Source organism: Sylvia atricapilla, chromosome 18 (assembly GCF_009819655.1).
Source record: "Sylvia atricapilla isolate bSylAtr1 chromosome 18, bSylAtr1.pri, whole genome shotgun sequence".
NCBI lineage: Eukaryota > Metazoa > Chordata > Aves > Passeriformes > Sylviidae > Sylvia > Sylvia atricapilla.
This window is the reverse complement of record NC_089157.1, coordinates 6,133,907-6,204,177: the sequence shown is the minus strand read 5'-3', so window position 1 is coordinate 6,204,177 and position 70,271 is coordinate 6,133,907. Positions and strand designations below refer to the sequence as shown.

The window sequence follows — 70,271 nt, the reverse complement described above, 5'->3', positions numbered from 1 at the left end:
TGTGTTCTTAAACGATCCTTTAAGAGTTAAACAAAGCAGTGACTGCTGCCTTTTAAACACAAGTGACCTTTCCCGTGGTTCTTTCTCCCAGGTAAGTGTATTTTCATGTCATTTTAAAGTCTTTAAGGTTTGGGAAGTGAATATTTGGAGTGTGGGGTTTTAAAAGATCTGATGAGCAAAACTCCAATATTGACCAGAGGCTGGATCAGCTCAGGTTGGGATTCCTTTGCCAAAGCTGCGCAGGCTGCAGCTCCTTGTCAGGCACACCCAGAGCACAGCCCAGGCAAGGGGCACCAGGAGGGAGCCCCCGGGCCCCTGGTCCTCCCCTGCAGGGGACAAGGCCACCTTGAGCTGCTGCTGTGGAGGTTTTCATGGAGCACAAATCCCAGAAAGGGTTGGGAGGGTAAAGATTGTCCTCAAAACCATGGGCAGGGACACCTCCCACTGTCCCAGGCTGCTCCAAGCCCCAGTGTCCAGCCTGGCCTTGGGCACTGCCAGGGATCCAGGGGCAGCCACAGCTGCTCTGGGAATTCCATCCCAGCTCCTCCTCACCCTCACAGGGAACAATTCCTGCCCAAAATCCCATCCAGCCCTGCCCTGTGTCAGTCTGAAGCCATTCCCTGTCTCCCCAGCCCTTGTCAATTGTCCCTCTCCATCTTTCCTGCAGCTCCTTTCAGGTCCTGGAAGGTCACCCTGAGCTCAGCCCAAAGCTTCTCCTCTGCAGGTGAACAATCCCAGCTGTGGCAGCCTTTCCTCCCAGCAGAGCTGCTCCATCCCTCTGCCCATCCTGGAGCCTCCTCTGGGCTCTCTGCAGCAGCTCCAGCTCCTGCCTCTGCTGCTTTGGGCTCTCACCTGAGCACAGGGGCAGAATCCTCCTCCTCTCCCTGCTGCCCACACTTTTCCCTCCAATTGAAATCCCTGTTTGTTAAAAATCTCTGCTTCTGTCTCCACGCCCTGATTTCAGCGAGGAGGAGATCCAGGTGCTGAGGGGGTCACCACCAGGCCCTGGCCACCTCCTCCCAGCTGTGGAAGGGCTGTGACAAACCATCACCTCTGCCTTCCTGCGTGGGAAACAGGTGCTGGGAGCAGATGGGAGGGATGGGAGTGACAGGAGAAGGTCAGCTGGCTGTTCTGGAAACCACTGCCTTGCTCCAGGATTGATCTTCTGCCTCAGGACTTCTGCAGAGCTTTGGCCTCCTGGCCAGATGGCTCAGCGAGGGTGTCCCTGAGCAGGAGGGGCCTCCAGGAGGACCTTGGACCCTTTTGGCTCAGTGTCCTCATGCACCAAAGGTGGTTTTGCTCCGTTTGCAGCACCCTGAGAGGGTTTGGAAGGACTTTCCTACAGCTTGGAACACAAATCTCCGTCCTCATGCTGCGGTGGCTGTGCCTTCCTGTGCACATCCCACAGCCAAAACCAGCCAAAAACCCACCAAAAACCACAACTGTGTAACTCCTGTGTGTTATCCAGCTGCTCTCTGAGGGAAAAGGACAATTCCCAGGTGTTGGGGAAGATGAAAGTTTAACAGGAAAATTTTACAGATAGGAATGCTTAGCAGAAAGCTCTCTGAATGTAAAACCTGTGAGTGAAACAGAAACAAAAGTAAGTTTTGATATAGAAGAAAGTGAGAATTGCTGAGCCAGTTGTCACTGGACAACTAAAAAAGCAAAAGGTTAAGTCGAGTTGGAAGGAGGTTTTATGGCTAAAGCGAAGGATACGTTGACCACAAACAAAGATGTTTTTACCAAGCAGAAATAAGTCTCAAGAAAAGCAGAAGATACCATGAGCAAACAAAAGCACATTTTTACCAAGTAGAAAAAAGATCTAAGAATTTTCCACTGCAAGAAAACAGAAAGACAACTTGAAGTTTAAACTGTATGTGTTTAAACTAACTCGATGTGATTGGGTAGTACCAACCATAATATGGTGATGATAATAGCTATGACAGGCTAGAGGTAATGGTAAAGGCCTTATGTATGATGCTGATTGGTTTTTATATATTAAGATGCTCAGCAAAGAAAACTATATAATGGTAACCAAAATTAAAGTGGCTTCAGGCATGCCTAAGCTGTGGCTGGCAGCTTGAGGCCTGGCTCTGTCACCCAGGACTGCTGTGACATCTTTGATACAATAAACAGCATTTTTAGGAGCTGCCTCTTGTCCCACGTCTCTCACTCAGGCTCTTACACCCCGGGTTGAGAGTCACCCACCAGGCTGGGGATGGCCAGAGCTGACAGGGAAACCCCTGCCGAGGTGGGAGCTGTGCCCAAACCTGTCCTGCTGAGCCTGGAGAGGCTCCAGGATCACCCTGGCACCAGGAGATGAAAGACACGGAGTGTGTGAAGCTCCAGATAGGAGGGATGGAGAGGGAACAAACACCGGGGAGCTTTAGCAGGAAGGGAAGCAGTAATCCCTTGGCTGCCTGACAGGGAGCTGCCAATTTTGCAGCAAGTGATGTCTGCAGCCTGCAGAGTTGGATAGGATTGTCCCAAATAACCCGGTTTCCATCAGAAAATTCCCATTTCTCTGCCCTCGCCTGCAGAGTTGGATAGGATTGTCCCAAATAACCACATTTCTGTCAGAAAATTCCCATTTCTCTGCCCTTTGGAAGAACAGCAGCCCAGACAACCACAAGAGCTGTTGCACGGCCCAGGCTGAGCTGTGGGATGGAGCAGGTGCCTTTAGAGGAATAAATATTTCTGACCTGCAGGGGAGACTGCAGAGCCTCACCCAGCTCCCCTGGGATGGAACACGCTCCAGGGTGCGGAGAGAAGGGGGGAATTGGGCTTGAACATCCTCAAACTGGCTAAAAAATTAAAAAAATCCCATTTAGAGGAGCAAGCCCTGCTGGCTCTACCAGCTTCGGATACTGGGACTTGTTAGGAAAATAAACCAGAGGAGGGAAATAAAGTCCTTGACACATCTGCTGGCGTCGGGGACAGCATGTCCTGTTCGGGTGCACCAGGGTGACACGAAGGAGTGACAGCGCAGCGGGGAGAGGGCGGCAGGGGCTGCCTATGGCACATCCCCGCTCCCGCATTCGGGTGCTCTGGGAGGCTCCCGCCGTCGTTGCGGAGTGTCCAGGGCAGAGCTGAGCGTGTCCCTGTCCCCGGGTGTCCCCAGGGCGGCAGGAGCAGCCCCGGGAGCGGGGTCACCTCCCGTGCCCGGCCCGGGATGCTGAGCCCGGAGATCCCCGAGCCGGGTCCTGCCGGGCGGGATGCCCCAAACGGGCCGGTGCCGGCCGGAGCCGGGCAGCGCAGGGCGGGTCAGGCCGGGCTGAGCCGGCCGGTTCCGGATGGTCAGTGCCGGTACCGCTCCGAGTTGGTCGGTCCCGTTCGGTCCATTCCGTTCGGTCCCAGCCGGTTCTGTTCGGTCTATTCCGTTCGGTCCCGGCCGGTTCTGTTCGGTCTATTCCATTCGGTCCGGGCCAGTTCCGTTCGGTCCCGGCCCGTTCTGTTCGGTCCGGGCCGGTTCTGTTCGGTCCCGGCCGGTTCTGTTCGGTCCCGTTCGGTTCCGCAGGCGATGCGTTACTGCCCCCTAGCGGGTTGGCCGCGGGCCGCCGCCTCCGGGCGCTGCTCCGGGACCGCCGATCCCAGCCCTGATCCCAGCCCTGATCCCATCCCTGATCCCATCCCTGATCCCAGCCCTGATCCCAGCCCTGATCCCCTCGATCCCACCTCTGATCCCAGCCCTGATCCCAGCCCTGATCCCCCCGATCCCATCCCTGATCCCACCTCTGATCCCAACCCTGATCCCATCCCATAGATCCCATCCCGGATCCCAACCCCTCACCCCTGATCCCACCCAGTCTCACCCCAGTCCCATCCCCGGTCTTTACTAACCCCACCCGATCCCATCCCACTCTGGTCCCAACTAATCCCATCTCCCCCAGTCTCACCCACTGCCTTCCTGCTGCCCCCTGCTCCCCCCATCCTTCCCACTCCCACACAAGTTCTTCTGATCCCATCCCACTCTCACATGTTCCACTCTGCTCTCACCTAATCTCATCCCATCCCATCTGGAATCTGCATTATTTTACTTCCTCCTGCTCCCGGGCCTGGCAGTGAAAACCCTCTGGAGGGGGACAGAAGATCAGATTCACGCTGGGATTCATCCATGGAGAAGAGCAGCTTTGCAGCTCTGCCTGTACCAAAATCTATCCCCATGACCATTTTTTTCCCCTCTCCAAAGAGGAAATTTGGGAACAGCACCATGGGCTGGCCCTGCCCCTCCGAGGGACAGCCATAGTGCCATGGCCCTGCTCTGGGAACGAGGATTCCCACCCAGACAGGACTGGGAGAGGAGAAATTTCTTTTTTCTTTTTTTTTTCTTTTTTTTTTTTCTTTTTTTTTGGGGGGGGGGGGGGGGAAATAACAGCTGAGCCATGTTCCCAGCCGAGCATCAGGAATTCAGACCGCGATCTTCCTCCTCAAACCTGTCTGCTGAGAGGGATGGGAACGGGTCAGGACAATAAGTTTCATTCAGGAACAAGTGCTTCCTGGGATGAATGCATTCCGCAGGGCTCCAGCCCGCTGCCAGCAGCTGGATGTGCTGCAGAGCCCGCTGAGGGAATGAGCGGGAATGCAGCGAGGCTGGAAGCAGCCTTCCTGTCAGGAGAGGCACTTCCAGACAGAAACCAACGGGGAATGTTAAAATACATGGGGAAATCAAGCAGTAACCATGAGGGGGTAGAAAATAGATCATGGAGCTCTGGAGGAACAGCTGGAGTAAATTAAGGCAGGTAATTGGAGCAGGATAAGGTGGGTGAGCAGCAAGGCTGGAAGGAGTTATTCTTAGCACAGGCATTTACTCAGCAGCACATGGAATCCTGCTCTGGGCTCCGTTTGGGGAATGGTTTTGTCACTTGGCTGGATCCAGTTGTTACTCCAAGCCTGTGGTGACCCCTGTCCAGAGCCTGTGGTGGCACCTGTCCAGAACCTGTGCAAAACCTCTGGTGGCACCTGTCCAGAGGTGTCCAGCCATGTCCAGAGCCTGTGGTGGCACCTGTCCAGAGGTGTCCAGCTGTCTCTGGAGCTGGGGAAGCCCCGAGCTGTGGGATGTGGCAGGGACGGGGAGTGCAGCTCTTCCACTCTTCCAGCTCAGAGGAGGGGACAATCCCACTGGGATGCTGTGCCCTGAGGGAATGGTTTGGCCTTTCTTTGGAGCCCACAGAACCGGGGATCGATCCTTTGTTCACTGCGTGTGCTTCAGATTCTGTTCCATCCTCCAGGAGCTGCCGAGGACTCCTGAACTGTGACACAACATCCTCACGTGGGGACAGCCACCTTGAGAGCCAGGGGACAGCTGGTGTCCCCCACAGGGTTAAGTGTCCCCCAGGGCTGGGGGCGAGCTGGGGCACCTTCCTCTGAGCCAGGAGCAGCCAGCATCCCTCCTGCCAGGGGCTGCGCTGTCCCCACGAGTGTCCCCTGCTGAACCCAGGTCAAAGCACTGGCTGTTGGCAGCTGAGCTTCACGGGGCAGCAACTTCTCTTCATGTTTCCTCATTGCTGAGAGTGACAGCCTTGGGTGGGTTATCCCGAGGGGTAAAGGCTCATTCCCATCTCCCTGGTGCTCGTCTGTGGCTGCACTGAAGATTTGTTATTCGAGCTCAGAACGTCCCTGTCAGTATCTGTAACAAAATTCATCGGTTTTATTCCTCCCAGAGAAGCCGCCGACTCAGAGGTAACAACCACTTAGGCCAGTTAAGCCTCCTCCATTTGATCTGAAATATCAATTAATACAAACGATTGGAATGCAATAACCGTGCTCCAAACCCTTCTTATCCCTCAACTGAAGAAGAAAATCCCGGCAAACAATTTCGAGTAAATACCTTCATTAAACACTGAAGGGAGGCGGCTGGGATTACAACACGTCTGTAAACAAGGGAACAAACAGGCTGATCTAATCTCACACAAGAACAAAGCAGGAGTCGAGGGGACCAGGCTGTGTGCGACTAATGAAGGGCTGATAAGTAAATAATAGGCAAGGACTAATTAATGGCTGAGTAGCGAGGGCTGACAATGCGGGCGGGGGATGCGGGGAGCTGCTGGGGACTCTGCCTGGTTCCTGGGCACGAGGGGACCTTCCCTGTGACAATCTGCTGTGCTTGAACACAACGTCAGACTGTCCTGCAAAGCCCTGAGTGATGGTGGCACCCACGGGGAGGGAGGAGCTGTGGTTCTGACAGGGTCAAACGGAGCTGGCTGGGAGCTCTGCGGGACATCACTGCCCAGGATGCTCAGGGAGGGGTAAATCCCATCGGGGAGAGACTCCTGAGTGACCAGCCCGGCTTTGGATCTGCCTCTGGAAAGAGCAGAAGAGAAGACACGAGTCACCTGTCCCCACCCAGCCCTGTCCCTCAGAGCTGTGCGGGCAGACCCTCCCCTGGGTGGGTGGGGAGCACAGAATTCCAGATTGGTTTGGGCTGGAAGGCACCTTAAAACTCATTTAGTGCTACCCCCCGCCATGGGCAGGGACACCTTCCACTGTCCCAGGCTGCTCCAAGCCCTGTCCAGCCTGGCCTTGGGCACTGCCAGGGATCCAGGGGCAGCTACAGCTGCTCTGGGCACCCTGTGCCAGGGCCTGGGACCCTCCCAGGGAACAATTCCTGCCCGATATCCAACCTAAATATCCCCTCTTTGAGTCTGAAACCACCCCCCCCCCCCCCTTGTCCTGTCACTTCAATTCCTGATCCAGTTCCTCTCTGTGTTCCCTGCAGTCCCTGGCAGGGGCTCTGAGGTCTCCTCCCAACCTTCCCCTCTCCAGGCTGGACAATCCCAGCTCTCCCAGCCTCTCAGGATGCACGGGCTGGATGCAGTTCTTGCAAGATGAGCATGTTTTGTGCTGCCCTCAACCCGAGCTGGATTTCCCAAGCTGTGTCTCCACATCCCTGCTCCGGGCTCCAGGCATTTCCCAGCTCTCAGCCCGCTGTGCTCAGCTTATTCCAGGTGTTACCTGAGAGTGTTGCTGCTGTTCAGCCTCTCCCAGGACACTCCTTTCTGCTGCTGCTGGCAGGATTTGGAGCCTCTCCCAGGAGATATTTGTGGGAGACCCAGGGCTGTCTCTGGGCATGGCGTGGAGGGCCCTCAGTGTTACTAGAGGGCACGAAAAGAAGGACACTCACCAATCAAGTTGAGAAAAAGATTTATTTTGGTTTGGGGTTTAAATAGGGTTTGTACTTTGACCAGCGATTGGGAGATGAGGTTAACACTTTTCTGATCTTACTGGTCAAACCATAAGTCTATTATTTTGTTCTTCCTCCTGGAAAGAATGTATTATTTACAAAATATCAGGTTTTGGTTTTGTTACAAGCATAAGAACTTTAGTACAAGAATGTAAAACCATTACAAGGCTGAAAAATCAGGGTGACACCTCAGTGCCACACCTGTTTTTTTCCTCAGCTGGATTTTGCCCTGTTGGGACTCCAGCAGAGGTGACTCACTGTGACCTCAGCCTTGTCCTGCCACGTGTGGATGACATTCCTGAGGAGGCTTCCTCAGCAGAATCCTGAGCTGAAAGACATCAGATCCAGAGCAGGGACATCTCCCAGTGGAAAAAGAGGGCTCTGTCCCTCAGCATCATCACCCCTGTGTTCTTTTCCCTCTTTGTCCTCTGTGTCTCATACTGGGTAATTTCCATTCTAGGAGTTAAAAATGTGAGCTTCTCTAAACTGCACAGACCACCTTTAATCCACCTTTAATGTCTGATGGAATAGCAGAGACAGTGCTCTGTGTCCACAAACAGAAAATCTCCCTTGTGGTAATTGAAGAGGAACAGGGCTGAGTGTAGATGGAATTACAGAAGTGTCACTACACCAAAAGGTTTGGTTCTTACATACAGGATGATGTGGAGAAGCATCTCTCACCGCTGATTGATCTTTTCCTGCATGATCAATCAAATTGATCTTTTCCTGAGTAATCCTGAGCTGAAGCAGAGCAGGGACATCTCCCAGCGGAAAAAAGAGGGTTCTGTCCCTCAGTGTTGGATTTTGCCTTTTTCTGACCCAGAGATGGGGCTCCTGAGAGGCGTTTTAAAGACTTTTATTCAGTTTTCAGTCTCATGAGAAGGGTGAGACAATACAGATGTTACAATTCACGCCATCACAATCAGAAGCCAAACCATTTCCTAATTACATTGCATTATAAGCGTTTCTTGGTCTATCAGCTTTTGCCACACAATGCTGTTAATGCCTTAAAGTTAATAATCTAAATTACTCCTTGTGGGTCCTGCTACAATGCACCTTTCATAGTTCTATTTCTCCAAAATACCTGCTCTGTTTGCAGGATCATTATTTGAAACTTGTTTCCAGTTCCATTTCTCTCTCAATAATATCTGTCCTATCCCATGGCATTTCTAAGTCAGCCTTTCTTATCTCAAAGTTTGCACACAGATCCACACTACGTGAGCCTTCTGTCAGGCTTTGAGAATTCTTTACAAATCCATTTCCCACACCTCAGCAACGTCTCCCCTGTGCTCTTTTCCCCCACCCAAACCTGTCTGGGATGCAGCAGCGAGATCATTGCTGGGAACACAATGGGAACTGGAGCAGTGCTTTGAGTGCCTACAGGAATTATTTTATTTTATTTTATCTTTCTTCTCTTCTCTTCTCTTCTCTTCTCTTCTCTTCTCTTCTCTTCTCTTCTCTTCTCTTCTCTTCTCTTCTCTTCTCTTCTCTTCTCTTCTCTTCTCTTCTCTTCTCTTCTCTTCTCTTCTCTTCTCTTTCTTTTTTCTTTTTTGCTGTGAGATGGGGTTAGGAGAGAAGCAGAACCAGCACGGCTGGGCAGCAGCAGCAGCTCTGTGGATGTGCTGGCACACACCTGCCCCTCTCCACGTGTCCCCACAGCCCCCGAGGGGTGGCAGCTGTGACACTGCGCCGGGGACGAGCTGCTGGCACGCAACTGCCGACAAATGAACTTCGAGAATCGAATTACAGCCTCTGCTGAGACCCCGAGAATCCCTGAATATTCAAGGCATCTCCTTAAATAAAACAGGGAAATAAATGAGGGAGGGCAGGGAGTGAGGCTGGAAAGGGTAGAGGAGGAAGAGCATCTTGGCAGTTTAAGGAAGGACTTGGAAGATCTGTGATTTTGGTGGTTTTGCTGGAGGAAAAAAAATGAAGATCTAGAGACCATCATTATCCTGGTGTTAGTAAAGCTAAAAAAGGCCTATTGCTTGTGCATCCTGAAAAATCCAGCTGGTTATTTTTGGGGGTGGGAAGGGAGCTTCGTGCCTGCTCTTGCGAGAAGAGCAGGAACGCACGGCCTGTGCTGATGGCATTTTGTCCCTGGAACTCATCCCACAGTTGATCACTCCATCACAGCAGAGATTTACTCCAATAGCTCTTGTGTTTTGTAACATTTACCAACAGTCTCGCTCTGCTTGCTGGAAACTCCAGGGCTGGGCAGTGCCCCTCAGCACGGCTCATCCCCCGGGTTCTGCTGCTCTCCCTCAAAAAGGATTTGTCAGCAGAGGTCAAAACCTTTATTCCTGCAGGTGACAGGGTGGAAATGGTCAGGCCTAGGGGTGAAGAAGCCTTTGGGCTGCTCTGTCCTGAGCACGGCTTTTGTCAGGTCTGGAATTGTCTGGCGTTGACACCTGAAGGTGCAAAGCTGAGCTCAGCTGGGCCAGGCTTTGTCTGTCCGGCTCTTGTCCCCAGCCTCTGTGTGCTGTCACTAAGGAGCACTCCCAGTCCAGGGAAATCCTCCTGCAAGGAGCTCAGTGAAGGTGTGTTTGCTACCTGTGAGTCTGGCTGGTTCAGCGAGGGAGGGCAGGACCAGCAGGGCACGGGGACTGAGCCCAGGGGTGCAAAAAGGGACCCCAGGGTGAAGATCTGCAGAGATGAGACCTCCAGCTCTCTGGGAAAAGACTCCCAACACGGCTCTCAGGTGGTTCCTGCCCCTTTCAAAACCCCGATGTGCCTTGGGGTCACAGGAGGAAAGGACACCGTGCAGCAAACCCCTGGATGTGCCTCTCCTGCCTCTGGAGCACAAAATCCCCGGGCACTGGGGAGGTCAGGACAGCCCTGGGCCCAAGAAAATCCTGGGAGTTTTCCACATAATCCAGCCACAGTTCTCAGGGAAAGAGAAGGAGGAAAGAAGGGATCTGCAGCTCCTCATGTGCTGTCTCCAGCTTCAGAGATCTCCTCAGACAGGAGCTGCATCAGTGCCTGAGAGCCCTGGGGGTGTTATTCGGGATGGATTTGTCTGACAGCCTTTTAAACCTGTCTGTATTTCTTGTGACAACGAGTTCCCCACCAACGCAGCGTTCAATGAATGCTCCTATTTGGAGCCTGCCATGCTGAGGTGGTTTTGTTTTCCTGCTGGCTTTGCCTGACAGAGCAAACCTCAGGGAACCTCGGAAAATTTCTGTGCCAAGCACTCACTTTCCTCCTGATGGATTCCCTTGGTCCTGGGGGTGAAGAGGTGGAGGGGAGAAAGCTGTTGGACAGTCAGGGGTGGTATCTCACTCCTCTCTGACAGTAGGACACTTGCAGAACATCAGCTGGAGCCTCATCCCATCTCATATTTCATCTCAATCTCATCTCAATCTCATCTCATCCCACCACTTACCATGGCTAGGGACAGCTTCCACCATCCCAGGTTGCTCCAACCTGGCCTTGGACACATCCAGGGATGGGGCAGCCACAGTGCCACAGCCTCCCCATGCTCCCAGGGAATAATTCCTTCCCACCATCCACTCCAAACCTTCTTCATTCCTGATCTGAATATCTCCCACGATTTTTGGCCATCATCACTGCCCTGGTTTGCAGCCCTAAAGCCTCAACAAAGCTCCTCTGACTTCCACCCAGCATTCCTGCTTTACAGAAGCAATTGCAGTTTCAGCCTCATTTTCTCCCTTCTCCTCTTCCAGAGGAATTTCTCAGGCAGGAATGTGTGACTCCTGTTGGGGTGACACTGGTGACACAGGCAAAGTCCCCACAGATCCACCTCCTCCCACTTTGTTTAGGAAACATCAAAATGCCTTAAGAGGCTTGTGCTGCTCCTGAGAACTCAGATCTTCCCCTCACAGACAGCAAAGGGCTTCTTTGTTGTTGACACAAACCAGGAGCACTGAGAAGACATCCTGACCCCTTTTTCTGAGAAGCCAAATTATCTCTGAAACCCCACAAAGGAGAACGGGGGCTCCTTTTGTGATTTCCTGCTCAAGTTCCACAAGATCCATCCAAGCAGAGCTGTGAAACCTGGAGTCCTGGCCAGCCTCCAGCACAGGGAATTACAGGTCTGCAGACCTCAATCTGTCCCCTGAGTCAATTAAAGTTGTTGTTCTTTCCTGCAGTCCTCAGTGTCCCAAGCAGAGTCCTTCCCAGTGATGCCTTGGGAAGGCTGAGCTGGAACAGAGACTGCACAGAGCTGGAGAATAGAGATTTATTACGAGGCCTTTAAGAACACACCTCGGGCAGGACAAGAACCTGGCCAGGGCTACACCCAAGGTGGACCCCAAATGGTCATAAAATGGACAAATGGTCACCAGGTCTCACACTTTGATAAGTTTTGGTCCATTTCCATATTGGGGTTTAATTGTCCAATTGCACCTACAGGTGATGAAGTCCCATCCTTCTTGTTCCTCCCTTCAGTCCATCACTGTTTGTGCTTTTGGGCTGAAAGTTGTCCTTGGTGTGCAGCAGGACAAGGATTTGTTTTGTGTCCCTGCTGTGTGCAGAGCTGAGTGACACTGACTGTGAGCTCAGAGCTGCACCCCTGGGCAGCACAGAACCTGGAATACATGGAAGTCAAAACTTCAGGCATCACCAGAGCACATTTGATGAGGCACTGGGGACTTGCACTGGTCCCTTTCCCACAGAAAGCTGCTGTGGAGGTAAAGGGGGAATTACAGGATGGAGCCTGTGGGGCTGTAGCTCACCCTCATGATCACCAAGATTAAACCCAGCCCCACCTCTCTGGATGCTGGTGGGATCCATTCAGCTCAGGAGATTTCACAATTTTCGTGCAGCTCCAAACATTCCTCTCTTCTGAGGGGACAGGGAGTGGACAAACAGCTCCAAATTCCCCCTTTGCCATGGCCAAATGGGGAGAGGCAGAGCTCTGTGTGACACTCCAGGGGAGGAGAACTTGACAGCTGGTGATAGAACACGAACTGCTGGGTGTAGCCCTGGTTCTGTGCCTGAGGTGTTTTGGGTTTTTGAAATTCTTTTTCTAGGGATTTTTTTGTAAACAAGAGAAGTGTTTTTGTAACTGTGCCTTTCTTATTCATTCCTTTCCCTAGGAGGGACTTCTTCTTGATGTCCCTCTGGTCCAACCAATGTGAGTGAAGAGGTTTTGTCTTTGTTTCACCAATGGAATTGGTCTGTGTAAAATAGTATTAAAGGGAGACACATGCCAGAAATGAAGGAGTCATTTTCAGCCTTCTAAAGCTCGGAGTCTGTGTCACTGTGGTGTAAAACAGCGTCAGCTGGGTTCATCTTGCATTGCAACCCAAGACAAGGTGTTTCTTTGCAGAGCTGTGTGTCGATGGAATCATGGAACTCCTCACTCTCCTCACTCCAGCAGCTGCCTCGTTCCCACTGCAAAGCCTTCCACAGGATCTGCAGCTCCTGTTTCTCTGTGGGAGCAGGGAAAGAGGTGCTGGAACCACAGGCTGCTCTCCCTGTGCCTGGGATAAAACCATCAGCAAACATGGCTGGGTCTGAAACTTCCTCCGTTTCGTTTTTATTAATTCTCCCTTTGCAATAATCCTCAATATGCTTCGTTTACATTCAACGAGCAAGAGGGGAGCACTGCCTTAGTTAATTTAAGTCCCACAAATTCCCATCTCTGCTGGGGAGAGATTGTGCTTCCTCACAGATAAAGCAGCTTCTTCATATTTCAAAAGGTTAGAGATTAGATCTGCTTACTGCTATACTTTTATTAAAATTCCTATTTACATTTTTTTCCTCCTCCCTCACGTTGATACAATTACAGAACAGGCAGAAAGAAAACGTTTGAGCCCTGAACAATCCCTGAATGCTGGAATATCCCTCAGCCTGCGCATCCATGGGTGTGGCAGGGGGAGCCCTGATTGCTGTCCCTGCAGATGGGCAGGAGGAGCTGCCTGTCCTCCTCCTCCTCCTCATCATCATCCTCCATGTGCTGAGGGCTCAGAAGAAGCACAAAAACCTGACCATAAAACCTGACTGAATTCCTCTGGCCTGTAGCAAGAGGGAAGCTGAACTAGAAGGTTCCAGGGTGACCTCATTGTGATCTTCCAGGACCTGAAGGGGCTCCAGGAGAGCTGGAAAGGGGCTTTGGACAAGGGATGGAGGGACAGGACACAGGGAATGGCTTCAGACTGACACAGGGCAGGGACAGATGGGATATTGGGAAGGAACTGTACCCTGGGAGGGTGGGCAGGGGCTGGGATGGAATTCCCAGGGAGCCCCTGGGTCCCTGGCAGTGCCCAAGGCCAGGTTGGACACTGGGGCTTGGAGCAGCCTGGGACAGTGGGAGGTGTCCCTGCCATGGCAGGGGTGGCACTAGATGAGCTTTAAGCTCCATTCCAACCCAAACCATTCCATGATTTTTTTTTATATAATTTCTGCTGCAAGCACTCAGTTTTCTGGAGAACACTGAAGTCCACAGGGCCAGAAGTGCTGACAGAACTCCTCCCTGCCCATTTGAGATGCTCCTTCCTCCTCTCCCGAGCTGCTCCAGCGCTGGCTGCAAGCAGCAGCAATTGGCCTCCTCAAGTGCTCCTTTTGTCTGCTCAGAGCACTGAACTGGCAGCAGCACAAAGATCTAAGGGAAATAATTCCCATTAAGCCAGGGGCACCCTGCCTGAGCAGTGCCTGCCTCCAGCACCGGAGCCCTTCCTCCCACTGCCCCCTGCTCGGGGTTTGCCATTGTCGGTGCCCGTGGCGAGGGCTGCCCTGGCCCGCCGTGCACACCGTGCTCCCGTCCCACGCTCTGCTCTCAATTGTGCCAGCCTGGGGCTCGGCTTTCTTTGCTCTCCCTCTCAACCTTGAAAAATATCCTGATTTCGGAGGGCTCTCTGCTCTATTCAAAGCATTTTTTTTTTTTAATCCTCTCATTTTCCAGTCATTCAGCCGGCCCGTGAATGGTTGGGAAGAGCTGGCTCGTCCCTGGGGGTTTTAGAAAAGGTGTAAAATTCACCTGTGAAGAGAAACAGAGGGACTCAGGGAGTCTGGGAGTGGATGTGTCACTCTCTCTGAAATCCCTGTCATGCCTCAGGAGCTCATTTGCTTTTAGACAAATCTGCCTGCCTGGACCAGGGGCTGAGGGAGGGGCTGGCACCAGGCAGGAGCTTTCCTGGAAAACTCCTGTGTCTTTATCAGACCATGGTGTGAGCCCTGAGCTTGGAATCCAGGAATGTCCTGAGCTGGGCTCACAGAGATCATGGATTCCAGCTCCTGGCCCTGCACAGAGCCCCAGCAATCCCACCCTGGGCATTCCTGGGTGTCCAAACTCTCCTGGAGCTCTGGGGCTGTGCCCATTCCCTGGGGAGCCTGGGCAGTGCCAGCACCCTCTGGGGGAGGATCCTTTCCCTGAAATCCAACCTAACCCTCCCCTGGCCCTGTCCCAGGGAGTGGAGCTGCCCCTCGGGAGCACCAGGGCTGTGGTGGCATCAGTGTCCCTTAGGCTGAAGTGAGGGACAGCCCTGGGTGAGCTGTGAGAAGATGAGATCTGGGATCACACATCCTCCAAGCCCTGGCAGGCTGCAAATGCCCTCCTGTGTGGCCTCGAGTGCCTGGTTTCTGCTGCTAAATAAACACATCCAGATAAAAGAGTCAGAGCCAATGGATGAGGTGTTTGGAGGAAAGGAAAACTCCTGTTCACATCCCCTCGAGGCTGGCTGTGCCTGAGCTGCCCGTGGTGGCCTGGCTGAGCTGGGCTGGTGTCCTGGGGTGGCTTTGGGATGTTTGTACCCCCAGTTGTCTGCCCTGTTTATGCTGGATATTGTGTTCTGTGCCTTTCAGGCTGGTTCTGAGAGCGAAGGGGGAGAAATGGAAGTGTGGGGTTTGTTTGCAGGAACCGCACTCACTCCACATTCTGCTCCTGGATTGTGCTGTCTGCAGCACGGACAGACAGCGGGACAGAGATCTGCTGTGCTCTGAGTTTGTTTTAGCTGGCTGAGGCAGAGAATTTCCCTGGACTGTTGTTGTTTTGATTTTTTTTTTTCTTGGGACTTGAAACCTGTTCTGGACTGAAAACCCAGAAAAAACCACCCAGAGCTCACTCCTGCAGCCCACCGGGGCCCAGGATGGCATTTTCCAGCACAGGAGGGACTGATAAGAGACAGCGCAAGCTGAGCTACAATCCACAGCAAAGACTTTCTCAATTTCTCTCTCTTCAGATCAATGAGAGGTTTTATTGTTTCACTTCATTCATTTCTTTATCCTTGTGAACGCTTTGCTTGTTGAATAAACAGGTTTTTATTCAGTTTGTTTTGTACCTGGAACAAGCAGCCCCCTGCCTGCCACAAGCTCGGGATCCACCCATTTCTATTCCAGCAAGAAGGAACCCAGCTCCACAGAAATAATCCCCCAAACTCCCGTCGGGAGCTTTTTGTAGCTACGTTAATTTTAGAAGAAAAAAATTAGGTCCGAAGTGCTGGGCTCATTTTAATGAAGATTCGCGGTCACAACTGAATCCCCTGGCGAGGAGGAGTCGGCTTTTGAGCACATCGAGCTCATTAGAAACTCCTCACAAAGTCAGCAGAGGCAGGAAAAGGGGTTGAAGGGGAGCGGTGCTGGCGAGGAATTGGATTTCGGGAGTTTCTGAACCTGCATTTCCCTTCCCCGCCTGCAGCCGCGGCAGCTCCGGCGCGGAGATGAAAGCACCCGACGAGAGGAGATAAACAAGAAAACAGCTCTGCAACAGTCACGCTGCCAAAAAAACAAACCAAGCTGGGGACGGATGGGACAGGAGATAAAAGAGAAAAGTGCTGGAGGTTTTGGAGAGACTTCCAGGTGGGGCTGGGGCTGGGGAGCGGAGTTGTCACCGAGTCGCTGTCACCGAGCCGCTGTCACCGAGTCACTGTCACACAGCTCCGCGGGCACGGGGGGAGTGCAGCACAGGCATTTTTTCCCCACAGGCATCTCAGCCTCTGTCCTTCCCTTCCCACAGCCAGAAACGTGGCTCCAAATCCCAGGAAAGTCCCAGAAATCCAGCGTTGCTCCTTAGGGACTCTTTCCTTCTTTTCACATTTGCTTCAGCTTCTTCTCTCACGTATTTTGGCTCCAGGCAAGGCAATGGGATTATACCGGCGATCCAGGGAAGCTCTGTCCTTCTTTAGCTTGCTCAGTGGCGTTGATAAATTGAGCAGGAGGAGGCAGAGGCATCTGGGTGGGGTTTCATCCTCACCTTGGAGAGATAAAGCCGTGGTGGCATCAGAGAGGAGCATGTGGAGCCCATGGAAAGGGCTCAGCCAGGAAAAGCCCATCTCAAATATCCCGTGGGGCAGAAACCCCAACACTCAGCACTGCACCAGGCACTCTCTGTGCCCTTGTAACGTTTGGGGTAAGGACAGAGGGCTGCCAATTGCTTCTGTTTCAAAAACTTCGGATCCTTTCCCCAAGAATTGCCTTCAGCAGGACGCCATGCCCAGCTGGGAGAGGATGTTGGGTTTTTCCAGTGACAGCTCCTCTCCCCTGAGCAGAGCCACTGCAGAGACCTCAGACCCCTGTAGGACATCAGTGCCTGTAGGACCTCAGATCCTGTAGGACCTCAGATCCTGTAGGACCTCAGATCCTGTAGGACCTCAGATCCCTGCAGACCCTGCAGAGACCAGCCAGGTGAGGGGAGGACAGGGATTGTCCCACCTGGGTGCCTCCCACTCTTTGCAAAGCCTTGGAGAAGCAGGAACAAGAGTTTCCAGGCAGCCCAGGGCTGAAGGTACTTTCTGTGGTGAATTTAATGAGGACATGTGAAAGGCCCACAGTGTTTGGAGTTGGCCTCCCTATCTCAGTCAAATCTGCTTTACAGCCTTTGGTGTCAGGGTTTGGGGGTCACTCAGAACAGGAGAATTATCCCCAAGGGGAGCCAGAGGAGCTCGGCTCAGGGTATGGGGGCTCAGAGAGGTGCAAGCATTAAACCAGCTCAGACTCCTCCCTTAGGCTGCCTCCTCTTGCCTCAGGTTTGAGTCTGGGGCCAGGCACTGCTGAGGCCTGGGCACCCCATGGTGTGGATCTGCCTGGGCACCCCCCTTCACTCCAGTGCCTGTGGAAGGGTAACAGTCCTCTCTGCTGTGGGGGATGAAGGGATTTTTGATGTCCCCAGGTGTGCCCCAGCACCAGAGCAGCTTTGCACGGCAGAGCTAAAGCTTTCTTTGCTAACCTCACGGTCTGTGGGCTCTCCTGAGGGAGTTACCAAATGAGCTGTGGGCACTCAGACCTTGGGAGCTTCAGGAAATGATTCCCACGGGGTGCAAGACAGGATTTTTAGGGATGGTTCTCCCTTTCCACTGCTCTCCCCCTCCTGCACCGCATTGCCTTCTCTCCTGAGAACTGCCTACCTGCAGCTGCAGGGCTCCCTTCAGTTCCCATCCCCGTCTGCTCCTCCTTGCTGGGATTCCTCACTGTCCTCACAGCTGGCAGCACCTCGCCTGGCTTCAGGAAATGTTTGTAGAGGCTTTAGCCGGGTTTGCAGTGAGCCACGGGGGAAGCACCAGGGCTCTGAGGAAATTCTGCCTCGGTGGCTCACAGCAACCAGAGCTTCTGTGCCTGAAGGGATCTCTCTCAGAACAAACCTGTGCTGGCTGTGTCCGGGTCCCTGGGCAGCCCAGGGCAGTGCCAGCCCATCCCTGCAGCGTCCCGGAGCTCTCCCAGAGGGGGAACAGCTGGAAGAAGTGGGGAGTGTATCAGGCTGGGCTGGGGATGCTGCTCTCTCTCCACACCGAGCACATCAGGGAACAGGAACTGGGACTCAGCTGGACCCGGTGCCACATTCCCAGGGAGGTGTCACCAGCTCCGCGCTGGAGCAGCAGTCCCGGGGAAGCCTGGGGGGGTTGTCCCCAGGGCACTGGGAGCAGCCAGACAGCCCTGGGGACAACGTGTGCCCTGGGACAGGGACAGGGTGACACACACCTTTAGGGACCCTGGGACAGGGACAGGGTCTCACACGTCTTTAGGGACCACATTCCTGCCGATCCCGCAGGGACCACACCCCAGGGAGGGGTAGGGGGTCCACACCCCACAAACACCTTTAGGGACCACATCCCTGCCAGGACCACACCCCCGGGGACAGGCACAGCGTCCTGACCGCACACACACCTTTAGGGACCGCGTCCCTGCCAGGACCACCTCAGACCACCGGAGACAGGTACGGTGGCCACTCACCACACCCCTGCCAGGACCGCATCTCGGGGAACGCGCACCGGGTCCGCACCCCCCACACACCTACACGGACCCCCTGCCCCGGGACCCTTCCCCTGGCCCCTGCGGACCCCCCAGCATCCGGCGCTGCCTGTGCCGGGCGCTTCGCGCTGCGGGCTCGCTGCGGGTCGCGCCGGCCGGGCGGCGGTGCCGGGATGCCGGGATGCCGGCGGAGCGGCGCGGCGCGGTCCCGGTGATGTCAGGAGCGGTCCGGCAGCGGTGGGCGGTCCTTCCCCGGCTCCCGGCTCGGCTCGGCGCCCGCCCCTGCTCCTCTCCCGGCTCGGCGCCGCTCCGCTCCGCCCCCGGCTCGGCGAGGAGCGCGGGCAGCCCCGCGGCCCCGCTGCAGTCCCGCTCCGGCATGGTAAGGCCGTGGGCATGGGGCGGGCGGGCGGGGGCGGGCCGGGCTGCCCGGGGCGCGGCGCGCTCTCACCCTCTCTCCGTCTCTCGCAGCCCCTCGCCGGAGCAGCGCCGGGACCCCGCCGCCTCCAGCCGCGCTCCGCCGGGCTCCGCCGCTCGCCGCGCGCCGGCATGAAGCGCCCGGCTCCGGGCGGCCGCCGCTGAGGAGCCAGAGCGGCGGCAGCAGCTGCGGGACCCCCCCCGGCCCAGCCCGCGCAGCCCACCCCGCGCCCCCCGCCCCGCTCCATGGGGCAGCGCCGCGGCCGCTGAGCGCCCCCCGAGCCCGCCCGCCGCGCCCCCCGCGCCGCGCCCCCCGCCTCGCCCCTCGCCCCTCGCCATGGGGCCGCGGCACCTGCTGCTGCCGCTGCTCCTGCTGGCCCTGCAGCTCCTGGCCCTGCTGCTGCCGCTGCCCGCGCAGGCGGCCGGGCCCCCCCGCGCCAAGGGCAACCGGACCCAGGGGGCGGCGGCGCCCCGGCGGACCCCCAAACCGGGCAAGGAGCTCCTGAACCAGACGCTGGCGGGCCCGGGGGCCGCCGCCCCCACGGCGCTGCCCGGGCGAGGCAAGGGCGCGGGGGGCGGCAAGGCGGCCCCCGGAGGCGGCGGGGGAGGCGGCGGGGGCTCGGCCCCGGCACACGAGACGTGCTGGGGGTACTACGACGTGAGCGGGCAGTGGGACAAGGAGTTCGAGTGCAACAACAGCCTGACGGGCTTCCGCTACTGCTGCGGCACCTGCTTCTACCGCTTCTGCTGCAACAAGCGCGCCGAGAAGCTCAACCAGAGCCTGTGCCGCAACTACAAGAGCCCCGAGTGGGCCCACCCCACCACGGCCAGCGGCGCCCTGCCCGCCGACGGCGGCGACGGCGGCGACGGGGACGCCAACAAGTACGACCCGGACAAGGACAGCACCAACGCCACCGTGTACATCTCGTGCGGGGCCATCGCCTTCGTGCTGATCGCCGGCGTCTTTGCTAAGGTGGCCTACGACAAGGCGAGGCGCCCGCCCCGGGAGATGAACATTCACAGGTGCGCTCCCTCCCCTGCTCCCTGCGCCCCTGGTCCCCTCGGGACGGCCTCTCGCCGAGCCTTCCCCCGGCAAAGTCTGCTCCAGGGTTTCCTTGCGCTGTCAAGGGTGCTCCTTGCCGAGGGTTTCCCAGCTGTGCCCCGGAGTTTCCTGTTGTGTGGCTCTTCCAAGGGTTCCACCTTCAGAGTTGCTGTCCAAGGGTCTGGTTTTTACACCGCTCTCCAGGGTTCTCCCGCTGCACTCTGTGCCCGAGGAGTGTCCCTGTGAGCACCCACTCGAGTCTCTGCGCTCTGCTCTGGCTCACCGTGCGTTTTCCCTGCTCCACCCTTCCAGGGGTTTCCCCAGTGCCATGGCTCTCCCACGGCTCCCCTTCGGTGCCACCTGCCCACACCATTTCCCGTGGTGCTGCCGCTTCCAGAGGTCCTCTCCTGAGTCCTTTATCCAAGGGTTCCCCCTTTTGCCAGGGCTGGCCAAGGGTTCCCTCTTTGCGCCATCCACCAAAGGATTTTCCCTTTCCATCCTCTGCCCAGGAGTTCCTCCTTCCCACGGCCCGCCCAGGGACACCCTCGCCCCTCTGGGCATCGCGCTGCCCACTTCAGGGCCTGTCCTGGTGCCCCGTGGCTCTTCTCCCGCGGCCACCTTTGTGGTCGCGTCCCCGTGCCTTCAGCACCGGCGTCGCGGACAGCTCCGGGACAGCTCCCGGAGAATTCCCGGATCGCTCCCGAATCGCTCCCGGACAGCTCCGCGCTGCCCCTCTGTGCCAAGAGTCTGTCCCGGAGCTCCGCGTGTAGCCGCCCCCGGCACCCCGCTCCTGTCCCCGGCACCCACCTCTGTCCCCGGCACCCCCCTCCTGTCCCCCGGCACCCTCCTCCTGTCCCCGGCACCCCCCTCCTGTCCCCTGGCACACCCCTCTGTCCCCCGGCACCCTCCTCCTGTCCCCGGCACCCTCCTCTACATCCCAGAACCTCGCCCTTACCCCTTGTCATCCCGGCACACCTCTCCTGCCCACTCCCCCACCCCGAGCCTCCCTCTGTGTCCCGGCACCCCCTTTTCCCCCTGGGAGCCCCCTCTTGTTCTTCGGTACCCCGAGACCTCCCCGGAGTCCTGGCTTGCGCCCCCCCCCCCCCGTACCCTGCACCCCTTCTTCTTTCCCCGGGACCCCCACACATCCCTCCACATCCCCCCGCACCCCTTTCCTGCCCCTGGCAGCCTCCTCCTGCCCCCGGCACTCCCCTCCTGACCCTTGGACCCCCCGACATCCCTCCTTCCCCTGGCATTCCCTCCTTCCCTCTGCACTCCCCTCCTGCCCCTGGCATTCCCTCCCTGCACTCGGGATCCTCAGCACCCCCCAAACCCCCAAATCTCCCCTCCAAACCTCCCTTTAGCCCCCCCTGCACCCCCCAGGGGCCGCAGAGCCGCCCGGACCCAGCCCGGGGAGAAGTTTGGGAAGTGTGCAGGGGATGGATCCGAACCCCCTGGGTGGTGCCTTCACCGCGTGGCCGCCGGGGCCGTGCGGGGAAGCGCCGGCGGCAGGGAGAGCTCTGCACATTCCCCCTTTTTTTTTTTTTTTTAAATCGGGCCCCTCTCCAAAATCCCGAGCAGCCTGTCCTTGCCGGCCGGAGAGGCGGCTCGGTGTCCCCTCGGTGTCACACAGCGCTGTAATGACAGAGAATGGCTCGGCGTGGCACAGAAAATCCTGCTTCAAAGCACAAGCTCGGGCGTCTGTAGCAGCCCTCCTCTCGGACAAATGCGTGCTCTCTCTCAGTTCATATTTATTTTATGATGAAAAAGTCCCTCCAAATGATGAGTGCTGCTGCTTGCGTGCCGTGAATCCGAGAGCTCCCTGTGTCTGAGCATAAAAATTGGTGAGAGGCTTCTTTAGAAGAACGGTGGTGAGCATCAGGGGGAAAGAGCTTGACTCCAGCAGATAACGCCTCCTAAAAATTATTTTAATGAAGGTTTTTTAATCAGAATTCTTGAAATCGTTGACTGTATTTTTAAGGCTGGGCTTCGGCTGCAATCAACAGAGAGTGGGGGGAGACATATTAGTTTTTTACGAGGGAAAAAAAGAGATGAGTGACGCAGTTTTTTATTTATTTGGGGTGATGTGTTTTATTTAGACTCCTCCCTGCAGTGAGGACAGTGAGGCTGGTTTACATCTGCTGAGGGTCTGGCCCTCGTATTCCATTCCAAAATCCCACCCACTCCCGGCCCCTGCAAGAATGTGACTTCACAGTGTTAAAAACTCCACACAGCTGTGTAGAGGCAAGGGTCCTGCCAGTGGCTTAGCCAGAAAATCGGCTCTTTTAAGTCTTTTGTTAACTAAGGGATGGTTCCCCAGCTGCCCAGCTCTTCTGGCTTCAAGGCAACTTTGCCTGGGCCTTATCTTCACACTAAATTTGGAAATCTGGGTTGGATGTCCATATGTTACTTCTGCTCCAGCTCCAGCCTGCTGCAGGGTTGGATCCTTCACCCTTGGAAATCAGAGCCAGTGTTGCCAGACTTGTCTGGATCCTTCCTGATGTTTTCATTTCTTTGATGCTTGCTTTGCTTTATTTAGCTAAGTTCTGGTGAAATGATTCACCTGTGTGTAGAAGTATGAATGGCAGATTGAGTGCTCGGGAAGCTTGACTTCCAGAGCATTTTAAGGAGTTGATTGACTTCTATAATATGGTAGCTGGTAAAAGATTATACCTTTCAGAACTGTGTTACCTGAACTTGATCAACATCACACAAGGGTTTAAATATTGTGAAGTGCATCTCCTGCCTTGGGCTGAATGCTCTCTGTGCTCTGAGCAGAATGTAAATACTGAGAGGAGAGGAATGGTTTGTCTTTGTCTCTGACAGCTGCTGGGGAGTAGCAGAGAAGGAGAAGAACAGGATGGGGTTGGATATTTCTGTCTGTTTGAGGTCGTGTCAGTTGGAGTGAAGTGTAACATCCCGAATAATTCTCCGTAGCGATGGCGAGTGCATTAAACCTCGGTGTGTGTTCTCTGGGAGGAGGAGAGCAGCAGCACCAACAGAACTTGTTACAGGGGGCTGCAAAAAGCCTCTTGGGCTGGTTGGTATCCCACGGGGTGGGGAGATCAATCAGAACTTCCCTGCACTTCACCACGAGCAGGATCACACTGTAAATTTTACTTCCTCGTAAACGCTCGCCGAGCAGTGCCGTGTGTGGATGTTATCCCTCTGCTCATTTCTCATCCAGCTTTTACAGAAAATCCTTATGAACTCACTTGGAAAGAACATTTTGAGGGGAGGGAGGGCTGATTTAATGTCTTTGGGTGGAAGGAGGGTTTACAAATTCACAGGGGAGCTGTCACTCTGCCGTGGAAGGAAGGGCTGGCTGTGCATGTGCAGCTCCGAGCTGGTATCAGCTCCTATTTCCAGGCACTGCCACATCCCTTTAAAGCACAGGCACTGCTGTGATCCTGGGCTCAGCAGTGGCAGCCACTGAGACAGTCGTTTCTAACAGCAGTTAAGTGGAGATGCTTTGAAAAGCAGGAGCTGAAATATTCCCATTTTACAGAAACGCTTGTAATGCTTTCAATGGAACTGATTTTTTTTTTTTTTTTTTGGTAATTATAGGAACTTCCAGCCTGGCCATAGAAAACTGCCTCTTGCTTTGGGGGTGACGCAGGCAGAGCTATTGCTGGGCTCCAGGCAGAAGCTGGGGCTGATTTCTGAGAATTGCACCCAGCAATGCTGTGTGTGCTGATGTTCTCTCATGCATTGGTGAGGACAGTTCGTTTTCGTCTCATTGCCAGGGTTGTTTTCTTTTCTTGAGCATCTCTTAAGTGGAATTCAAGTAGCAGTTGCTTTACTTTCAGTATGGGGATGAGTTAGAGAATCTTTGAACAGGGAATATCAGCTGGTTCTTCCCAGAGCTGGGTGAGTTTTTCTTGTAGCAGGGAGGGGCAGCACAGAATGTTCTCATCCCATGGCCATGACCCTGCATCCCCACAGAACAGAAATAATTCGCAGATGTAGCCCTGTTCCACGACCCCTGCTTAGCCCCAGCAGCAGCCACTGTGCTCTCTGCTGAGCTGGGAATGGACAGATTGGAGCCTGGGTAGAGCTGGCAGCTGGGGATTGAAATATCCCAAGTGCATCCCACTGGTCTGAGGGACAGAGGGACACAGTGGCAGCGCTGGCCCTGGGGCACTGGTGGGAGCCCAGCTGCTCTCCTGGGAATCAGCACAGGGATTTTTCCCAGCAGACCAGCTCTGCGTGCTGCTAAAAGGCCTTATCTGGCTTTGCATGGAGCGTGTCTGAGGGGTGGGAAAGGGAGAAGGGAAACAGGCTCTGTGCTGTGCTGTTCTTCACTTCACCTCCCACAGCATTTGTGCTGCTGCAAAGAGGGAAAATACCTGTGCTCCTCTTCTCTTTAGCCCCTTTGCATCTCCTGCCCTGTGAGTGACAACTGCCAGCTTTTCTAAATGAACATCCTTTCCCCGTGTAGAGACCACAGTTAAATTGATCCATCCCTGGTCGTTTCTGCTCCGTGGCTCTGAATTCCAACAGGAACCGGAGGCGATGGCTGTGTTCGCTCACAGATCCAAGGAGCAGGATAGGTGTGTGTGAGCCCAACTTGAAATACAGCAGGGTTTATGTTCCTGCAGGCTGCAGCTCCCCGCAGCTCCAGGGCCCTGTGCTTGCTGAGGGCTTGCTGGAGGGAGCTGCTTTCAGGTGTGAAGGTGATGAGGAGTGCCTTTCTCCAGCCCTGCTGTTTGAGACGGGATCACAGGCAGTTCCTGCAGCTCTGCTCTCTGCTGCTGGAGCCAAACAATCAAACTCCATCCGTCCCCAGGGCAGGGAGGGAGTGCTGTGAACACACCTGGCCACAGGGACTCTACAGAAGGTTTTCTTTCTTGGATGCTGTTCCTGCTTTCAGTCTCTTTCCACTGATGTGTTTTTTGTGCTCTGCCTTTTTTTTCACTCCACTTGGACTCACCTGGGTGCCTTTCAGCTGCTCTTTGCCCTGCTTTGAGTTCTTTAATCCTGGTGATGTCTGAGGCTCCTCTGAAGTTTCCTGTGCTCTCCCAGGCACGGAATACAGGGCCACAAGCACAGGTCAGACTGAACTAAGAAAAAACAAAAAAGAAAAGGTGCAGCCATAAAATCACAGAATCACTGAATGGAAGGGGTTGGAAGGAACCGTAAAGATCATCTCATTCCACCCCCTGCCGTGGGCAGGAACACCTTCCACTTGTGACCTCAGAGAAGTTACTCAGAACTGTTCATTCTGTTTCAAACCAACCCTGCACCTGGCTGGGTTTGGGGTAACTCTGAAGCAGGGAGAACCCCTGGATCTTGTCCTCCTTGCAGGGTGAATTGTCCGGCTGCAGAGCCAAATCCAGGCCAGGTGAGGATCTGTGTGCATGTACCTGCACAAAACATTTCTCCTTTCGTTTCACTGGGAGAGCTCCGGTCCGGAGCTCTGCTCGTGGTTTGCAGTTTGATATTTGGGTTTGGTTTGCCCTGTTTTCCTTTCTGAGTCCATTTTATGAAGAGATGGATGCTGTGGGAGCACAGAGGCTGCCTGGCCACTGATTTCCTCTGGATGCTTCTGGGCTTCTCCTTTCCCTTTGAACTTCTCCCAATACGAGAGGCCAGGCTCAGAAACCACGGTGCCTCCACCCAATCATCTCAGTGCCTCTAATTCCCATTTATTTGATATTTTCCTGCTTGTTAATTAACTTTTTCTATTAGTCCAACTCCATCACAAGATGTCAGGGGAATCCAGTGTAGCTCTGAACTTCTGTTTCTTTTCGCTTTGTTATCTCTTCTATCCTTAAGTAGCAGCAGTTGATCTCAGCGCCTTTGGAGATCAGATGCCTTTTAAAATTTCTGTTCTGTGTAAGATCTGAACTTTCTGGGGAAGATGAGATCAGGGCATTTGTTGCTTGCCTTTGCCCCCACTCACATGGGCTGGCAATGTTTCCTTAGATCTGTGTGCTCTGCAGTGCTTGGAGGGCTCAGATAGCTCCTTCCCCAGGTGGATAAACATGGAATTCTTCCTAGGTAAATGCTGTGCTGCGCTCCAGCTCTTGCCACAAGCTCCTTTGTAGCGAGGGCTTTTCATGGTTATGGCCCTTGAGAGAGAGTGTAGCTTTTTCAGTGAGTTCAGAGCCCCTGAGCTGTGCTCAGAGCAGAGGATTTGGTGTAAAACCAGGCCCTTCATGCCTGGACCTTCCCCACGTGCAGCCCAGTGCTCCCAAAGCCGTGCCAGCACCATGTTCTGTGGCTGTGTCTGTGCCTGAGGATTCACAACACAGACAGGAGCAGGACACAGAGCTGGGCCAGCATTCCCACAGCCTTTCACAGCCAGCAAGACCTGCTGCTGGTTTTATTTCCTCTCTTAGTGGTCAGGACCGGTGCTCTGTTACTGTCCTGCACAATTCCCGCCCTTCCCAGCACCCCTGATACCTTTCCTGTGTGCATCCCTTCCCAGGAAGCCTCCCAATTGTTCTGGGAAGAGTTCTGGGAAGTTCTGGGAAGAGAAGGGGCTGGAGCTGGGTGGGTGAAGGTGGCAGCTGGGGCAGGAGGGCACAGGGGCTGCTCCGGCCTGCAGTGATGGTGGCACCTGGGGGACACAATCTTCTCGTGCCTCTCTCTGTCCCCAGCAGCCTGGCCATGGCTCAGGTGCAGGTCCTGCCCTTGCTGAGGACACTGCCTGCTCAGAGTGACATCTCTCTGCAGGGAAACATCCATTGGAAAGGGTCATTGTAAGCTTTGAATTGCCAAATCTTGACGTAACAGTTTCTCCTCTTGGACCTGCTGTGTTCAGAGGAGCTGGGGTCACCTGTGGTGAGCTCAGCCACTGCTGGGAATTCCTTACCCACATCACAGCAATAGCAAGAGATTGTTCAGTCTGGACATCGGTGTGGGGTGTGTGAAGAGGTTGTCTTTAGAGCCGGATTAAACTCCAGGAACTTCCCAAATGGTATTTGGTATTAAGATTTCTCGGGGTACATCTGATTTGTCCTTGCAATTTCCTTGCAATATTCAAAGAATGAATATCCACTTATGCTGAGTGCAAATGCCTCACTCGTGGAACTCTTCTTAACTCCATGGGGGAATTCACTTGTCCTTGGACACACACACGCATGGAATCACAGAATCCTAGAATATTTCCGTGTGGAAGAGACCTACATGGAGCATCCAGTCCAACTCCTGGCCCTGCACAGACACCCCAACAATCCCACTCTGGGCATCCCTGAGAGCTCTTTGAGCTCTGCCACACTCCAATTCAGGCATGTGAAAAACCATTCCTGGTGTTCCTCACTGGAATTGCTGCTCTAAAGGACAGGCTGCTGCTGCTCCTGGCAAAGCAGAGCCCAAGTCTCTCTTTTGCTGATCTGGGACTGGTGCAGGTCTGGCTCTGCTGAGCCCCTGCACTTCCACAAACAATTCTCTGCCTTGGCAGAGCCTCCCCAGGGGAGCAGCAGCAGCAATTCCCTGATGGATCAGCTTGCAGTGTGATCAATTCTCTTATCTCCTTGTGGAGATAAGACCTGGGCATGGTCAGGGTGATGCTGAGGCCACCTCTGCCCTGCCAACTGCTCTGTGACACAGCCTGGGGGATGCCACGGGCACACAGGACCAGAAATGTGGGAATCTCCCAGGATTGTCCAGCCCTGGGCACACAGGACCAGAAATGTGGGAATCTCCCAGGATTGTCCAGCCCTGGGCACACAGGACCAGGCTGGCAGCACCTGGAATGTGGGAGCCTCCCAGACCTGTCCAGCCCCAGGCATGGTCAGCATTTGGAGCTTCCCAAGGCACACAGCAGGTGTGGGGACAGCAGCCAAGCCATGAATAATGCACGGCCACCCTCTGTGAGAGTGGCTGGTGACCGAAATGCTGTCCCTCAGAGAGAGCTGTCCCTTCCAGGTGAGCTGGCTCCAGGCTGGATAAATCCATCTCCCAGAATAACTGCCTCTTTCTTTCCCAGTTAGTAACAGAGCATAGGGGAGTCTTTAACCTGGCTTTTTTTTTAAAGAACTTGTAGTGAAATCCTGGCTGTGCTGAAGTGATTGGAGTTCTGCCACCAACTCCATCCCTGCTCTGCTTTTAGCAGCTCCAGCTCAGCCAGGCACTGCTCATTTCACTGTGCTCTGCCAGACCCATTTGGTCATTCTCCTTTCATTCTTCCCCAAATTCACAGGGACTTAGAACACAGGGAAATTCTGTTTTATAGCACCTCGTTTTTAAGGTCTGCACAAGAGGGAATTTTCAGAAGGCAAATCAGTGAAGTTCTGAACTGGACTGGAAATAGGCAGCTCTTCCCAGTGCCTTTCCCATCCATCATCCCCAGACCCCTCACCCCAGTCTCATTTCCCTCAGGCCACAGCCCAGCCTGGCAGAGCTGTCACCAAAGCTCCCCTTGTCTTCAGCAGGAGGGACACCTGTGTCCACCCTCAGACTATTAATTAATGCTGGGAATCTGTGGATATGGGGAAAATGAGACAACAGTTTCCCCAAAAGGCCGTGGGGAGGACAGCAGTGCTCCAGCAGCTGGGAAATTCAGGGAGCAGGTTCAGGTTCTGGGCTGGGTTGGAGGGGCAGGGTGAGCTGCAGTGAGCTGGTCCCTCCCAGCCCTGCAGCTTCACCTCATCCCTGACTACAAAGCCACATTTTGGGATCAAAGCCTGTCTTTTCACTTCCAGCACCAGGCCCCAGCTGATACCCAGCCTTGCTGCCCCACTGCTTCCATCCACCCCCCTTGATTCCTTTGGATTTACAGCAAATCCTTTCCATTTTTCATGCCACAGCTTCTTCCTTGCCTGGTGTTCATCCCGCTGGGTTTCAAAGTCCTCAATTTGTCCAGAGAGCCATCCCTGGGAGCAGGACCTGGCCTGGGCTGTCCAGCATCCGTAGATTTCCCTCTCACAGGGCAGTCCAGCCCCCTGGAGCAGCACCCTGGCTGCTCTGGGTTCAGGTGGAACGAAGCCTCAGCGTTGGCACGGAGATGACGTGAGGGGAAAAGTGTCACAAATCCTTATCAGCGGCGGGGACGGTGACACGCTGCAGCCAGGGAGGCTTGTGTTCCTCAGATAAAGAGGTGTGGCGTCACAGGAAGGCTTCTGGAGTGTCTCATATCCTTGTGCAGGTGATTAGGATGCTGGTGACATCAGTGGGACTAATTGTACACAAAGGGCTGCACACAGGGCACCCAAAGATTGCAGTGAGCGTGTTCTCATGGAGCTTTGCAGTGGGCAGTGAGCCAGCTGGACCCAAGGGACTGTCACCAGCCAAATCCTTCCTCTTTTAAGTGGGACTGACCTTCCACCACCTCGGGGCTTTATGGAAATGAACTGGATCCCACACAGGGCTGTGATTGAATTGGCACCGAGCAAACCAGCTCCATCCAAGCTGGGCTTTCTCCTCCACCTATCATGTTTTGTTCTGCTGCTTCTGAATAGTCTTTTTTCCCCTCTGTTAGACACGAGGAAGGTGAGGAATGAGCACTCAGGACACTCAGATTGTGGTGTTCAGGGGATAAACAGCTTCTCACCCAATGCCAGTTCCTCACCAAAAACCAGTTCCTCAATACCTGCTCCTCACCCAATACCAGTTCCTCACCAAACACCAGTCCCTCCTTTCCCCAGGAGCAAACAAAAGGAGTCCTGGCCTGGCACAAGGCTCAGCACCCCTCTCTCACGGCTGTCACCTTCACCTCTCTCTGGGCCGGGCTCATGCAATCTGCTCTCCTGTCCTTGCCAACAACAACCCCTTCACCCCACGAGAATCCGTCTGTCTGCACACACACACAGCCTGTGGCTGGTAATGGCCTCCAGGTCTGCTCTCTCACAACCAATAAATAATCAAAAAAGGGTAAAAATATACTCATTCTGTCCAGGCTGGTGCTGAACTAATGTGATCCTCCTCGGGAGCCTCTGAGATCCTCCAAGAATTCCTTCTGTGGAGCACATTAGTATTGCAATCCATTATGCACAGGGACAGGAGTCTGGAGAGGAAATGATTTGGAAAATGAAACGGACCCAGGTCCCAAACTATTTCTCATATGGAAGCCCAGAAATGTGGCATTTAAGAGATGCCAGTGGACGTGAGCAAGACCAGCATCCCTCTTGTTAATATCCAATGAGGGGATGTCTCCTCCTGACATCTTCCCTGGGACTTGAGCTTTCCACCCCTTTTTCTGCTTTTCCTAGGGCTCAGGAAAGAACTTGGAGCTGCCCTGGGAAAATCAAGGCACTTCACACAGTAATTATTTCACTGTGTCCGTGATATTAACAGAGGGGGGGAAAAAACCGTTGGAGTATCCAAGGGGAATACATTGGCTGCAGCTGAACTGGGTGACATTGCTTCTTCCTGGGCAAAGCAGGGAGAACTCAACCATTAAAGCAATCCCTGATGAGCACAGAGCTCAAGGTAGGCTCAGGGCTGTGTTGACATCAGTCCCTGGAAGTTGGTTAATCCGTTTTTCTGGCTCATGGTTCTCCTTGAAAAATCACTGCCAGCACTGCTGGGGTTTGAGCTTCGTGCAGAAAAAGAAGGGATTTCAGGATGTGGGGAACACACTCTTGATCTGTTTTAAAGGAGTTTTGTTGGGGCAGGGCAGTTTTGGTGTCACTTTTAGGAGGTGCCCGGGCTGGGGCCAGCAGTGGCTCCTGATGGAGGCAGTGCTTTATGTGCCAGGAGCAGTTTGTCTGCTCTGGGAAATGATGGAGAGGCACCATAACCCTGAGGTGAATTAGAGAGAGCAGCTGAGATACCAAACAATAGCCAGGCAAGCCTGGAAATACTTGCAGCAGATACACAGAAAGAAACAGACCTTTTAAGCCATATTTTTATTTTATTTTATTATTATTGCTATGGTTGCCTTTTATTTTTTTCTGTTTATGGTTGAAACCCAGCTGCTACTGGATTCATGGTCCATGCAAGTACAAATATTGAATTCTAGCTGTGTGAAAATACATTTTTCCCCCCTTTTTTTGTGTTTCCCCAGGGCTCTGGCCGACATCCTAAGGCAGCAGGGACCAATCCCAATCGGACACTGTGAAAGAGAGACTATCTCGGCCATAGATACCTCCCCCAAAGAAAACACCCCAGTCAGGACCTCTTCCAAAAACCACTACACCCCCGTGCGCACCTCCAAGAGCAACCCAGGTAAGTGCTGCTCTCTCTGAACCCTCAGAGCTCCGTGTGTGTCTTGGTTTGGAAAGAACAGGATTCTGTCAGGGAAAGCCTGAGCTTCCCTTGGAATGGAGAATGTAAACCTCCTCCCTCTGAATTATTGTCATTTTGAATTTAAGGGGTTTTCAGGCAAGGATATGGGAATAGGAATAACAATTCTTTACTAGGAAAATTGAAATAGAAATGTAGTATTAAAAAAACCCCAAAAAACCCAAAAACACAACAACAAAAAAAGGAAACTCTGACAGAATCAGAACACAACCTGACCCTCTGTTGGTCAGGGTGTTGGCAGCAGTCCAGTCAAGTCCTCCTGCGGTGACAGATGTGGTTCTGTAGAAGCAATGATCCTGTAGAAGGGTGCAGTTTCCCACTGAAGGTCCAGGGACAGTGAGATGGGTCTGGTCTCCCTCTGGGAATCCAGTGCAAACAGGCTGTGCTGCTGTTCTGAATCCCAGGTTTTGTCCAATAGGAATGCTGGGCTCCTCCCCCTGGGTGGAGCCTCTCCCACTGGGCTGATGTAATTGTCTCAGCCCTGCAGTGAGCCTGGATGGCCCATGGACAGCAGATACCCCTGGAGTTATGAGGAATGGGTCATAGAAGAGATAAAGAACAACACCTCCCCAAATGGTTTAACAGATGGCAAACAGAAAATACACTTTTGGTTACACATTGCAACCCAAGACAAGAACAGCAACCCATGCTACAGCAGGGCTTTGTAAAGCTAAAATCAGCATGGCAAATGGCTTTGGGAGGCAGTGGGGCAGAGCGGGGCAGCTCAGGGATCCATGGGGATGACTCTTCCAGGTTTCTGGTGAGAAGAGTGGCTTGTGGGAAATGGATTTGTAAGGAATTCCCAAAGCCTGACAGAAGGCTCACACAGTCTTGTGCATCTCTGTGCAAACACTGAGATAAAAAATGCTGACTTAGAAATTCCATGGAATAGGACAGGAATTGTTGAGAGAGAAATTGAGCTGGAAACAAGTTTCAAATGATGACCTTGCAAACAGATCAGGTATTTTGGAGAAATAGAACTATGAGAGATGCATTGTAGTAGGTGAAAGATGTACCCATGATATTAAAAGATGTACCCATGAGGTTTTTTTATAGATGGTTGGTTTAGAAGCATTAGCAGCATTGTGTGGCAAAAGCTGATAGGCCAAGAAACATTTATAATGTATTGTAATTAGGAAACAGTTTGGCTTCTGATTGTGGTGGCATGAATTGTAGCATCTGTATTGTCTCACCCTTCACATGAGACTGAAAATGGAATAAAATCTCTTAAAACTTCTCTCAGGAGCCCCATCTCTGGGTCAGAAAAGGGCAAAATCCAACTGCAGCTCCTCTTCTCTCCAGGCACTTTAAAAATTCCTGACCACTGAGGGATGAATGCAGGTGGTAGCTGAGATGGTGTTGAGCTGTGTTTCCTGTAAAATACCTCTGCTGCGAGGCATTACTGGGCTCCCTGCACACAGCAGCTGAGGACAGAGAATTCCAGAGGGTTGGGGCTGCCTCGTTCAGGCACAGCTGAGCCACAGGGGTGCACTGGGACAGTGCAGAAGGTGGCCCAGAGGGCATCCCAGCAGCTCAAAGAGGTGCTCCAAGAGCATTGGTTTGGGACTTAGGGCACCTGTTGGGTTGTTTTCAGCTCCTTTTCATTAAAAAAAAATCTGAATTCTTTTTGCCTTGATTTCCCCAGTGGCCCAGGGCTTGTAGCTCTTGGCTACAGACACTGTCCTGATTTATTTCCTGCCCCGTGGATGGGTGGTTGTCTCTGTTCAGTGGGGTGTGGCAGATTCTCCATCACTGCTGGGCTGGGTGTGGGACTCTCCTCCTCAGAGACATGCTCTCCTCCCCTCACAAGCTGCTACGCTGCACCTGGAAGGTCCTGGTGGCATTTCCTGCCTGGTGTCACCTGGTTTTGCTGCTGGTCCCTGCTGGGGAAGGCTCTGAAGGAAGGCAGTGGGAGCTGTGGGCTCAGCTGGGAGGGAAAGGGCCCTTGGCTGTGGCTGGGCTGTGGCTCTTTGAAGGGTTTTTGGTGCAATGTTCCTGAGGACTGGAACGAGAGATCAAGGCAAAGAGGCTCAGAAGGGACAGGCAGGATGTGAATAAGACCCAGCCTCTGCTTGGGTGATGTTTGCCCGGGCTGTGTGAAGGGGGAAAAGCCATCACAGTGCTGCTGGAACAGGCAGGAGTGCATTAAAAGGAGATTTCCCCAAAGCCAGGCACAAAGAGAGCACAGTCTCTGTCCCTGGAGCCTGCTCCCTCGGGGCAGCCAGCTGGACTGAACCCTCAGCAGCCCCTGCCAGAGCTGGGGAAGGGAGAACTTGCCCAAAAGAACTTGTTCCTGGCTCAGCTGTGGCCACCATCAACTGCCAGATGCTGGCAGACAGAGAGCTGATCACTTGCAGAGGTGACGAGCTCATAAAACAGCTTTACAGGTGACGTTTGCTTGTAATGTTTGCTTGTAATGTTTTATGGCCAGAGCAGAGCAATGCCTTATGTTTGTACTCATTTACTCAGCTAAACTTCAGATTATCGTTGAGATTAGGAAATTGTACAAGTGGATGACAAAATCTTTCAGTCGGGAAGAAGTAAAACTTGAGGAACAAGTATGTTGTCCTAGCTAAAATAGAATAAAGCTGGGCAGTCCTGGCGTGGAGTAGAAAATCACCAATGCTTTTTTGTTAGGGAGAAGGGGAAGAAAAGGAAGAAAATAAAAAGAAGGAAAGAGGCCCAGCTGGAGGAAAAAGAGGCAGTAATATGGAACAGCAGGATCCAGGCAAGGCACTGCTCACTGGTGCTGCAAATTGGCTCAAGGAGCCCACAGCTGGAGGGTTTTTGTGGAAAGGAGCAGCTCTGGTGGCTGTGGCTGGTGTGAGGAGCCCAGAGGAGGAGAGGTTAAGCAGCCAGAAAGGACTGTCCTCATTGCACACTGGGCTGATGGAGTTCTGAATTTGTTTGACTTGGAACTTTTGTTTCCAAACTTATAATTGGAAGGGTGCCCCTAAGTCTTGCTAAATAAACCTTGGCTTCGTTTTTCCATTAGGCTGGCTGGGTGTCAGTGAGCAGGATGATTGTGGGTGACAGTGACAAATGGAGGTGGGCTGTGCCTGAGGCTGCAGAGCCCCAGCAGAGCAGCCTGGGCAGGTGCTGCTGAGGCCAGGGTGGAGAGGAGTCCATCTCCCACTGCCAGCTGCTGCTCCCACAGAATTCCAGGCTGGTTTGAGATCCCTCCCAACCCTCCAGTGCCACCCCTGCCATGGGCAGGGACACCTTCCACTGTCCCAGGCTGCTCCAAGCCCCAGTGTCCATCCTGGCCTTGGACACTTCCAGGGATCCAGGGGCAGCCACAGCTTCTCTGGGCACCCTGTGCCAGGGCCTCCCCACCCTCACAGGGAGAAATTCTTTCCTTAAATACCTGATCTAAATCTAGCCTCTTTCAACCATTGCCTCTTGTCTTGGCACTCCATTCCTTTGCAATTTTCAATTTCAATTCCAATTTCAATTTCTCTCCATCTTTCCTGTAGCTCCCTTTGGGTCCTCTCCTCTCCTCTCCTCTCCTCTCCTCTCCTCTCCTCTCCTCTCCTCTCCTCTCCTCTCCTCTCCTCTCCTCTCCTCTCCTCTCCTCTCCTCTCCTCTCCTCTCCTCTCCTCTCCTCTCCTCTCCTCTCCTCTCCTCTCCTCTCCTCTCCTCTCCTCTCCTCTCCTCTCCTCTCCTCTCCTCTCCTCTCCTCTCCTCTCCTCTCCTCTCCTCTCCTCTCCTCTCCTCTCCTCTCCTCTCCTCTCCTCTCCTCTCCTCTCCTCTCCCTCAGCCTGTGAATGTTTTGAAAAGCTTCTGGCTTTCAAAATACTTGAAATATTTCTGGCCTTCAAAGGACATTTAGAGGCCTTTTGGAGCTCAGCCACAAAGGGTTGGTTTGCTTTTCTCCAAACGTGGCACAGAAGCTTTGCATTTTCCATGCAGAGCACTGGAAGCTGCACAGAGCTGGTCCCACGGGAGTTTTCTGAGTGCCCTGGAAACAGAGAGGTGCAGACTTGGAGGGTCATCTTCTGGTTGTTCTCCAAACTAAGGACAAACCACACATACCCCCCAGAAAGGTTTGGAAGCCTTTGGCTGGTATAAATCACTGTCCTCTCAAAGTGCTGGGCTTACTTAACTCCTGTGGATCAGGGGGACTCAAATCCTGCCCCTCAGCTGGTACAAATCTCTGACCCTCCAGCACAGCACGTGTCTGAAATGATCCTTTATCTTCAGTCTGCTCCTGGCTCTGCCACACTGACTTTTTTCCATGCAGCTTTCCTGGTGTCAACCCCAGCCTGGGAGAACAGGGATGTTCAGGACCATCAGACTGATGGTGTGGGAAGCCAAATCTGTTGAGGGAAGGGATGTCCCTGTCACCCTTGTGACATGCCTTCAGCAGTGAAGGGTCCCCAGGTGTCCCGTGCTCCAGCATGGGGCAGAGAGGTAAAATCTGTGCCTGGAATTCTGGTTTCTCTGACCACCTCCAGGAGCAGGAGGCTGGGAGAACCATGACAAGAATTTTTTAAATTTATAACAAGACGTTTTTAGGTTTCTATTCTGTTGTTACATTCATTCTCAGAATATCCAGCTGCCTCTCCAAAGGGATGCCCTGGTCTGGATCCAGCTCCAGAGGTACCAGGGAAGGGCTGACCACGGGGACACTTTTCCCAAGGTTCAAATCTTCTGCTCTTCACCTGTGCTGGGGTCCTGCAGGTGTGGGGAAGAGCTCCGTGCCAGGCATGCAATGAATGCCACGTGGAATGCACCACTTGGAATGCAGCAAACAGCACAGACCCGGGCTCTGATTAGCCTGATCTATCTGGGGAAGGCTTTTAATGAGCCCTTTGAGTCAGGGCGTTCCAGAGATGGATGCATTCAAAGTGCTGCTTTCAGCAGTGCCTCGCACCCAGAGGCGCATTCAGGGCTCGTTCTGAATGTGAACAAACGCGGGGGAGGCCTTTAATCTTTATGGGAATTGTGGCAAACAGCTCCAGCCAAACCCAGAGCGGCGTGGGGAGCACTTCCAGCCTGGGCACCACGTCGGGAAGGGGCTCTGTGCCCCTGGCCCTGCTCCCCACGGGCTCAGCAGGGCTCTGGCCCCTCCCTAAAGCCCCAGGGGATCTAAATTATTCCAGGTTATCAATGCCTTCCCTAAAGCCCAGGGAATTCAGGTTCCCTCCAGGTTATCAATGCATTCCCTAAAGCCCGGGGGGATCCAAATTCCCTCTGGTTTTTCAGTGCCTTCTCCTAAAGCCCAGAGGATCCGGATTCCTTCCAGATTATCAATGCCGTTCCCTAAGGAATCCAGGTTCCCCTCCAGGTTATCAGTGCTTCCCCTAAAACCCAAGGGATCCGGATTCATTCCAGATTTTCAATGCCTTTCCAAAAGCCCAGGAGATCCAGATTCCCTCTGGTTTATCGCTGCTTTTCCTAAAGCCCAGGGGATCCAGATTCATTCCAGGTTATCACTGCCTTCCCCTTAAATGCAGGGGGATCCAATTTCCCTCTGATTTGTCAATGCCTTCCCCTAAAGCTCAGGGAATCCAGATTATCAATGCCTTTCACTAAAGAATCCACGTTCCCTCCAGGTGATCAATGCCTTCCCCTGAGCCCAGGGGATCCAGATCCATTCCAGGTTATCACTGCCTTCCCCTCATCCATCCTTCCCCCTTTCCCCTCTCTCCCTTCCCCCAAATCAGCTGGATCCTGCTTCAAACTGCTTCCTTTCTTCATTCACGGAATTTGCGAGCTTCTCCCCCAAATCCCCAGCAACCACTGGAATTAATTTGCCGAGGATCGGTGCGGGGATGTGTGCGGAAGGCGTTCCAGTCCCTGCTGTTCGCAGTTTGCCTTGTCATTTACAGCTGTTCAGGGGAATACAAAGCAGGTGTAAAACGATCCTCCGGTCGTTTTCCGGCCCCTGCGCTTTGCTGGGAGAAAGTATTTAAGGTGCAGGTGGGGGAAGAAGGGAAAGCACCTGGAAAACACACAGAGTGTTCCAGGAACGACGCTTTGCTTTTTCTCCAGATTCCTCTTGCCATTCCCTGACATTTGAAAAGAAAAGAACAGGCCCAGCTTTGGAACCTTGAGGGTTTGTAGGAGCTGAGGCGAGTCAGAGCCACTCCATCTGCTTTTCCTGCCAGCACATCCCATGGAATGGAAAGACTTCTCTCCCAGGAATATCCCAAAAAGGGTTAATAATGCATTTTCTGAGCCACCCGAAAATGTCAGAGTTTCTTTCTCAGAACATCTCGAGGGGAAGAGTTACTGAGTGTCCTGGCACCCGAAATATCATTGCCAAGGGGAGGATGTGTCCAGCAGCGTGGGGAGAGCTGAGAGTGTCCTGTGGGGTGGAGGATTTAGGATCCTCACCTTGGACATCATCTGCTCTGTAGGATGGAGGATTCAGGATCCTCACCTTGGGCACCAGCTGCTCTGTAGGATGGAGGATGTAGGATCCTCACCTTGGACATCATCTACTCTGTTCTGTGGGGTGGAGGATTTAGCATCCCCACTCCCACCATGGCTGCACACAGATGTTCTTTCCATCCTGTGTCCTCAGGCAGGCAGAGCCTGGAAAGCAGCTTCCAGCATGCACTAGAAATTTGGGACTGTTGTCCCAGGCAGCTTTAAAACCCAGAAACACAGGAGAAGGGATTGCAAAGGCAGGAGAAGGAGCTGGAAATGCAAACAGCTTAATTGCCCTGCTTCCAAATGGATCTGTTTAACTGCTAAAAACATATTTCTTCGCTTTTCTTCTCTTAACCTCGCTGCTTTGGCCATCCAGGCTTCCCCTTCCACGGCTGCTCGAGGTTGGGAACACTCAGCTGGGAGAGGTTGGGCTGCCCAGGAGCACAGCCTGTGGTCCCAGAGCCTCCTCCTTCCCTCAGCCACACCAGAGCTGCTGCCCCTGGATATTGGTTTGTTCTGCTCTCCTGAGCCTTTTACTGAGCTGGAAAGTTTTTTGGGTAATCTGTGTAAAAGAACCTCTGGGAAAACTCTGTCCCATTAACAAGGCACAGGAGATGACAAAATATCCCCAGCACTAATTTATTTGCCAGTGAACTTTGTGGGGGCTGAAAAGCAGCAACGTTTGCAGTGGTTTCTTGAGTCTCACACCCAAATGTCCCCCGTGAGTGATGTCAGGGGTTCTGTGTGTTAAAGCAGTTGACAAGTGACAAATCTGGGGAAAAAAAAAAAAAAAAGAAATAAATCAGAAAGTCTGGCTGTTGTGGGGAAACAAAGAAACAAAGGAGGAGATGGAGGGTGAGAGTGTGTACACACAGAGAGGATAATGACACCAGCAGGATCCTCACGGCCAGGACAAAGCAGCAGCAGCATCCAGAGCCTCGGGACAAACACCAGGTGCCTGCTCTGAGAGCTTTGGTGGAATTTGGCATTCCTTGGGCAGAGAGCAGCCCCAGAGCCACAAGGCCAGCACGGTGCTTATCAGCCAGGGGGTATCTGGAAGCTGGGGGTTACTATGACAACAGCTTTATTTTAATTTAACTCAATTTAATTTATTTTTTTTTTTCCCGGACAAATGGAAGTTGTGAGCAGGAGGGAGGAGTAAAGCGATAGATTTACTCTGGAACAAAACCTCCCCGTGCAGCTTGGCCTGCTGAGAACTCCACACCAAAGCACAGGGATGATGTGGAAGTGCACTGAAGCAGGATTTCCTGGCACAGTGCTCCAGTGGAGAAGAGGCACTGATGTGGAAAAAGTCAGGGAATCCTGTGCAGGCTGTACCCAACACTCTGGAGGGACTGAGGGGCTCTGGGGATGCTCTGACTGATGCTGAAATTGCTTCACAGCAGCTTCCAGGCCCCCTGACCTCACTGGGAGCATCAGGCCTGATTCCCAGAGCCAGGTTCTGCATCCCAGAATGGTTTGGGTGGGAAGGGACCTCAAAGTCATCCAGGGCCACCCCAGCCATGGCAGGGACACCTCCCACTGTCCCAGGCTGCTCCAAGCCCCATCCAGCCTGGCCTTGGGCACTGCCAGGGATCCAGGGACAGCCACAGCTGCTCTGGGCACCCTGTGCCAGGGCCTGCCCACCCTCCCAGGGAGGAATTTCATCCAGATATTCAGTCTAAATCTTTCCTCTTTTAGTTTAAAACCATTTCCCCTCATCCTATCACTGTCTGCCCTGGTATTTGTGACAGCTGCTGGGTTTAAAAGCAAATCCTGGGGCTGATGGGATAACGGGATCCTGGGAAGTGGGATGGATGGATGGATGGATGGATGGATGGATGGATGGACGGAAAGATGGAAAGATGGATGGAGGGATAGAGGGATGGAGGGATGGAGAGATGGATGGATGATGGATGGATGCAGGACTCACAGAACAAGGACAAGGAGCAGTGGGATGGAGTTGGGGTGGATGGAGGCTCTGTGTGTGTAGGAGGTCCAGCCTGACACAGGAGCTGATTTCTCAGCTCCTGGACGTGTGCAGTGGGGTTGGAGTGGCAGAGAAGTATTGTTCTCCAGACTCACAGAGGCAGTTTCTCCAGACTCACAGTTTCACACACAACACCAAAAGGGGGGAAGGTCAGGCCATGCCCTTGTTCTGCCACGTTTCTCCAGTTTCCCAGCAGCTGGAGCCAGAGCAGTGTCCCTTGTGCTGTGGAACTGAGAGCTCCATCTCCTCCTGCTCCCACCTGTGCCACGGCCACTCCTCTCTCCTGACTCTGGAGCTCTCACATTCCTCCATCCCCTGGATTATCTCACTCACCAGGAGGGGCAGTGATGGAATGTGGGAGTGCAGTCAGGCCTGAGAGGGATGGCCCTGTCCAGATTGAAAAGAGCTGAGTCCCTCAGACCTGAGCAGAGGTTTTAGAGGTTTCCTGTGAGACAGTCCACAGGTTTAGACGTTTTTAGATGTATTTAGCTGCTCTGGGAACATGGTGTCCAACTGGGATTGACTCTCAGCACCTTCAAGGCTCCAGGCACTGTGAGATGTGGGCTGTGGCTCAAGCCAGTGGGTTTGGGATTTCCCAGGACACACATTTGACAATTTACAATCCAAACTCTTCTAACTGCAGTTAAGGTACTTTAGTTAAAGCTGCTCAGAGTTTCCTCAGGGAGCAAACCCAACCAAGCCCACAGTCTAATCAGCTGTGCCACTCTGTAGCTGTGGACAGGTAAAATCATTTCTGTAGCAGGTTTTGAGTCTCCCTGTTTGCCTCTCCGTGTCTTGCCAGATCAATTATTGTTTGTTACCTCCATTAGATCTCCAGGAGAAAGGCAGAAACACAATCTTTTCCTTCCATTAATCAGAGCAGTTTACAGAAAACATCAATTTAAAATGTTAAGGCCAATTTGCAACCGGTATTGACAACAATTAAATTGGCCTCCAGAAAGTTGCTTTTTGACACTGTGAAGGATGAAATCTTTATAAGCGCATTCTGCATGTTGAGCCTCTCCTGGTTCCTGATTGCTGATCCTATCACACTCCATGGAAGTGTAAACAGAGGTGAGGAGCTGGAAGCAAAGCTTCATTAAGAGTGTGCCAGAATCAGTAAACTTCTCCTCCCCTCCTGCTGGACCCCTGCCCAGATATTGCAACTCAATCTCTGCTCTGCTTCCATCACTATCAGCTCCCTTTAGTTCCCAGATGGGTTTTTTTGTTCTTGTTGATGATTGTTTGTTTTGGTTTGGGTTTTTTTTTTTTTTTTTTTTAAACTTTAAACTGCACAAAAATGTACTGGAAGAAAGGTTCTCTGCTCTGTCCTTGGCGTTGTCACCTGGAGCAGTGAACTCCAGAGGTGCCCACAGCCCTCAGGAGAGCAGTGACCACGGGCTTGGAGAGGCTCTGAGTGACCCTTGCCATGGAGAACCAGCTCAGCCTCCAGAGGGGTGACAGTGCAGCTGATGCTGGAGAAGTGGAATTCCAGTTCAATCCTTGGGTGTGTGATGAGTCCCTCACTCTGATGCCTTGGGAAGGCTGAGCTGGAACAGAGACTGGACAGAGCTAAGAGAATAAAGTAGAGATTTATTAAAGGCCTTTAGGACACTCCTTGGGCAGGACAAGAGCCTGGCCAGGGCTACACCCAAAGGGGACCCAAAATGGTCACAAAATGGACACAAAATTATCGCCAGATGGACATGCAAAGATCACACTCACACCATCAGGTTGTGAGAAGAGAAAGAAGGAAGTTTATTTTGGGATTTTGATTTTATATATATAGTCTTTGGAGTTGGTCAATTGGATCAATTCCTTTGATCAGGAATTGGGAGATGAGGTTGACACCTCTTTGACTCCACTGGTCCACCTAGAAGTCCATCAATTTGTCCTTCCCCCTGGAAGGAACGCACCATTTACAAAACATCACTCTTTGTTTATGTTACAGTGTGTGAGAAAGGTCCAGTACAAGATGTAAACATCAGAAGACTAAAAAAAATCAGGGTGACACAAAATAAACCCAAAATGGTCACAAAATGGACAAACAGTCACCAAGTCTCACACTTTGATAAGTTTTGGTCCATTTGCATATTGGAGTTTAGTTGTCCAATTCCAGCTCCAGGTTATGAAGTCCCATCCTTCTTGTTCCTCCCTTCAGCCCACCCTTGTTTGTGCTTTTGGGCCTGAAAACTTGTCCCAGTTGTCCTTGGTGTGCAGCAGGAGAAGGATTTGTTTTGTGTCCCTGCTCTGTGCAGAGCTGAGTGACACTGACTGTGAGCTCAGAGCTGCACCCCTGGGCAGCACAGAACCAGGAATACAGGAAAGAGAAAACTTCAGGCATCAACCTGAGCTCAGGTGTGGAACTCTCCCAGACCTTGCACAGGGAAGGGGGAACGTTTACCAGCACAAGCCATTGCTGAAGCCTCTGAAAAGCTGATTGATGAGGTTCTGGTTTAGCACCCACATCCCCAAGGGCTCAGCCAGTGCCTCTCCCTGCCTTGTCTCAGGCTCTGCTCAGCCAGAGCCAAGAGCTGAGGCCAAGACTTTGCCTTCACCTTTTTTGCATCAAATTTCTCTACCTGAGGCAGCTTCTCCACAGCCCATACCTCCAGGGCATCTCCTCCTTCTGGAGCATTTTAAGAGTATTTTCTGGGGGCTTTCAGAGAAGGTTTTCTCTAAGCTGATATGCAGCAGGAAGGTTTGGCTCATGTTGAAGACGATTTTATTATTTTGTTGCCTACAAACAACTTTTATCCTTGGTGCAAATCCTGTTTCCTTCTTTTCCTTCCTTTATATTTAAAAAACACCCTGGATGTTGCACTCAGTGCCGTGGTTTAGTTGAGGTGTTGGGGCTGGGTTGGACTCGATGATCTTGGAGGTCTCTTCCAACCTGGTGATTCTGTGAATTCTGTGATTTCTGTGAATTCTGTCCTTTCAGGCACATTGGGAATTGAGTGGTTCTTGCCTCACTTCCCCTTCCCTGAAGCTTTAATACCCTCAGAGCATCTGACTTGGACTGAGCACCTGAAAGGCTCTCCTGGGGTTATTTATATGAGCAGCCCTAAGCAGGAACGATGCCCTCCTCCAGAAAAGGACACATCCAACTGCTCCTGCTGTTTGATTTAAAATATTTGAGGAGGAAGGAAAAGGGAGTACATCTGTCACAATCTCACTTACAATCAGTGAAGTTAATGGAAAGATTCCTTCTGACTCCCCTGGGCTTTGGACAAGTCTCTGTGCTGCAACATTAGCAAATAATGAAGTTCCCATCTCCTCAAATCCTCCTCAGGAAAATAATTCTAAAATATGTGGCTGGCCTTTTGCAGCTCTCTCCCCAAATCTGTCCCTGATTTTTTCAGCTGTGCCAACACCTCGATCTCTGGTGTTAAATCACTTCTGTGGGTAAAAGGTGCTCTCTAAAAGCAGCTTCACAGATGTTCCATCACTGCCAGTCCCAAGTGCTGCCCCAGGGCCCAGTCAGGCCCCTCCCAAAAGCACTGAGATAAATATTAAACCTCACCTTGGACAGCAGCTGTCCTGTGGGGTGGAGGATTTGGGATCCTCACCTTGGACACCAGCTGTTGTGTCCTGTGGGGTGGGATACATGGCTTTCTACCCAGTATCTGCCAACTGCAGGAATCCACAGAACCACAGAATCTTCTGAGCTGGAAGGACCCACAGGGATCATGGATTCCAGCTCCTGGCCCTGCACAGAGCCCCAGCAATCCCACCCTGGGCATTCCTGGGTGTCCAAACTCTCCTGGAGCTCTGGGGCTGTGCCCATTCCCTGGGGAGCCGGGGCAGTGCCAGCACCCTCTGGGGGAAGAACCTTTCCCTGAAATCCAACCTAACCCTCCCCTGGCCCAGCTTCAGTTGTTCCCTGTCCCAGAGCAGAGCCTGGAGCTGTCCCTGGGGAGGATCTGCAGCCCCTGGGGCGCTCTGCCCTCTCTGCATGGCCCTGGCAGACCCAGCAGCACGGGTCAGTGCTCTCCTCTCTCTCTCTGGGGCTGCTCTCTGTGTGTTTCTCCTCCTTGGTGACCCTCTGAGAGGTGCAGCAGTGACCCTGGGGGGCTCCAGGTGTGGCACAGCTGGAGGAACTTTCCTGTCCCACCCCAAGTGCTGTCCCCTGTGCCCTCAGTGGATGGATGACCCACTCAGCTCTCCACCTGCCTGAGACAGGATTCTCAGTGGCTTTATCCACCAAAGGATTCAGGTGGGGCTCAGTGTGGGATCGTCAGGGCTGGTGGAAGGGAATGGAGAGCTGCAGAGGGGATTGGATGAGTTGAGTTGCTGTGGAAGGTTCTGGAACGCAGCAGGGTGATTGTGTGGCCCCATGGGTGTCACTCCACGACTGTGAGGTCACCCTGTCCCTCAGGAGGCTGTCAGTGACCCAGGGCCAGCAGCCCTGAGAGCAGCCCCTGTCCTGGCACACAACTCGTGGGCTTTGCCATGGGGAGCTGGCAGGGGCTGGATCTAGATGTGGATCATTCCCAGGCTGGGAGAGCTGGGCTGGCACAAAGGAAAGGAGCTCTGTGTGCCCATGGCTGGGCAGGACCAGGCGTGGGCAGCAATGCCAGTGACCAATGTGGTCATCTGGGGGAGTGAGAGCTGCAGAAACCATCAGCACCCTCCTCCTTTCTCGCTGTGCTGTTCAGCCAGAGGGACAAAGGTTCTGGCTCCTTCTCTGCAGGAAAACCCAAAGATCTGGAGACATCTGCTCCTCCCCTGCTGGGGCTTGAGCTCAGTGTGAATCTCAGAGTCTTTAAGGTTGGAAAAGACCCCCAGGGTCATCAGCCCAACCTCCCCTGAGGAGCGGCTTTGCTGTCCATGGTGCTCAGTCAGGCTCTGGCAGTTTGGGGAGCGCTGAACTCTTCCCACAAATCCAAATCCTGCTCCTGGAGCTCCTGCTCTGCCCTGTGGGCTGTGCTGCTGCTCTCACACCTCCTCGGGTGTCCAGGCTGACCCTCCAGGAGCTGCCAGCCCTGCTCACTCCATGGGGATTTGCTCTGCTGGCACAGATGTGCTCCCAGCCCCGTGCTTGGTGGCAGGTGACACCTGTGAACATCCCTCCAACATAATTGTCAGAGCGATACTTGGTGGAGCTGATGAAATATTTACCTTGGAGCAGCTGTCAGGCCATTAATGTTTCACTGGCTGCTGCCAGCCCGCTCCTGATTTATGCTCCTGAATTGTTAATGAGGTTTAATTGCACTGCCCTCTTCACTCTGGGCTTCGCTGGGGCACTTACAATTAGCAAGGGCTCCTCTGCCCTGGCACAGGGCAGGGGGTGGCACAGCACTGCCACTCCCAGGTGTCCCCATCCCACCCCTCCAGCATGGCCTGGGGGCTCCAGGGCCACCCAGATGTGTGACAGGCTCAGGGCATGGTGGCGCTGTGCCTGTGACTGGCTTTGGGCACGAGCAGGATGGGAATACTGCTCCTGGAGCTTTTATTGCAGCATCAGCCTCATGACAGGGTTTTACACAATTTAAGGATGGCAACAGGTCATGTCTGCCAGCAGCAGCCAAAGATCTCTTTGTTACAGAGGATTGTAAAAGTTTTCCAGGCAATAGCATATTGTTAAAGCTTACAGACAATTGTTCTACCAATCACTGAAAGCACACAGACACCTGCTTGAAACAATGTTTGCTTGAGTGCTATCTATTAACAATAAACAATATTCCATTATTAAGCTTAAGGCTTTCTACTGTGCTCTTAAGTATATTTTTCTGCAGCCATAAGATCTATCCCAGCCAAACCTAAAACTCAGATTATGGTTTCATGTCCTTGCTTGCTGTACTATTGTAACTTTTCCTACTTTCAAACTTTGCAGTTACAGCTGTTTCTAAATCCTTCAGCTCTTTCTGGTTTTGGGGTCTGCTTCCACATATTTCTAAAAGCCTCCTTAACCTTTAGTTTTTCCCACACGGTGCCACCCAGCAGTGTGACACCCCGGCACTGCTGTGGGGCTGTGGCCAAGCTCACACCCCTTGGGGACTCTGCTCACAGCCTGGGGACAGCAGGATGACTCCTTTCATCCTGGCACCTCACTGAGGGAACTGAAAAAGCAGAGGACTTTCACAATAAGCAATGTCAATTAATAATAGGCAATATATATAATATTAAGCAATTAAGTTGTTTTTGGTGGTGGTGCTCAGATAGACTCTGGCAGTTTGGGGAGTGCTGAACTCTTCCCACAAGTACAAATTCTGCTCCTTAATAACAACAACAACAACAACAACAACAACAACAATCATCATCATCATCATCATCATCATCATCATCATCATCATCATCTGTATTGCTCTATCTATGTTGCAATAAGCTTACACAGACAGAGGTTTGAAACAGAGCTGAATTTTAGGCCTTGAAATATTTGGAGCATAGAAAGTTTCTGACCCGCAAAAAATATAAAACAGACAACTATTGCATGCTGTAAGGTGTATGTGCAGTGTTTATTGACTTAAGTAGATGCTTGTAAACTTTTGGCATTGGCTAAAAAGCTTTTTAAAGGCCTTGTAACAAAGTGAGCTGTGGCTTCTGTTGTTATGGTGTGAGTTTTACCAGCTTTTATGTCTCCACCTTCACTGAGACTGACAATGGAATAAAAAACTCATGGGACGCCTCTGGGTCACCCCATTACTGGTGTTTAGATCCAACACCTCACTGAGGGGCGCTGGCTCAGCTCAGGGTGGGCACAGACACACAGGACAAAGTCTAGGTGATGCCTCTGGGGGATGTGGATGCTCTGGATGTGAATCCAGCCCAGGACAAGGCACCTCTGCCCTGCAAACAGGCCCTGGGGCACAGCCCTGGCCCTTGTAGGGCACCAGCTCTGCACGTGCTCAGGGAAGCAGCTCCTGCTCCTAAGGCACTTGGCTCTCCTTGACCTATTTGCTCATTACCACCACAAATGTGATTTTGATTAAGGAATTTTCCTAAGTAATTACTCTGGCATTAGCAATCCAGCCAAACAGAAAATAGTCCAAAAAAGCAAGGTGGCCTGGTGGCTGCCCTGAGGGCTCTTTGCTGGCTGCCAGGGAGGGGAGCAAAACCAGCCCTGGAGGGCAGCTGGACACAGCTTTGTCCAGTGAGGGCTGGCAGTGCCCAAGGCCAGGCTGGACGGGGCTTGGAGCAGCCTGGAACAGTGGAAGATGTCCCTGCCATGGCAGAGCTGGGCTGGGATGGCCTTTAAGGATTGGTTCCCTTCCAACTCAAACCATTCCATGATTCTATGACTCTGTGATTTTATGGTTCTGTGGTTTCGTGTTTCTATGATTCCACAATTCCATAATTCTACAATTCTGTGACTCTGTAATTCCATAAGTCTGTGATTCCATGATTCTGTGATTTCCATGTTTCCATGATTCCATTTTTCTATGAGTCTATGATACTACAATTTCATGATTCTATGACTCTACAATTCCATAAGTCTATGATTCAATGAATCTATGGTTCCATGTTTCTATGATTCCATGTTTCTATTATTCCAGCATTCTATGATTCAATGATTCTATCATTCTACAATTCCATGTTTCTGGGATTCCATCTCTCTGATTCCATGATTCTGTGATTCTGCGATTCCATGATTCTATGATTCAATGCCTCTATGATTCTACAATCCATGTCTCAATGATTCTACAATTCCATGATTCCATGATTCTGTGATTTTACAATTCTACAATTCCCCAACTCAGACAAATTCAACTGTCCCACAGCAGAGACTCCTGCAGAAGGGGTCCAAGGCTGAACTCTCTTTCACTCATGAAAATCACATTGTCACCTTTAAGATGAAAGCAACTGGCTGAGTTCCTCCCTGTGAGAGTAAGTCCCTCGTAAACAAAGCCAGCCCTGCTTTCTGCAGGCATCTGCCTCAGCCCTCAGCAGCTCTGGGGGAGTGCTGCCAAACACAGAGGGACTCATTCCAAGGCTAGGCAGGGAAAATATAAATATCCCTCTGGTTAATTCTGAGTGCCACCATCCATCAGTGCCTGTCTGGTGAGATTTAGCTCCTTGCCACCTCCTGACAGCACAGGCAGGGAATCATTCCCATGCTAATGTCACATGTTTTTTGGTTTTTCCTTTGGTTTTTTTCTCCAGATGCATGTTCAGGTGAAGGGAAGGGTGGTGGGACCATGCTGGGGACAGGAGTTACCTGGAGCTGGGCTGGCTGGGTGTGCCTAGAGGTGCCAACAGTGACAGCAGGAGCTGCAGGGCATGGCCTGGCTGCTGGCACAGGTGTCCAGGAAAGGCTCATGGCATCCTGGAATGGTTGGCTTGGAAGGGAACAGGATGACTGCCCAGTTTCAGCTCCCCTGCCATCACCCAATGGGTTCATTGGGAATGGGCACCTTCATCTGGCTGCAGAGCTGGGGACAAGGGCAGGGACAAAGTCAAGGACAAGGCCATAGACAACTGCAGCTCAGGACAAAGAGAGTAGGAAAATGCAGAAAAACAACCACGAGGGTTCCCAGAAGGTCCCCAAAACCCCTGTAGGTGTCACAGGAGAATGAGGAGGTAAGATCCCAAAAGATTCTGAGTCTCTGAGCATGATGTCCCCTCTCAAAATGATTTAAGAAAGGATCTGGACACTTCAGCACTTGATAAACTCCAGCAGGCACCATCTCCATCTTCAGGCACAGGAAGAACTGACTAAGAGCTTTTCCCTGTCTTTCCTGATGTCAGCAAGGTTTGCCCCTTAAATCTTGGCTTTTCTTTCCTGATTGCAGCTCCCTTTGATTTGGGAGGTTTTGAAGTTGTTCCTCCCGAATCCTTTGCTTCCAGAGGAAAGCAGAAACCATGAATGGCTCCGTTTGAGGGTGTGAAACAGAACAACTCGCACCCTTGGACTGTGAATTCCATACACCCATTTATTTACTCACAATTATAAACAGAGCACTGCATAAATATTTATAAGGAGGCTCCCAAGGCCCAGCTGAGAAAATCGGTGTTATCACCATCTCCCAGTTCTCAGACTGAAGCACAGGCAAAGACACTGCTGGCATTGTGCAGTTTGACAGAATTCCTGTAATTTGTGCAGTTTGACAGAATTCCTGTCAAAGTCTGCCCCAAGACCCACCCCCAATTCCTGAATCCCCCTCATGTTCAGCAGCAAATTGGGCAGTTTTACAGAATTCCTGTAAAATTTGTCCCAAGAGCCCCCAATTCCTGAACCTCCTTCATGTTTAGCAGGGAATTGTTCAGTTTTACAGATTTTCTGTAAAGTCTGCCCCAAGACCCCCCAGTTCCTGAATGCCCCTCATGTTTATCAGAGAACTGTGCAGTTTGACAGAATCCCTGTTGAAGTCTGTCCCAAGACCCTCCCAAATCCCCCTCATATTTAGCAGTTTGACAGAATTCCTGTAATTTGTGCAGTTTGACAGAATTCCTGTGAAAGGCTGCTCCAAGACTGCCTCAATTCCTGAATCCCCTTCATGTTTAGCAGAGAATTGTGCAGTTTGACAGTATTCCTGTTGAAGTCTGAGCCAAGACCCCCAATTCCTGAATCCCCTCATGTTCAGCACCTGGCTGGCTCAGCTGTGCCACTGGGATGTGTGGTTCCAGAGTCTGGATGCAGCTAATCCTGGCGGAGATCAGGAGCAGTCCCCCCTGAGTTCCCCTGGCAGCCTGTGGAGCCCTCAGCTCCCGAGGGGATAGAGGAGCCCCAGAGAACCCAGAGCTGCCATGCAGGGCGGATGTGCAGCCCTGATTTCCCTGGAATGGCCTCTGAGGCAAATCTGGACAGATTTATTTGACCCTCCAAAGCCATGCTGACATCAGGGGATGTTTATCTCCAGCCTTAAATCCCTGCTGGGGCAGTCACTCCTCAGCATTCTCCCTCCACCTGAGAGGAGCAGGTTCTGCCTCCGTTCTGCTGACACCCTTGAAGCCTGGGAGGTGTGATCAGCTCTCCCTTTTGCCCTTAATCACTTTCCTTAGCTTACATAATTAAATTCCACCAGGTATTGCAGCTAATTTTTGAGGAGCTCCCGAAGAACAAAAGCCAGTTCGGTCGCAGGCGAACAGAACAAATTAATTAGGAGGGGAATATTAGGCCCTCTCTAAATGAGACTCCAGCAGCAGCAGCACAGCTTGGCTGCCTCTGGTGCTCCTCAGCCCCTGAGCAGCTGCTCAGTTCCAGGGGTACAAAGTGTTCAGGGAGGGGATGGGGCTTGGAGCAGCCCCTGGGACTCACCCCAAAGCAGGACACAGGGAGCTGCTGGTGCTGAGTGTCAGAGTGTCATTAAAGGAGAGGCTGGGCAGATTCCTTCAGTGTGCTCTGGGAATGGCTCCTTGTCCTGTCCTTGCACATCTGACCCCAATACAAGTGGGTGTCAGTTGAGTGGTGAGTGTTCCAGGGATGGGGCAGCCAGCCAAGGCAGTGACAGAGTCCCAGAGCCACCCAAAGCAGTGACAGAGTCACCCAGAGCAGTCCCAAAGCCACTCAGGGTAGTTCCAGAGTCACCCTGTCCAGCCTGGCCTTGGACACTTTCAGGGATCCGGGGGCAGCCACAGTTTCTCTGGGCACCCTGTGCCAGGGCCATCACATAAAATGTAGTGAAAGCACAAATCAAGGCTATAAAATATCCCTACAGAGCCACAGAATTTCCTGAGCTGGAAGGGGCCCAACAAGGAGCAGAGTCCAACCCCTGGGCCTGCACAGACTCCCCAACAATCCCACCCTGTGTGTGCCTGGGAGATTTTGGGTGACACTGGCAGCTCTGAAGGGTCTGGCAGAGAGCAGGACCGGAGCAGGGAAAGGGAAGAGAAAGGGAAAAGATTCCTCCCTCTGAGGGTGGGCAGGCCCTGGCACAGGGTGCCCAGAGAAACTGTCTGCCCCTGGATCCCTGGAATGTCCAAGACCAGGCTGGACATTGGGGCTTGTAGCAGCCTGGGGCAGTGGAGGTTGTCCCTGCCCATGGCTTTAAGCCCTTGGATGAGCTTTAAGGTCTCTTCCAACCCAAACCATCCTGGGATTCTGTAAAGAGGCCCCTTCCTCCTGCTGTGCTGCAGAGCAAAGGGGTGATTTTAGTGGTTTTAGGGGTTTTAGGGGCTTTAGAGGTTTAGGGTTTGCTCTTTGGGGACCATCAGAGCTCCGGGTCATGTCTATGTCCCTGGGCAGGGGAAGCAGCCCATGGAAGCAGGACTGTTCCAGCCCTTCCATGGGTTTTGTGCTGCCCAGAACGTGCTTGTGGAGAGCTGGAGAGGGGCTTTGATTTATTTTTCTTATCCACTTAATCCCCTCCTTTCGAAAGTGCTTTTATCTGAGCAGAGCATGAGCTCACGGCCGCATTTCTGTCCTCCCACGTGGCCGCCGGGACCCTCGAGCGCTGCACTCTCGGGTTTGCCTTTCACAGAGCCATTTTTTAAAGTTAACACAACCTAAAAGTGCTGCTTCCTGAAGCCTCTTCCAGCCTGTTCCAGCTCGCAGGGGGTTTCAAAGTCAAGGACAGCTGCTGTAGTTAATGGAGTAAACAATTAACAAAGGAGATGTTCCCTGGGTCACAGGAGCCAGCACAGCTCCGAGCGTCTCCAGCTTTTCCAGTGCCAGGCATGATGCCTTAAATTGTAGTTTTCATGTTTTCCAGATTCTGTACTGCATTAATATAGAACTCTGAACTTCATATAAAGTGTTAGCCAGTTCTCCTCACGGCTCAGTCAGACAAAACAATCCTTTTCCAGCCCCAGAACCAAGGATACTGCTGCAGCTTCAGGCCCAAAAAGTGCAAATGGTGAATTGAGGAGAGCAAACTGGGAGGATGGGACTGCATTACCTGGAGCTGCAACAGGACAATTAAACCCCAATATGTAAATGGGTCAAAACTTATAAAAGCGTGGGACTTCGTGACTGTTTGTCATTTTGTGACCATTTTGTGACCATTTATGGTCCACCTCGGGTATAGCCCAGGCCAGGATCTTGTCCTGCCCAAGGTGTGTCCTTAAAGGCCTTTAAATAAATCTCTACTTTATTCTCTTAGCTCTGTCCAGTCTCTGTTCCAGCCCAGCCTTCCCAAGGCATCACAGCTCTATTATGTGGGGAAGAGCCCCAGAAGAATCCCTCCAGCAGAAATGAGCAGCACCAGGAGCAGGGAGGCTGTGGACCCTCCAACCACCCCCCAAAAATGAAAAGATTTTTTTCTTTTCCTGCAGAAATCTGCCTGACCAGAAGTCTGTGCTGAGGAGTTGGATGTCAGGGCTCCTCCCTGGGTGCAAGGTTCTTTTCCCCAGGGCAGTTTGTGACGAGGCTGAGGTCAGATCTCTTTTTGCATCTTGCAAAAGTCTGTCCACGCCAGTCCCTGTCTGCCCTTCTCGGGCTGATGTAATCTGTGCTCAGTAATAACATTTCCAAGAGGTGGAATAGCAGCATTTTAGTTCAGCTCTAATAATTCTGTTAAAGCAGAGGCCGGGGTTGTAATTGCAGTTTGTGGCCGAGGTTGTTCCATATGTGTGTTCTGTAGGATGTCTTTGTAATGAAATGTTCCCTCCCAGCTCTGTGCCCTGAAGAGTTTGCCTTTATTGTGTGGCAGGCAGAGCACTCTGCTCCCCTGGAACTAGAGGAGAAGGGGGAAAAGTGTCGGATTTTGCCTTTTTCTGACCCAGAGATGGGGCTCCTGAGAGGTGTTTTAAAGACTTTTATTCCATTTTCAGTCTCATGAGAAGGGTGAGACAATACAGATGTTACAATTCACACCATCACAATCAGAAGCCAAACTATTTCCTAATTACAATACATTAGAAGTGTTTCTTGGCCTATCAGCTTTTGCCACACAATGCTGCTAATGCCTTAAAGCAAATCATCCATTAAATTATCCCACGTGGGTCTTGCTACAATACATCTTTCAAAGTTTTATTTCTCAAACATATCTGCTCTGTTTGCAAGATCATGATCTGAAACTTGTTTCCAGTTCCATTTCTCTCTCAGCAATGTCTGTCCTATTCCATGGCATTTCTAACACACCATTTTTTATCTCAGAGTTTGCATAGGGATGCACAAAACTGTGTGAACCTTCTGTCAGGCTTTGAGAATTCCCAACAAATCCATTTCCCACAGGAAAGAAGCTGAATTCCACCTTGCTTCAGTCCCTGCTGGGAATGTGGAGCTGTGGAAGGGTTTCTCTTGCTTTGCTTTGGTCCCACAGCCCCAAAGCCGAGGGCTGAGTCCAGGGGCTCACAGGCATTGGGGCACATGGAGCAGATCCTGAGCCAGAACAGGGAGCAAAAGGGCAGCAAAAGCCTCTTCCAGAAGCTCAAACACGGGGCTCTGGAGCAGCATTTAAATCTGATCTGAGCCAGGAGAAACAGAGATGCAGAACCTGCATGGACAGGGAGCGACGTGTGTGCCGTGGGCTGGGGCAGGGGCTGCTTTGCTTTGGGAGCTCTTTGTGCTGTGTGACCCCGGCAGGAGCAGCTCTGGGGCTGGGATTTCATTCCCAGAGCCTCAAAATGTGCAGGCAGGGCCCCCTGGGCAAACAGGGAAATGAGGAGGGGTCACAGTGCTACCCAGCCCAGCTGTGGGTGGCAGGAGGGGACAGGGCTGGGGGTGAGCAGAGTGAGCAGCCCTGGGTGGAGGATTTGGGGTGCTCTGGGACCCAAAAATCCTCGGTGCCCTGGGCTGAGCCCAGGGTGGGCAGCAGGGAGGGGAGGGGAACTCTGCCCCTGTGCTCAGGTGAGAGCCCAAAGCAGCAGAGGCAGGAGCTGGAGCTGCTGCAGAGAGCCCAGAGGAGGCTCCAGGATGGGCAGAGGGATGGAGCAGCTCTGCTGGGAGGAAAGGCTGCCACAGCTGGGATTGTTCACCTGCAGAGGAGAAGCTTTGGGCTGAGCTCAGGGTGACCTTCCAGGACCTGAAAGGAGCTGCAGGAAAGATGGAGAGGGACAATTGACAAGGGCTGGGGAGACAGGGAATGGCTTCAGACTGACACAGGGCAGGGTTAGGTGGGATATTGGGAAGGAATTGCTCCCTGTGAGGGTGAGGAGGAGCTGGGATGGAATTCCCAGAGCAGCTGTGGCTGCCCCTGGATCCCTGGCAGTGCCCAAGGCCAGGCTGGACACTGGGGCTTGGAGCAGCCTGGGACAGTGGGAGGTGTCCCTGCCCTTGGCAGGGGTGGCACTGGAAGAGCTTTAAGGTCCCTTCCAATCCAAACCCTTCTGTGATTCTATGAAAAATCCCTGAAATCTGAATTAAAAGGAAAATCACTCCAACCACACCGATTTTTCAAGGAATTTGCCATTTTTTAGCTCTCTCACCAGAGGGCAGAGGGCAGCACCGAGGTTCAACTCGGTCACTGTGAACATCTGGGATGAGTTCCAGAAGCTCCTTCCCAGCCCAGGGCACAGGCAGCTCCAGCAGCTCGTGGCAGCTCTGGAAGGACTCCCAGCACCTCGGGGAGAGCACAGCTGGAGGCAGAAAGGCCCCGGTGGAGGAGGAAATGGGGAAATTCCTGCTCTGGCATGGTCCTGTGTGTGCTCCCTCTGCTCCGCTGGGCACCTGCATTTGGGATTGCTCCAAGGGACTCTTCACTTCCAGTGGGAAACAGCCAGCTCAGGATGGGATTGTGATGAATAAATTAAATAACAACATCTGGATTTGGCCCCTCAGTAGCCCCTAGGGAGGGAAAAAAAAAATGGGAAAAACTCAGAATCTTCCCTGAATTTTGCAAGGCCGAAAGAAATGATCACAAGAGAGCCGTAATAAAAAGAAAAATTAAAAAAAAAACCCAAAAAACAAAAAACAAAAACAAACCAAAAACAAACAAACAAGAAAAAACAACAGAAAAAACCCCACAACAACAACCACCAACCAAAAAAGCAAACGTAGCATCCTATAATACATCCATGGAAAGGGAAAAGTCATGCTGCTTGAAGTCTGCAAATTTGAATTTCTCCTGGGAAAATGTAACTCCTGTTCAAATGCTAATGGCTCGTTATCACAGGGATGTTTTAATTGAACTACAATGTTCCATAAGCAGGGGCAGAGCAAGGTTCAGAGAGCAAATGGCTGATGAACAAGCCTCAATCTGCCAGTAAATGTTTGCTTTTTTATAAACTTCCCCTTCTTGATCTGCCTTAAGCAGGTTCTCCGAAGGGACCCGTAAAAAAAAAAAAAAGGCAGCTGATTTCAGCTGGAGGAGAGCAGCAATATTGGTGTGGTTCTTTCCTCCTGGTTTAAAACAGGAGATTTATGGCACTGCATCCACCAGAGTGGCTGGTCCTGAGAGCACAGAAATTCCTGGGATGGCAGCAAAAATTGTCTCAATGGAAAGCAAAGGGGCAGCAAAGATGTTTTAGGAACAAAACCGGCTCACTGGAAAGCAAAGATGTTTTAGAAGGGGGACAGAGAGAAGGAAATCCACCTGGGCATTGCAGCCCCAGAGCATCTCAGGACCAGCACAAACATCTCCTGGAGCACAAATAGTTCAGGCACCCAGAGCTCTGCCTCCTTTCCCAGGAATCCAGGAGCCAGAGCTTGCAGGAGGGAGGTGGGAAGGAAAGGGAGAGAACCCATGGTGTTTGCCATGGAAATAGAAAATCCTTCTTTCATTTTTCTGGACACTCTTCTCCGGGAATTTCTGGGGGATGCCTCCACACTTTTGGAGGTTTTTGCCACCACCTCTCATTGCCACAGCTGTGAGAATAAAACTGGGAGCTGCCAGCGCTCCCAAAGCTGTGGAAACACTTGGGGTGTGTTTGGTGATGTTCGCAGCCTGCACTTGGCTGACCTTGACCAGAAACAACCCCGTGTGGGAAGGGAGTGGGCTGGTTTCTCTATTAGATGGGAATGAACATTTGTCAGCAGTGTCAGCATCTCCTGCCTGCCCTGTGAGCTCCTCTGAGCCTCCCCAGCACCATCCCTGGGCTGGCAGAGCCTGTGCCAGCCTCTCCTGGCCTGGCACCTGCTGGGGATTTGGGGCTGGAGCCTGCTCAGACCCACTGGGGGAGGACAGAGGGGCTCAGGTGAGACCCCACCTGCAGAGCTGCCCCAAAACAGCCCAGGCAGGAGCTGGAGCTGCTGCAGAGAGCCCAGAGGAGGCTCCAGGATGGGCAGAGGGATGGAGCAGCTCTGCTGGGAGGAAAAGCTGCCACAGCTGGGATTGTTCACCTGCAGAGGAGAAGCTTTGGGCTGAGCTCAGGGTGACCTTCCAGGACCTGAAAGGAGCTGCAGGAAAGATGGAGAGGGACAATTGACAAGGGCTGGGGAGACAGGGAATGGCTTCAGACTGACACAGGGCAGGGTTAGGTGGGAATCTGGGGAGAAATTGTTCCCTGGGAGGGTGAGGAGGAGCTGGGATGGAATTCCCAGAGCAGCTGTGGCTGCCCCTGGATCCCTGGCAGTGCCCAAGGCCAGGCTGGACACTGGGGCTTGGAGCAGCCTGGGACAGTGGGAGGTGTCCCTGCCATGGCAGGGGTGGCACTGGAAGAGCTTTAAGGTCCCTTCCAATCCAAACTCTTCTGTGATTCTATGAAAAATCCCTGAAATCTGAAGTAAAAGGAAAATCACTCCAACCACACTGATTTTTCAAGGAAATCAGCATTTTGTAGCATTTTTTTAGAGAGGTATGTACTTGCCCTGGGGTTTTTATAAACCAGAACCCAGTGCCTGCAGGGGAAAGAGGGAAGGTTCCAGAGCCTCTCTTACTTCCCACGGGTGAAATTGGGTGGGAATAAACAGGTTTTTGGTCAGTCTCTGTGAATTAATTCTCAAACCAGAGCAGGACCAGTGTGGGCCAGGCTGTTCCCACCTGGATCCTGCGTGTCCTCCTGCTCCTGCTGTCCACAGCTGCCTGACCCAGCTCTGCTTCACAGCCCGCGCAGGAAATCAGGGAAAAGTGGAATTTCCCTGGAATTGAGCTGCATTCAGCCCCCGAGGCCGCCCCCTTTCCCTCCCCCTGCTCCTATCTCATCTCTGCCTCTTCCTGAAGTAAAAGGAACAGAAAAAACTAACGACGTGAAGAAGGGAGGAGATGATAAAGAATATCTGAAAAATCCTCTGTGTCCTCGTTTCGGGGCTTTGCATGGTAACAGGGAGGCAGGATGCTTTTTATTTTCCTTTATTAACCTATTAAAATATTAAAAAGCTGGGTGTCACTTGAACCCACTCTGCCAGGGACTGAGAAATCTCTGAGGAAATCTTTTGAGGAGACTTTTGCACTTGAAGAGCTGTACAGGGGTGCCATGCATGGAGCAGAGCAAATCCCAGCTAAAATCCAAGTTTGCTGTCCTGCTGTTCATGGGGACATGGGACCAGGCTGGGCAGGGGTGACACTGGGACAAAATCCCTGTCACCAGGATGTTCTCAGGGCTCTGCCTGGCATCTCTTCACTTTCTTTCACCTGGAGGGTGTGAGTGAGGCCAGGCCCTTGGGTGAGCAAATGTGGATGTGAGCCAGGGATGAGGCAAGTTCCCGAATTTTGGGAAATTTTGATTGGATTTGGCGATTTGGTGCTTCCCCTCTCAGATCCCGTTCACTCCTGGGCGATTTCCAGAACGTGCAGTTGTTGTTCTCCATCAGTGTTTGCCCACAAAGAACTGAGCCTTTGGTGTTGCTGCAGGTGCTGATCTGTGTCACCATGGGGGGGCCAGTGATGGTGCAATGCGTGTGAGGGTGACACAGCAGGGCTCTGGAGCACAGTGACAAATATACAAATCCAGATTATGTCTGTATATTATGTATTATACATATTCCAAATCTATATTAAATATATTACATATATTCTAAACCTATATAATATATTTATATAGATAAAATACATATTAATACATCAACATATTAATGTATCCCAATATATAAATTCTATAATATATATATTATATATATTATATATGTATATATTTAATATCTATTAGAATGTATAAATATATATTATAAATATTATATATTTAAATCTATATATTATATTATATTATATTATGAATCTGTATAACCACACAGACACTGTGTGAGAGTGACACAGGAGAGCAGTGTAGCACATAAATAAATATAGTAATCTATATTATATCTGTGTTATATATATAATAATAATGTATAATGTATAATGCATAATATATATATTATGTATTACATATAATAAAACTATATTATCTCTCTATATAATAAATATGCATTATATATTTTATATATATAATGATTTTATATTATATATATTATAAGTTATAAATCCATATTATAAATCCATATTACATATTATATATACTATAAATTTATATAATATATGATATATCAAATATATTATAAATCAATATATAATATATATATTATAAGACAATATTATCTATATTGTAAATTTATCTAGTATGATATATAATATATATTATAAAACAATATCATCTATATTATATATTATAAATCTGTCTAATATATTATATATAAAAGATATATTATAAATCTATATTATCTGTTACCTCTATTATAAATTCATATTACATACTATGTATGTTATAAATCTACCTAGTATATAATATATAATGTGCAATATATAATATCATATATCATCTATCAATCATATATAATATTTATTGTTATGTAGATAATGTATTTATAATATATTTATAATACATAGATATTGTATATTATATTCTATATCTATATTATATTATTATATAGATAATAATATATATTTTCTCTATTATCAATCTGCATGATAAATCTGTAAAGCCCAGCCCAGAGAGGCTGACTGGAGGTGTCTTTGTCTCCTTTTCCCTGGCAGGTCACTATGGGAAGGATATTTATCGCAGTGGAGGCCCAGATCTCCATAATTTCATCTCCTCCGGCTTCGTCACATTAGGAAGAGGACACACGAAGGGTACAGTGGAAACCATTTTTTGCTAAATAAATAAAAAAAAAAAAAAAAAAAGGAAAAGGAAATTACGTTCTAAATCCAAAGCTGTGAGCTGGCAGCGGGGTCAGCCCAGGAATTGTGGCTGCTGGGGCAGTGCTGGGCTTGCAGGACCCGCGGGTCCTGGCAGGGGAATGCCAGCCTCCACTCGGGCTCTGCAGTGGGAATGTTCCTCCAGCTTTGTGTTTTCCTGGTGCTTGGGTGCTCCCAAAGGGGAAGGAATGTCCAGCTGGCCCAGGGCAGGCAGTGACCACTTCCAGACTGTGGGTCTGGAGTTCTTTACTTTGACTTCTGGGCTTTTTATTTTTATTTATTCCTTTATTTATTTACTTATTTATTTAGATCGGGAGGGGGAATTACGATAAATATTTTATAAAATTATTTTCTTTTTAGCGCTATATTTTCTGTGTTCCTAGAAAACCTGTGATATAATGTACAAACAGGAAAACACAAAAAAAAAAAAAAGAACCCAAACCACATATGCTGCTCTGTGTATGTTCTGTGTACATGTACTGTATATAAATATCTGTGGAGAGACGGCTGTTAGCCCTTTAAGACAAATAACCAAGTACCCAGGGGGACTTCTGGTGACACCAGAGCTGTGTCCTGGTGACACCAGAGCTGTGTCCTGGTGACACCACAGCCCCGGGCAATGTTTATTGATGATGCTGTTGCCTTTTTTTGGTGAGTTTTTCTAGTGTACAGTGAGACGTGCTCCGAGTGTCCTCCTGTCCCCTCTCCTGCCCTGCCACCGGTGCCCTGGCTGTGTCACTGGGGGTGCATGTGCCATTCCTGTCCCCTTTTTTGTGTCCCCAAGACTGCTGTACTCCTTCCTAGACACAATGTATGTGGAGATCCCTCTATAGACCAATGTACTGTATGTGGAGCTGTGTCCTCGTGCTCCTGTGTTGTTTCTGTGGATGACCGTGACTCGCAAATGATTAAAGGACCTTGATTTCTTTTTATTTTATTTTATTTTAGATTTTATTTATTCCTACATTTCCTGCGCTTTTTTTCCAGTTTTCCACGAGTGTCATCCAAAGTAGTGTTGGTCCTGTAGAACTGTCAGAGAAGAAACAAAATATATGTATATTGTCTGTGTTATGTCTGTGTGTGCTTAAATAAAGTTTACTGAGGCTGAGGCAGCGCCCGTGGGACTTGTAATCCAATATCCTGAAATTCCAGATTTGTGACCCAATACCCTGCAATCCCAGCCCTGTAATCCAATATCTTGAATTTCCAGTTTTGTAACCCAATACCTTGCAATTCCAGTCCTCCAATCCAATGCCCTTCAATCCCAAATTTATAATCCAATACCTTGCAATTCCAGTTTTGTAATCCAATACTGTCTAATCCAATACCCTGAAATTCCAGATTTGTGGTCCAATACCCTCAGTTCCAATCCTGTAATCCAATACCCTACAATCCCAGATCTGTAATCCAATACCCTGCTATCCCATGCTGTATTCCAGTACCCTGCAAAGCGATACCCTGCAGTCCCAGTCCAGCTCTGCACCGAGGGAAGGGAAGCAGAGGAACCTCAGGTGGGCTGGGAGCTGCAGTGGTCCAAGGAAGGACCCATGGGTGGCATTTCACACCAGGTTTCCCCATCCCAGAGGAATTTTAGGGTCATGTCCTGCCACATCAGGAGTGGATTTAGGGTCAGGTAGCAAAGGTACCCCAGGAGTGATGGAGTGGGGTGTCCTGCTGGCCTCCACAGGCCCCTGCAGATCCCTGAGCAGGGCTGTAAATCCAGCCCTTAGGGCTGAGTTATCCTCACCTCAGAGCCCCAGGGAGCCGGTTTGGGGTCCAACACATCCCAGTTTGCTGCGCAAAAAGCTGTTCCCATTTCCTTCCCAGGTGAAACCAAACCTCCTCTCCTTCTTTAGCTGCAAAGGCCCGGGGGCTCTGCTCTCCTGCAGGTGGGCCAGGGGTTTCCACAGCTTTTCCAGAGCACTTTTCCTGTCCCTGGGAAGGTGGGAGAGTGGGCACTGGGAATACAGCCTGGTTATCCACCACAGCCATCAGACAGAGGGTGCTTTCCAAATGGAATGAAAAGCTTTTGTTCTCTGGAGGAATGAGTATCATGGCTGTTCATAGACATCAGAACGGACTGGATTACTTAGGATTTACCTTTCAGCTGCCTTGAACAGTGCTATAATGTTAATTTCCAGTTTCTGAATGGCAAATCCCCCCACTGCTGAGTGGTGAGAGTGATGAACACCTCACACCTGCTGCAGGACCTGCTTGTGGTTCATGTGTGACTTCGTCTTTGTCTGTGACATGACCTGATTGTCTGTTTGTGCTGTCACAGGGGGGACTCGGGGTGTCACAAGGGACTGAGGGGGTTCTATTGTTAGGATTGTGCCTGAAATGCTTGGATTTGGGGAAATCTGTGTGACAGATTTCCTGAGTTCAGCCTGAAGTGACCACCCAACATCTGTAAGGAGGGGTGAGAGCTTCAGCCAGGGCTTTAGATGAGAGGCTTCTGTGTATTCCTATTTAGATTAATGGGTTCTCTGCTGTTTTGCCCTATTCCTGTTTAGATAAGAGGGTTCTGTGCTATTTTATCTTATTCCTATTTAGATGAGCAGGTTCTCTCCTGTTTTGCCCTATTCCTGTACAGATGAGAGGGTTCTGTGCTATTCTGATTTATTCCTGTTTAGATGAGAGGGTTCTGTGCTATTTCATCCTATTCTTATTTAGATGAGCAGGTTCTGTCCCATTTTGCCCCACTCCTGTTTGGATGAGCAGGTTCTGTCATGGTTTATCCTATTCCTATTTAGATGAGCAGGTTCTGTCCTTTCTCAGTTCCAGTCTTTTTGTTACAATCTCCACTTCAGCCAAATAACCTCACCCTGTCTTGTGGAGAGGGCTCTGCCCCTGGACTCATCAAAGCCAGTGAAGTTTCTCTCAATATTTCTCAGCACTGGGAGACACATTTTTGGTGTTTTCTCAGCTGTCTCCTGTGCCGTGGCAGAACTCCAAGTGCTGAGTAATATTTAAGAGCTCATCTATTTTGGGCAGAAGACAAAGACGTGAGACATGCCAAAGTACCATGGAGACCAAAGCAGCGTGTTCACACGTCTGACATCCACGGGCTCCTGCAGCCTGGGGATTTATGGCTCTTCCATGACATTCCACTGGCCAGTTCAGCACTGCCTGCCACTCTGAAGCCACCACAAGGCGTGTTCTTCCAACCATGGACAGTTCCTCTGCTGCCAGGATGATCCAGGGGTGAATCCCGGCTCTTGGTGCTGTACAGCTCCCCGTGGTGAGGCACAAGGCAGGGCTGAGCTCACCCAGCCTTGGGTAGGAGGAACTTGGATGCTTTGCTTGGTTCTGAGGCAGCAGCTTTTTGTTCCGTGTGGAGGCAGCTGGGGGACAGCAGCAGCACCTCGGAGGGGTTCAGTGGGTGGGCACAGGGCACCTCTCCTGCCCCAGGGGGTCTGTGAGAGGAGGGATCCCAAATTCCTGTGTGGGAGCAGCTCCTGCTCCTCGTGGTGCCGTGGGAGGGTTCAGTGCTCCGGGGACACACGTGGGAGACAGGAGCCAGCTCTGTGCACAGACCTGATTTAAATCTTAGTTTTCTCAGCCTGTCCTGAGCATCCTGACACTGCCCATGTCCCATCCTGGCCTGGGCTGTGCCCTCAGGGCTCCCCAGAGCTCTGGCACTCACCCAGGCTGGAGGGGATTTAGGATTTCCAGCTGCAGCCACACCAACATGACAGGGGAGGAACACATTCACTCCACATTGCCCACCCCACATCGTAGTGCCGAGTTTTCCAGTAAAAATGTGTTTTCTTTATTTTATTATTTTTTTAGGTCTTTTTTTTTTTTTTTTCTTTCTTTTTTTTTTTTAACTCTGAGTCTCAGACCTTGAAAATAGTTTCCCGATGGAATTGAACTCCTTGAGTTTCAGCAGTCTGGGACAGCAGTGGGAATTCTGCAGAGCAGATGATAATCTCTGTGCAGCACCCAACAGCTTCTTTGTTTTCCCCGGTATCTCTGCAAGAGTGTGAAAAATAGAGAGGTTATTTTCTGGGAACAGCAGAATTTCACAGCTGAACTGAGTGCAGGGGCTAGCGGGGAGTGAGGCAGGAGGAACAAAGGGAGTTTAGACTCTTCTGCAGGGTCATTTCATAGGGGAAAACAGATTTCCTGCAAATTCCTGCAATCTGCCTGTTCCCTGAAAAATTCTGGAGGAGCTGCAGAGGCCAAGGCTGTGTGGAAAATTCAAATACCCCCAGAGCCTGCCCAAGAGCACTTCCAGAAATGGAACCTCTCCCTCTTGGTGCGAGGCTGTTGCTAGAGGACACAAAAGAACCACACTCACCTGTTAAAATTGAGAAGTGAAGAGAGAAAAAGAAAGTTTTTTATGATTTGGGGTTTTTATAGGGTTTGGAATTTGTTCAGGGATTGGGGGACAAGAGTAACACCTCTCTGACCCCAGTGGTCATCTTAGAAGTCCATCAATTTGTCCTTCCCCCTGGAAGGAATGCACATTTACAAAATATCAGCCTTTCCTTCTGGTACAAGCATGAGAAAGCTCCAGTCCAAGAATGAAAACATCAGAAGGCTGAAAAATCAGGACGACACGAGGCTGTGCCTGGATTCCCTGGCAGGTGTGCTCAGAGCCAGGAGCACCTGCAGGAGGCTCCTTCCTCGCTCAGACTGGCTCTGGGGACATTCCCAGGAAAAGGAGGAAGGGCTGAGCCCCGTGTGCAGGGCACTGGCTGCTGGCACCACCCTCAGTGTGATGGGGCAAGAGCCAGCCTGGGGACTGAGCACCAAAAGCTCCCCCCTGTGAGGTTTTTTTTATTATTATTATTTATTTTATTTTCTTCTTGTTAGAGCCAGGATTAATGCATGGGATGCAGTTTTGTGTTTGGACTCAGTGTTCATTAATCCTTACCTTAGCACAGTCTCATTAGTTGTGAGCTGTCGCTAACAAGGTCGAAATTGGAGGTGCCTCTAACTCTTCCCAAGGTCTCTGTCCTGCTGTCTGTCCGTGCTGCAGACAGCACAGTCCAGGAGCAGAATGTGCAGGAGTGAGTGCAGTTTTTGAAAAGAAACTCTGAGCTCCTCTGGCTCCCCCTTTGCTCTCAGAGCCACTCTGAAAGGTACAGAACACAATATCCAGCAAAGAACAGGCAGCTGGGGATACAAACATCAGAAAGTCACCCCAAGACACCACTGGAGGTGGGAGAATGGTGGTGGCCTGGCACCACTGTCCCCTCTGCCACCCCCCTGCTGCCTTGGGACACCCCACACCGAGCCCCTTTTGCAGCCACCAGCTCGGCACCAGCGGTGCTGCCGCTCCATTGGCATGTAAATAGGATTCAGAGATGAATGGGAGAAAAGAGGTTTATTAATTTGCTGCTCATTAGCGGTTTGAGAGTTCTGATTCCTGCCTCCAACACTGCCCTGGCTCCCTGCTGTCGTCGCTGGCTCCCCGTGGCTTGGCTTGCAGCTCTGCGTTCCAGTTTCTTCCCCAAAGCGCTGGTTCCTACCCTTAATTTGTTATTTTGGGGTCCTATATTACATCTGTCACAACTTCCCCGGCCCAGCACGGCTACAAAACACGCAGTGAATCAGCTCCAAGCCGGGATTTACTGCCTGCCCCCATCATTAGTAACCCACACTTGCAGCAGACTCATTATTACAATGGCAGAACTTTGAGGATCATTTTTTTCTCACACCTGCACCTGTAAACTTGCCATGAATAGATTTGCAAAGCCTGAGGGTTAGGTGTGCTGGGGCTTTTTGCTCATTAAACACTTGTTAGACATCCCATCAACACAGAGCTGTGGAGCCTGAGCCTGCTGCATCCCAATGAAGCACTTTCTGTTTATCCTGGATCATTTCAGACGGGTTGTGACGGTGTCTTGAGGAGGATGCACCAAAGATCACCAGCATCCTGATCCCAGATTAATTCCAAGCCTTGCATATTCCTCCACTTAATTGTATTGACTGGGAAATGGGATGATTGGGATGTGGAGAGGGGCCTGGGAGCTGTGCAGGAAGATTCCATGACGCAAGAGGACATTTCAAGCCGCTCTGAATTATTGAAGCACCCTCAGACATGGCCGCTCCATTTCTCAGCAGGCTCTGGACAGCTCTGGTTTTTATAGCCCTCGGAACAGGGCTGGGAGGAGAGGGAGAGGCCATGGAAAACATTCCAGGGGCTGCAGCTGCTGTGGGAAGGGATGGGGGGACACCAGCAAAACCCCCTCAGCCCCTGGTGTCACCTTCTGAGATAACACAGGTGAGGGGCCGGTGTCCCTCTGTCCCAGCCTGGACAGGGACATGGGCAGAGTGTTCTGGGATGTGGCTTCCCAAGGCAGCACTGTCAGGGCTGGCAGCTGCTCTGAGAGCTTCCCTTGGGCTCCTTGTTCCTTGGAGGGATGTTCCCTTGCAGGGAGATGGGCACGGAGCACAGGGATCACTGCTGGAGCAGGAGCTCCAGGAGGTTCCTGTGCCTGCTCCAGAGACAGCTGGGACATGGAAAGGGAGCTTTTGTCCCCCACCACTCTTTGTCTTCTGGAGGTCCCATTGCTCACCCATCCATTGGTTTTGGTGGTTTTGACTTGGCCTGATCACAGGGGGACAAGGACAGGACTGGGGCTGTCTCTTCTTTCTCTCTTAGAGACAGCAAAAGCCAAAATCTTGTGTTTGAGGCAGGGAAAAGCCACCAGGATCGGGATTAGCCGGGTGTTTTGGCATCTGGGAGCTCACAGGGCTTCCCTGGCTTTGTGTGTGACAGAGCCTGGGACTCTCCTTCCCTGCTGCTGAGGGCCTCCTGTTCCCATGCCGAGGTCAATCCCACAAGTTTTCACTCCACTGGTTCCCCATCTGCTGCCCAGCCCTCTGCTGGGTTCCATGGATGGGTTTCAATCACCCGGAACCCCGGAATGGATCCCTCTTGTTTGTGCCGTGCCAGACCATCACTGACAGTGGCTGAGAGGAGAAGAAAGCTCTGCCTGTCACTGGCTGCCCTTTCACGGGGAGTCTGTCAGCTCCCGGGGATGTTTTGGCAGATACCTTTGAAAGCTGAGCTGAAAGCTGGGGAAGAGCTGGCAGGTACAGCCCAGCTGTCTGTGAAACTGGAGCTGCAGCTGCTTGCCACAAGCTCCTCTTTGAAGAATGTGGTTTTTTCTCTATTTATGATCAATAGCTGTTGTATAAAGAGCCCGTATGATTTCTTGCTGTGGTGTCACTGAGGATCTCAGGCTGGTTCTCTCCCCAAACAGGGGATTTTAACCTCAGTGAAGGCTCATCCTAGAGCTGGACTGATGTGCCCTGGGCAGGGCTGCATTCACTCTTAATCCTGCCCGCAGTTGTAAATAAGAAATTCAAATATTATGAAAAGACCTGGAGACTGCTGGGAGCAGGGAGGGGACTTTGCAGAGAGATCTGTAATCCTCTGGTCTCTCCACAACAATATGGTCAGGGTTTGGCAGATGGAGAGCTTGAGCACTCCCAAAAATGCTACACCAAAGCCAGTGAGTTATGCACGGTTTATCTGCCAAAATTCCCTGGGAGGGGCTCCTTGGGGTGAACTCATCATCAGAGAAGTGTTTCTTGCAGACACAGGGCTCAGGTTTGACTTTCTATGGAGGTGCTGGCTCCCGGGGGAATTATTTGGTCTTAGGAGCTCCTGTCCTTCCTTCAATAGTGAGGATAAGAGTGGACATTGCAGGGCTGTGCCCAGCAAATGCCACAGCAGGGACTGCACACAGCCCACGAGAGCCAGACTTGAAATTCCTGCTTGGTTTGACTCTTTGGCACAGATTTATCTTCACCTCTTGGCAGCAGGTGGGGCTCTGCCCGTGACCAGTTTGTATTTTGGCAGTGTCTGAAGGCCACAGGCTGAAGATGGGAACCATGATTCCTGTGGAATCTTAGGATGGTTTGGGTTCCAGGGAGAGCTCACAGTCCCTTCCAGAGCCTAAAGGGGCTCCAGGAGAGCTGGAGAGGGACTGGGGACAAGGAAAGGTTCCACTCAGCCCAAAGCATTGGGTGGCAAAGGGGGAATTCACCCTTCGAGAGGGATTTTCCTCGCTCAGCTCCTGGTATAGCTGGGAAAGAGCTGACAGCTTTTTCTTTCCTGACAGCACCTCCACTCTTCCCATGCCACCATCCCCACTCTTCAGGCACTGGTATTAACACTCCCCAGGGGTTTAAAATCCCTTGGGAATTGGCCATCCCACCCTGGGAAGTGTCTTGTCACAGAACTGTGGCCTCACTGCTCAGATAAAGACAGAACCAGGTGCCCAAAGCCTGTCCTGGTGAGAGCATCACTGCCCAGCCTTGGGGCTACCACGGTGTCCCCAGGGAGCAGAGCTGCCACAGCCCACACCTGGGGCACTTTGGGGCTTGGGTCAAACCTGGCATTTGCTGTCTGCTGGGTGAAAGATGAGGAGCAGCTCATTCCCTCTGCTCCAGGAGTGGCTGCACAGCAGGAAACAGCATTCCAGCCCAGGGAAGGGGATCCATGGAGCAGGGTTTGGTCATGGGAAGGGAATCCATGGAGCAGGGTTTGGTCATGGAAAGGGAATCCATGGAGCAGGCTTTGGCCAGGGACAGATCTTCTCATGGCACTTCTGCCCCTTGGAGTCCTGCCAGCAGGTGAATGAGCAGAGAGCTGGGGGTTGCCAGTGGCTCCTGTGGTGCCACACAGCCCTGGAGCCCAGCCCAGCTCCTGAGGCACAGAGCTGAGCCCAGCCCAGCTCCTGCCAATGGCTGGGAGTTTGTGATGGATTTCAATGGCATTGCCTTGGATCTGCTGCAGAAAATCCACTTGTGTGTGAATGCAGAGCAGCCCACGGTGCTGCTGCACACCTGCCCCTGGGAAAAGGGGGTTTGCAGTTCCCCTCTGAGCCAGGAATGGATTCAAGATGTGTCAGAGCCCTCTCCTCCTCCTCCCATCCCTACTCTCTGTACCCAGAAGAATTGCAGGGTGGTAGCTGCTCCCTGACCCCAGGATTTTGCTGCTGGGAGTTTGTTTAAACCCTGGGGTCAGTGCAGGACCTGACTGAGCTCTGGGATCACCCTTCAGCCACGATAAGGAAAATGTTTGTGCAGGCAGAGAGCTGCAGCTCTGCTGAGTCCAGCTGTCCTTCAAACCCCATTTCAGAGCTCTGTGTGTGGCCAGACCTATGCTGACAATCTCTGGACTGCTCTTTGCAAACACAGCCCGTCCACATTGCCTTCAGGTGCTCCACTCTTCCCTTGCCCTGCCATCACAGTGCCTCTGTTGTCTCAGATGTAACACCAGGCTTTGTTCCCAGGTATCAGGGAGTGGTATTAATTTCAGATCTGCTCAGATAGCAGGAGTGCACAGTCTATAAAAGGCAAGGCCTCATCTTCATTTTAAAGCAGGAAACTAAAAATAGAGCTGGTTCAAATATAGGTGATGAGAAGAACCTGAGGTTTGGATTAGGAGGTAGAATGAGAATTAAGGCTTTGAAAGTGCCTGGTGGAGTGTCTGTGCTGGCGGGAGCTGTGGAGAAAAGTTTGTGATGTAGATTTGGGGCAGACAGGGCAGTTGGGTGAGTTCTGCTCCTCCTCTCTCCGTGTGGAATGCAGGGATAGAAGAATGCTGGGGGTCAGCAGGGAGAGCAGGCAGTGCTTTTGTCCCAGAGTGTCACCGTGGGTGTCACTGCCACAGCCTTCTGTGGGGTCAGGGGGTGCAGCACACAGAGCACAGATCCTGATGCTTCTGAGGAGAGGAAGACGGGCAGAGCCACTAAAGGGGGAAAAGGATGCCTGAAGTTTTATATTCCATGTATTCCAGGTTCTGTGGTGCCCAGGGGTGCAGCTCAGAGCTCACAGTCAGTGTCACTCAGCTCTGCACAGAGCAGGGACACAAAACAAATCCTTCTCCTGCTGCACACCAAGGACAACTGGGACAAGTTTTCAGGCCCAAAAGCACAAACAAGGGTGGGCTGAAGGGAGGAACAAGAAGGATGGGACCTCACAGCCTGGAGCTGGAATTGGACAATTAAACCCCAATATGCAAATGGACCAAAACTTATCAAAGTGTGAGACCTGGTGACTGTTTGTCCATTTTGTGACCATTTTGGGTCCCTTTTGGGTGTAGCCCTGGCCAGGCTCTTGTCCTGCCCAAGGTGTGCCCTTAAAGGCCTTTCAATAAATCTCTACTTTATTCTCTTAGCTCAGTCCAGTCTCTGTTCCAGCTCAGCCTTCCCAAGGCACCAAGAGGAGTGAGGGGAGCTGTGGAGATGTTCAGCCCTGAGGATGAAGTGGTTCAGGCTTTGGGACTGCAGGAACCCCCCTGAGCTCCTGCTGCCCCTCAGCTGCCAGAGCAGGGCTCTATCCTGTGAGCAGCTCATGCTGTGCATCCACAACCTGCCAGAAATACCCTCAGCTCAGCCCAGTTTGCTGTGAGCTGAGGGAAACTGGGCCAGCCTGACTGAGGGGAGCAGGAGCTGCTCAGGGAGGGCTTGGGTCACCCTGAGAACCTGGTCTGGGGACAGAGGTGACACCTCCACACCTCCCTGTGGCTCTGCTGAGGGGACACTGAGCTTGGTGACCCCTCACCTTCTCCTTCTCAGGGCTTCCTGACCTTTCTGCAGCTCAAGGGGCTTGGGGTGCAGGTGCAGCTCTGTCCTGTGCCCCACACAAGCCCAGAGCTTTGGCTGCTTTGGCTCCCAGCCCACTGAGCACAGCGAGCCAGGGCTGCCCATAGCTCCCTGAGCTGACCCAGGCTGAGCCCGTGGTGGCCCCTGGTTGCCACAGGGGCTTGGCAGAGAGGGTGTTCTCTTCCTGCAGCCTCCAGGCACCAGACTGCTCTGGTGACACCTCTGATGACATCTCTGGTGGCATTTCTGGTGACGTCTCTGTTGACATCTCTGGTGACTTTGCTCCTCAGTGTCCCCAGAAGCCAGAGGCTCTGTGACTCTCTGTGACTCCCAAATCCCAGACAAGTCCCAGGGAGACTCGTCCCAACCATGTCTGGCTCCTCCAGTGCCTCCCAGGGTGGCTGGCCCAAAGGAGACCTCTCAAGGATCTCCAGCTGGAGGATCCCTTGAGAGATGCATTTTCAGATCCCTGGGACAGAAGCCTCCAGCCCTCTGGATGGGTCTGAACCACCAGGAACAGAGAGAAGGCCCAAAACTCGGTGCCTTTGGGCTGCTCTTTAGCCCTCTCTGGATGAGGAATCACCCACTGGAGGTGCAGGAGCCACTCAGGGGTTTCTCTTCCTCTGCTCCACCCAAGGAGGATTAATCCATCCTGCAGCAGGCGCAGAACTGGGCTTCAGAGAGGATTTTCTGGGCAGGGCTTGTCCGGCTGGACAAGATGGAACCAAAATTGAGCTTGTTTAGCCCAGAAATGGTGACTGGGAGATGTGGGATCATCCTGCAGCAGAGTGGGGAGGGGAAATCACAGGCAAAGGGAAGGATGAGGCCAGCACAGAGCCAGGAGTGTGGAGTTCTGCCAGGGAAGGGTTTAGGGAGGGAGGTGTGGAGCCCTGAGCGGGGAATCTCTGCAGCAGCCTCCCGTGAGCAGGGACTGGTCAGAACCCACAGGAACACGCTGTCCCAGCTCTGCCACCATGTTTCCCCTCCCCTGGCACTCCCTGAGGAACTCTGGAGCCCAGCAGGGACAATGTTCCTGTAAGGAACCTGCTCCAGCAGCCCCCAGTCCCTGATGGGGAGAGGAATAAAGGACAATTTCCCAGAGAAGGTGGATTTATTGGTGTCTTTGTAGTTCTCTTCTGAAAGCACAAATAATATCACTGAAGAAGTAGCACGGAGTCCATCAGCTTCCAGCTGCTCAGACCTTCCCTGAGCTGTGTCTGTTCTGCAGGGATTGATTGACTCAGATAAACAGATCAGGCCGTTGCTTTTCTCTCCTCCAAACCCTCTGCTCCTCTAATGTCAGAACTCCAGAGCTCTCCAGAGAGTGGAAAAAATCCTGGCCAGGAAAACAGGAGGGCAGCCCACACCTGGGGCTGCTCCCTGCCCCACATCCTCCTCCTTAGGGTGGTCCTAACCCTTACCACAGCTCAGACATCGGTCACACAGATCCCAGACTGATGAGATTCATGTTAATTAGCACCTAAAA

General features: G+C 51.9%; 1 protein-coding gene across 1 annotated transcript; it reads left to right on the top strand.

Moving 5' to 3' along the window:
* Positions 1-19,076: 19,076 nt before the first annotated feature.
* Positions 19,077-59,282, top strand: SHISA6 (shisa family member 6). The gene is made up of 3 exons (XM_066332444.1): positions 19,077-19,762; positions 30,736-30,896; positions 58,050-59,282. Exons 1-3 carry the CDS (start codon positions 19,077-19,079, stop codon positions 58,169-58,171), a joined length of 969 nt encoding a protein of 322 aa, XP_066188541.1. The 3' UTR covers positions 58,172-59,282.
* Positions 59,283-70,271: the final 10,989 nt, after the last annotated feature.

Bases quoted from the DNA above. Each gene is read 5' to 3' on its own strand.
- SHISA6 (XM_066332444.1), top strand. From the start codon at position 19,077: ATGGGGCCGCGGCACCTGCTGCTGCCGCTGCTCCTGCTGGCCCTGCAG. The intron at 19,763-30,735 runs GTGCGCTCCCTC...GTGTTTCCCCAG, and splicing joins CGGGAGATGAACATTCACAG to GGCTCTGGCCGACATCCTAA. The intron at 30,897-58,049 runs GTAAGTGCTGCT...TTTCCCTGGCAG, and splicing joins CACCTCCAAGAGCAACCCAG to GTCACTATGGGAAGGATATT.